At 39.7% G+C, this 72,089-nt stretch overlaps 2 protein-coding genes across 2 annotated transcripts; one reads left to right on the forward strand and one right to left on the reverse strand.

The window, feature by feature from the left end:
* Positions 1 to 5,285: 5,285 nt before the first annotated feature.
* Positions 5,286 to 29,799, forward strand: ogfod3 (2-oxoglutarate and iron dependent oxygenase domain containing 3). The gene is made up of 9 exons (XM_010752120.3): positions 5,286 to 5,542; positions 6,097 to 6,323; positions 8,211 to 8,286; positions 8,407 to 8,449; positions 9,831 to 9,895; positions 10,562 to 10,618; positions 11,012 to 11,165; positions 17,740 to 17,863; positions 28,976 to 29,799. Exons 1-9 carry the CDS (start codon positions 5,475 to 5,477, stop codon positions 29,110 to 29,112), a joined length of 951 nt encoding a protein of 316 aa, XP_010750422.2. The 5' UTR covers positions 5,286 to 5,474; the 3' UTR covers positions 29,113 to 29,799.
* A 7,076-nt stretch (positions 29,800 to 36,875) lies between these two features.
* On the reverse strand, positions 36,876 to 38,540 carry LOC104936142 (urotensin-2 receptor). Its single transcript, XM_010752121.3, has one exon. It carries the CDS (start codon positions 38,001 to 38,003, stop codon positions 36,918 to 36,920), a length of 1,086 nt encoding a protein of 361 aa, XP_010750423.1. The 5' UTR covers positions 38,004 to 38,540; the 3' UTR covers positions 36,876 to 36,917.
* Positions 38,541 to 72,089: the final 33,549 nt, after the last annotated feature.

Here is a 72,089-nt window from a genome sequence, read left to right on the forward strand (position 1 = left end):
CTTGCATGGACGCTGTGACCTGTGAACATGTATTACTCATGAGAGATATTTGCATGTGTGTTTTGTCATGTCCTCATTCTCTCACACCAACGTTATGACAGAATGTAATTAAGTTGTTAAGTGTTATTTGGGTGGATTACTATTTTTAACTATTCACAACTTTATAACTGAACTCTATAACTCAACTTTTCTTTTAATATTTTCCTGCAGATGTCGACGCTTTCGTGGAAAGGGTAGTTGTTCGTATTTTCATTCGATTGGTTGATGACGAGGGCGTCATTCCTCCTGACGGAGAGGATGGTGACCCCGACATCATCTATTCAGATGATGGCGCAGGGCTCCGTCTTTGCTGATGGAAATGGGTGATGACCCCGACATCTTCTTTTCGGATGAAGATGAGAGCTCTGCCTTTTCTGAGGAGAGGATGGTGACCCCGGCTTCATCCCTTCGGATGAAGACGAGGGATCCACCTCTTCTGACGAAGACGTCCCTGTTTCAGGCTCTTCAGACGAAGGCGAATACTCCCTCCCAGTTCTTCAGATGAGGACGATGCCTTCTCCAGTGTTCTGTTCTTCATCTGAAGGCGAAGGCTCCTTGGCCTTCAGCTCTTCAGATGATGACAGAGCCTTTTTTGGCCATCAGTTCCTCAGATGAAGACGATTCACTGTCTCTCCTGGGTGCTGAAGAGGTCGATGAAGGCGATGATGTTGGGCAGTGTGAAATCATCGCGCTGAGTCCTCAAGCAGCATCGAGGATCCCACCTCCTCCTCTTCTGGTACTAGCGTTTCCAGTAAGAGGAGCAGGGAGGACCGTGATGTGGACTGGACCTCCGGTCAAGGCCCAGGGGAAACGCTGGAAGGAAGTAATCTCTTGCGCTGACTGGCTGGTGGAAGAACAATCCACCGTGCTTCTCAGTGTTCTGTTTGTCAAGCTGAAGGCAGAAGGCTCCTTGGCCTTGAGTCAGATGAGAGAGAGTCTTCTGAAGAAGAGCATGAACAGAGGAGGAAAGCTCAGTCCGACATGGATGGCTACGAGACGATGACAATCATGATGATGAGGAGTCGTCAGATGAAACTTCTGCTTCTTGTGACTGCACGTCACCTAGAGGAAGAAGTTTAAGTGGCAACAACCTCATCATCATGGATTGTTTTGAGGCCGATGTAGACCACATCCTGTCGATGAAGAAGACATCACTGTTATCACTGAGGACAAACATGACAAACCTAACGAATAGGATGTCCTCAGTTGATAACGAAGGTGCCGAAATTCCTCCCCCTCCCTGACATCGAGAAAATGGAGAACAGGATAAAGATGTAGTTGATTAATGTAATGTTATGTAGCAAAGTGTAAAGTATGTAATATATGTAATGTAGGAAAATGTAATATGTAAGTAAGTAGAAAATGTAATGTAATATATAGTAATGTAAATGTAGTAAAAGGATATAAGTTAATGTAGTAAAATGTAATGTATGTAAAACGTAATATAATGTAAATGTAATGTAATAAATGCAGTATGTAATATGTAAATTGTAAGTAAAAATGTATATAATGTAATGTAATGTATCAGTAAAAATGTAATATAGCAGTAATGTAATGTAGTAAAATGTAATATAATGTAATGTAGTAAAATGTAATATAGATTAATGTAATGTAGTAAAATGTAATATAATGTAATGTAGTAAAATGTAATGTAGTAAAATGTAATGTAGTAAAATGTAATATAGAGTAATGTAATGTAGTAAAATGAAATGTAATGTTATGTAATGTAGTAAAATGTAATGTTATGTAATGTAGTAAAATGTAATGTAATGTAATGTAGTAAAATGTAATATAATGTAATGTAATGTAATGTAGTAAAATGTAATATAATGTAATGTTATGTAATGTAGTAAAATGTAATATAATGTAATGTAATGTAATATAATCCAGTCCAAGGCCAGGGAAACGCTGGAAGGAGTAATCTTCTTCGTCTGACTGGATGGAGGAAGACATCCAGTCAGATGATGAGGAGTCTTCTGAAGAAGAGTCCTGAACAGAGGAGGACAGCTCAGTCGACATGGATGGCTACGAGACCGATGACAATCATGATGATGAGGAGTCGTCAGATGAAACTTCTGCTTCTTGTGACTGCACGTCACCTGAGGAAGAAGTTTAAGATGGCAACAACCTCATCATCATGGATTGTTTTGAGGCCGATGTAGACCATCCTGTCGATGAAGAAGACATCACTGTTATCACTGAGGACAAACATGACGAACCTAACGAATTGGATGTCCTCTGTGATAACGAAGATGCCGACATTCCTCCCCCTCCTCTGACATTGAGAAGATTGAGAACAAGATAAAGATGTAGTTGATTAATGTAATGTTATGTAGCAAAATGTAAAGTAATGTAATATTATGTAATGTAGGAAAATGTAACAATGTAGTTGACACTTCAGTGTGTGACATTGAGGGGACTCTATTTACAGTTTGCCTCGAAATCCTACACATTAGTCCCTACCATGCAGTATCTGTTCTTGTTTTACCAATAGGTTTGGAGTTAAATTCAATAAATGAACATTTTAATTTATGTAACATGGTCCACTGTTCTGTGAGATACTTTACCCTCAGTGATGTTGAGTTAACACAAAGCTTCTTAAATACTAAATCCGCTGGATCTGTCACAATAATTGTTTTGGATAAAATGCCTCCAAACAGATTCTCCACTAAAGAGCTAAAATTATATGGATAACTTTGTAAAACCCTGAACAAATTTTATGACATCAGTCCATATTCCAGAGTTGTATGTTTGGAGAAATCGAATATACATGTACACAGCTCACCTACAGTTTTAAAACACCTTGATGGTACAATGGTAAACAGAAAGCTGTTGGAAGTTTGAAAACTTGAACTGAATGAGGTCAAATAAGGTCAAATTAAGTAATAAAGGAACAAATAATGGGTTAACAAACTGTAGTTCTGCAGCAGTGGAAGTAAATTAAACCTTGAAATGTGTTGCAAACTATTCCTAAACAACGTTTGAGTACTGACAAACCCTGTCTGTATAAAAGCAGTGTTGTAACAGTTCTGGAGCATTATTTGGACAATATCACACTGCAAGAAACAATATAGTGCTATACTAATGGCAAGAAAAGGGCTGTTAACAAAGGAAGCCAGACAGACCATTAAAGTGTACGTCTTTATTTTAATGGACCTCCCCAGGGGGGGCTACAGACTGTTTAAGGGGAGTCTCAGTGAATGGAAGCAAAAAATATGACGTTAGTTGTCAAAAGGAGATCACAGAGACTAAACTAGAGTTCAGAGATACTGTAGTTTTGGGGAATCTTACCGTTTTTCCCAGAGTCAGAAACTAATGAACATCTTAGGAGTGTCGATATGGGATCAAATAGCATCACCATAGACATCTAGAAATTTAGCAAAACTAAGCAAACTTTGTCTGAAGTGAGGTCCAGAGTCTCAAAGCCCTCGTCTCTTACACCATCAAAAAAACAGAAAGTGGAAGAAACTGACAGGCTGGCAGGCTGAAAACCACTACAGAAGCAGAAGACAGGTTTCTTTGAAACAACAGCTTAACACTTGCGAAGTAAGGAAGTGTCTGATTCACCTTCGAGCTGCAGGTTTGACAGCTCGACCAGCAGTAATAAAGTTGTTGCTAAAATAGAGAAAAACTCATCTTGGCTATGAATCACTGACATGGAGTACTTAAGATTAGAGTAAGGCCTTGTGGGCCGATATATCAACATTTGAAATGTTCAGTTCATCATGAGCTCAGTTTGCACCTTGCTCCATTTGACTAGAGGTGAACATGATGGCTTATCAGATTTTTTTTTATTTAGACTTGAACATCCACAAAATCATATTCCCCTCACTTTAAATTGAACAAATAAACTGGAGAAACCATCATCACAAATCACTACAACCTCTGAAGTATTAGGATGGTCTGAGGGCAATGAAGCCTAAAGTTTTGGAGGGTCAGACACAGATTATGGAGTTATGGAGACAGCTGACTGAAGCAGCGGACTGTGTCTCTACAGCCAGATCAACACAGGAACAGATCTCAGAGCAGGATTGTAAAAGTCGGTGACAAAAACTAAAATATCAGAATGAACCTGTAGAACTACTTTTTTTTTTTAATGCAACCTCAAAGAATGTAAGAAATCTTAAAATAGTTGAATATTTTATATATATATATATTTGAAAATGTATCCAGTTTGAATTCAGGCTACAGGGGAATATTTTTAGATATTTATTCTAATAACATTTCACACTTTTTTCATGTTGTCATGACCTTTTAACTGCTTCCTATAATACGATTTCTTCTTTCAGCTCAGGATCCTTTTTTATTTTTATTTTTCTATTTAGCATTCAGCCTGGACCGACCTCTCACACAGCAATGTTCAATTTTTTATCCAGTGAATTAGTCAATATATGTAGGCTAAGAAGCTTTGCTGCCATATGATAGAATCTGCTAAGACTTTGCCACAGCTTGTACCTACAAGTGTTCAGCTGCCTCTCTCTGTTATCAAACATCATCTTCAGTGACCCTGAGCTTCTCCTCCACCAGATACGATCACACAGCACTGGCACTATTCCTGAGATCAGCACTGAATACATTAGACACAACACTGAAACTTTCACTACACATGTGTGTGTGTGTGTGTGTGTGTGTGTGTGTGTGTATACTATATGTGTGTGTGTGTATACTATATTTATGTATATATATATGTATATATGTTCACGTTAGTGCTCTTTATTCAGAAACCCTCATGTCACATCTACATTTCAGGATGTGGTTATTATAGACACAGATTAAATGTTAAATATAAATATTTCAATATTTATCATCACAGTAACAGTGTTACACACATTAGTAGCTGTAAACACTCAGCATTAGAAAAATACATACGTTGGTTTGGTGCTTACATAAGGAGTAAACATTTATATCCATCACTTTAAAAGTGACATACGTTGTTTTTGGTGCCTGTTTGTTTCCCAGATATATTAGTGTGTGTGTGAATGGGTGTATAAGAGACATTAACTTAAAGCACTTTGTAGAAAGGCGCTTTATGAAGTTCAGTCCATTTCCTTGTATTAGTTTACGGGCAGATCTGCCACATCCAATATGGCGGCGACGTCGACGTACGATTCAGCGCTGAATGCAGCGTCTATGTATATATGTCTATGTATATATGTCTATGGTTTGTCAGCTGTGCACTGTAGTTGAACTCCTGGACGTGGTCCAATGAAAACGCAGTTTTCTCTTCCTGGAAGAGCCAATGGGCTGGCTGATACGCACACCCACCCGGAAGTGGAGTGACACTCAGGTGGCGGTACAATCTGTTGGCGGGTTGTACTGTGTGTGTTAGAGAGGGCACGAGAAGCCGTGTGTGTGTGACAGTGTGTGTGTGTGAAAGTGTGTGAGAGAGAGTGACGGATTGTGTAAATGCTACGCAGCGGACGGTTTGAGTCGAAATGGCGCTGGTGCGACAGAGAGCTGCGCAGGGTTCAAACGCCACCGAGATAGAGAAAAAAATTAAAAGGTAAGCGTGTGAAATGATGCTGGAGGACAGGCTGAGAGGTGTGCCGGGCAGAGGCTGTCACACACTGACACAAGGACCTGAAAGCAGCATAGTGCAGCCACCATATGACTGTTAGCTCATAGTGTACCTAGCTCTTACGCACCACGTTATCTACAGTCAGTGTTTACACCGGGTTTCTTAGCGTTCATACAGAAACTGGAGCACGATTCAACCATTACTATTAGCTGACACAAACACACACACATACATTTTATATATCTGTTTATTCATTTCTTCCAACTGTTTATTACTTACTGACACCTGTTTATGAATGACTTCTAATCAAACTATTTTAATCATTTGTCCATTATTACTTTGAACTAATTATTACCGGTACTATCAATGACAGCTTGTGTCTCTCATCTCGCATCTCTGTTCATTTTGACATTAAGTTGACATCAGTTACTGTCCTCCTACACACAAATCTGTGGATAATATATATATATATGGTGTAGACAATACTGCAGCAATAAGTCTAACTCTAATGATCTGCACTCCTTCTCTGTCTTGCTCAGAGGCAATGCTCTGCGGCAGGGATCTGCGTGGAGGTGGTCCCGAGGGTCCGTGGCCTTGCTTCTGGGTGCTCTGTCTCTGTGCGGTGCGGCTGTGTGGCTGTACGTGACCTCTCTGGACAGCGAAGTCACAGAAACGCTGGTCAGCAGAAGCGAGCTGGTCTCTCCTCAGCCCAGAGTCTACGCCGTTGAGTGCTCTGAAGACTACGAGAACTACAAACGCTATCCAGGTGAGGCTCTGCTCCTCGCACTGCACTGTGTCAGGCGATCAGCTGACACCTCTTTGCTGTGTAAACATGGCCAGGACGGCATAAAGCCAAGCCTTCTAGATAAATGCCATGCTAATCCAGTGGCACGTTCCTTGTGTTGGTACACTGAAGCTCTTATTTATTAAATAATAAATTAAAATACATTTCAATCAACATTCTGAAAACTAAATTCAAACCATTTTCTTCTTCACTTTGAAACAGCATACAAGTAATCCACTAGATGGCAATGTATCACAAACCTACTTAATAAAACTGTAGGATTGCACATTTGATCAGTGCATGAACTAAAATAATGGTGTAAACCAAGAGGGTAGTGTGTGTGGGCTGCAAATATTATCCAGTTTGTTCGTGCAATTAAATATGAGGCCAAGAGTTCAAGAGAGAGCAGCACTAATTTGTTGATCACTTCACTATAAAGTGAAAAGCGCAGCTTATCCTCGAAGTGAGCTAAAACTAAGACTAAACTGAAACAAGGGTCTAAAATAAAAACTCACATAAAGATACGTATGACATTGCAATATTGTGGACTTCATTTAATCGGTCATTCTCATTATCTTTCACATCTTGTAAAAAGGTGTTTACATGAATGTTCCTCATCAGCAGAGGAAAATAAGTTAAGCTGCAGACACAAATTCCTGTTTCCTCACCTGCCATCAAAGGCAATAGGAAAGTGGCTATTCATTATTCATCCAATCAGTTGGCATGAACAAAAATATGAAAATATAATGAGGGAGACAGCTGCTCCAATTATTACTTTGGCTATACAAGGTTTTTTTTAAATATTTTTCTTCACACCTACACTGTAAACACCTTTTTTACAGAACCTTTCTAAAAAATATACCACTGGTTTACTATTGGTTTTTTACACCCGTGTCCAGCCTGATTGCAGGTTGATTGTCTGAGTCCTGTTGTTTTGAATTACTGAGATACTTCTTGGAACTGATCACCACTTGTGATGTGTTTGGAAAGGCTAATGAGAGTGAGTAGTGCAACAACGAGCTGTTATTTCCTGTTAGTCATGGATGTGTGTAGATTGACAAGAGATTCCTCAGGGAGTGGTACTCATACACTAGTTTAAGAAGCAGTGTCCTAGAATGTAGTTAAAATGTCTATCACAATCACCACTGTGTCATCTTCAGATGTTTTATCCAAACCTGAAGATACCTAGTTTACTTTCATCTAAGGTGAAAAGAAGCAAAAACCTTAAGATCGAAAAATGATGTGACAATGATGTGATTAATCTATTGTCAAAATAGTAGCAAAGTAGTTCATTTCCTTCTGATCAACTAAGTGTTTTAGAGAGATTACAGGTGAGGCAGATTTCCATTTGGCCAGTAACTGGCATTTATTATTCACAGTTGCTTCCAACGTGCTGGAAATTTATAATAAGGGAATGTTTTACTCAAATATTTAGTATTTTATTGGTATGAAAACACTCTTTATTCACTAATACATCAAACACAACTTATTTTAATGTAGATATTTCCAGATGTACTCAATAAAGCTGTCTGCTTAATCTCTTGTGACAGCTATGACACTATCCTTGGCAGAAAGACTAGTGCAGATTGGAAACCTATCTTGATAAACTTTCTAGGGGCTTAAATTTCACTCAAACTCATCTCCAGCCTCTACAGAAAAACTATGGGAGGCTTAGGCTTCGAGCAATTAATATTACTCGTTAGAGGTTGGAGGAAAGCCCTGGACTTTGTGGCTGCAATGAGCAGAACTCTGATAAACTCCTTCCCTTGCGCACTGTCTCCCTCTGCTTTGGGGCCGAAGGCCTCCAGGATTCTGCACTCAGAGATACTCTACTATTATGTTCAAATCCTCTCTCCCATTTCTCGGCAGGGTGCACCCCTCAGAAGTGTGGCCGTGCAGTCACAGACAGCGTGGTGACAAGGGAGGAAGCTCAGGCCCTTAGGAGGTAAATATATAAAGTGCAGTGTGTCTCATCTCCTTCCCTAGTTGTTTTTTCCATTCACTGCCTTCTATCTCTATAGTACAGTTGAACCCAGTTTTAATACTATCTGTCTCTGACACACAGGCTGGCTGAGAGAGGGCTGGCATTGGCTGGTTCAGACGGAGGAGTGAGTATATCACCAAATTAAATTGTTGGACTAAATGAGAGGATGGCAGGATTAATACATATTGCTCGTCTGAATGGTGTGTTTGCCTCTTTGTGAGTCATTCGCCACTGTCTTTATGTTTCATTTATTTAAGTACTTGTGCACTTATGTAAATAAACTTTCGGAAACTATCTTGTGATATGTAGCCTAGTTAATCCTTCTTTATTGCATGTTATCTCCACTGTGGTGCTTTCAAGAACACCTTGTCATCTCGGAAGTGATGCTTCACTTTTGAAAAGCAATTATGAGCACAATTGATGGGATGTGTTGTTAAAAAATGTAAAAAAAAAAAAGAAGTCTCATGACGAGAACAAGAATAGAAAGGATCATTACTTTTTCGTACTGTCAACAAACCCTGTCGAAGATCCAAAACCAACAAGTCTGTCAGAATCTCAATGCTTTTCAACTTTTCGACCCTGTCTGTGGCATACTGCCACAAGCCACTTTGTTCCTACCAAAGACGTAAATCCTTTTCCACGGTTGTTAGTTATGGAGGGAAGTCCAGGCCAGAAGGTCCACTGTGTCTGTTGCTGGGTTCAAACTAAACAATTTCAACCCATTTATTGGGGCAGCAGTAGCTCAGTCCGTTGGGACTTGTCTTGGGAAACTGGAGCTCCCAGGCCACTGTTACACAGCAGCCTACAAGTTTCTGGACAGAACAGAACATGCGCTTCTCCCCATTGCAATAAGTGCATGAAACTACACACAGTGGAGTGTGTGCTGGACCGCGATTCACTCATTACAGCCCTAACAGAAAACACACAATGTTGTGTCTCTGATTCAGAAGAGTTGGGCATCACGTGTACAAGATTACTAAATAATTTACTCAAGACTTCTGCCATAACAGTGTTCTCAAGAACAGAGCTCCATCATATATATAAAAATTACCACTACCACATCAGCCTAAGGAGTGTAGCTTTGTCTGAGGTTTCTACATTCAGTATGATTCGACTTTATTCAGACTTTCAGTTGTAGTGGACCCTTCTTGTCACTAGATGGCAGCCTGTCACAATACACAGGGCTCCAGCTTGATGAGCTTCTGGAAGTCCCTGGCATGCCCTACTCCTGCTCTGCTCTGACCCCAGCAGGCCTGGTCCATAGCCAATGAATGAACTGTTTATGGAGTGTTAAGACACTTAAGTGAAGGGAGGGGAAGCAACAGGGGGACTTCTGAGAAAATTACAACTACTTCTGAGTTGACAAGAAATAACAAGTAAAGGGCATAGTGTGAGTGCCATGAAAATCCCACAGAGGGAACATGCATGTACATCCACAGCCAGCATTTATTTGGACTACTGATTTGTCATTTGCACTAATTCCCGTTTTTACTTGACCCCTGCAGGCTTCCATACTGGACCTGCACTCTGGAGCGTTGTCAATGGGAAAACAGTTTGTTAACATCTACAGGTGAGAAAGCACACTTTGTTTGAATTTGTTCTTCTCTGTGTTAATAGCTGCAGAAATGACACCCTGCATAATATTAAGAATTTGTAGAAATTTAGTCACCAAAATAAGTTAGTCATCAGTCTTACTGACACCTCGTGAGCTGTTGTCTCCAGGTCCAGTGACCCATACAACCCTCATTCATCACTGCCAGCAGAACCCAGTTTTATTTGGATCATCTCCTCTCTATCCTACTCCTGCCATTATATCTCCTCTCATGGTACATGCTACCTCCCCTCATTTATTTCTTCCTCAGTTTCCTTCCATCTCTTTCTAATCCCACTGGGCAAGTGGCTGACACGGGATCCTCAGGGACCATCTGGCTGATTTTAATCAGAAAGTGATGACGATCGTACCCCCACCCTTTACCCCCCATTGGGGACTTCCTTGTGTGCAGCCGTCAGATGTTTACTATCCGCTGTGTTTAGATGACTGGGTGGCACACCCATCTGGATGATGATGACGCGCCGTGTCATGCTGCGAAACGTTAGTTTATGCTAACAGAGCCCATCTCCTCTGCTCTATCCCCCCCCCCCTTACGCGCCTGTGCTCGTGTTTGTGTCCGTTCATGTGTCTGTGATTGGCTTTGTCTGCGTCCTGAATGGTCCGTCTGTATTTGCACGGCTGCAGGTACTTTGGGGATCAGATCAAGGACGTGTTCACACAAGAGGATTTCCAGCTTTACAGGTGACTAAGGAACCTTAATTAAAAATCACTCATGCATGTATTAAACAGTCTTCTGCTCCAAAAGGAGATACCTGATAGGTGACACACACTCAAATAAGAGCAGACATTCTTAAAACAAACATTCAAACATTGTTCGTCCAAAAAATCATCAGCACCCTAATGAGAAAAATTTGAATATATATTTGATTAATAATATCTGTTGGTGGTAGTTGGAGTTCCAAAGTGTTTGTAAAGATATCAGTCCTCATAAACACTACACTGTTGAACTGCAGTTGACACATCCTCTTCACAAGTGTTGCCCAAAGTGGCTCACCGTTTCATAAATCGTACTTCCTTAAGTAATTAAGCAAAATCTTTGGATCTGACATGTTGTGTCTGTTTTTTTACCATTAGAGATGTCCGTGAGCGAATCCAAGCAGTTATTGCCGAGACGTTTGATTTGGATCCAGCCATGGTATACCTCACCAAGCCCACCTTCTTCTCCAGAATCAACAGCACAGCAGCCAAGACCCAACACGATGAATACTGGCACCCACACATAGATAAGGTAATACACAAAAACAGAGCTGTGACTCCTTCTACCTTGGATAAAATGAAGAGAAGCGGCACTTTCTCAGCGCCTAATCATGCTAAACTCAAGATTTGTAAGGGGGCAGTTTATGGAACTGGATCAGTTGTACCCAAAGCACGATCAGATAGACCTAAAGTGACCACACCAGAATAGAATACATCAGAATATCAATACATTGAGCTCAGTTTCCTGAGAGATTGAAAAGTAGCTTTTCATCACACGTACAGAATTTTCTAAATAAAAAAACAAACAAACACCAATCATCAAACGTACTGTGAAAAGACTGCCATCTTAGAGTGGTCTCGGAGGACAAGTAGCAGTTTTAGCAAAACCACTTGTCATGATGGAAAACATGGCTCAAAATGTCATCTGCTCCCATTAATGCTAATGAGAATCATCTTGACCTCCAAAGCAATGCTGTTTATTCACCAGGCAATCTATCTTCCAACCCCTCCCATGTGTTCATGCAATTTGGGTAGTGACTGAAAGAATTCAATTTCACATATACGCTGCCGAAATGGGTTTCCATAGGGTGGCTGAGAAATGCTTGTGCACAGTACAGGGGTAATGGTCGACCAGTTCACTCAAAACATCTACAAGTCCTCTTTTTACCTTTTGCACCTCTCCTGCTGTCTGATTGATTGCTTTCCTGTTTCAGTCAAAAGAAAGATATAGCTCAGCCTTGACTGGCAACAAATTAAAAAAGGCACCATTACCATCAAGGAAACTAAGCTATTAAGCAAAGGTCAGACACTTTGGTTTGGTTTCACTCGGTTGAAACATGCTTATCCACCCTTCAAAATCCACACAAAGTGACTGAGCACCAATGAATACTTAATAAAGGTTGCTTCGGGTATGCAAAACCTAAAGTTAGGTAATAAACTGCTGAAGGCTACATGGATTGTGTGTTTTGACTGATTCTGGAGGTGCTAGATGTCAAGAACGTCAAGAGGTCAGGAGCTTAGAGTAGAATCAGTCAAAGGCAGTTGAGGCGGTGTGGGCATCTGATAAGGATGCCTTCCTGTGTTGGTTTTACAGGCGTGTCCAACTGGGAGGAGACACCAAATTGCTAGATTTCCTGGGAACACTTTTGGTTCGTGCAGAAAGAGTTGGAGGATTATGATTTGCAGCATTGTCATCTACAACTTTCTCCGTCCTGTTGCCACACCTGAAATCAGATCAGTAGCAGAAAATGAATAGATGTATTTTGATCATATTCAAAATGTTATCTTGAAATGAATTTTCTGCTGTGCTGAAATACTGATCTTTAGAAAATAGCAAGTATAATCACTTAATCTGTGCTCAGAATCCCTGTTGGGTTTCTCTGAGCTCAATCGTTGAGCTACTGCAAGTTTTAGATGTTGCCGAGCCAAGAAATCGATTCTTAAAGAGTTTCTTAAAATAAGTGGTCTTTTCCTTGAAAGCAGCTTCTTAAGCTCCATTATCATGTGCACCTCTTCTGTTATGAAAACTATTCACACCATACAGTGTTCATTCTGAATAAATATTCATACAGTGCACCTTGTTTTTGGCCACTGTTTTGATCCTGTTTTTTCAATTTGCACGTTGTTTGTTGTTATGAGATGATAAAGTAGCTCTTGGATTCAGAGAAGACCTTGAGGCGTGTTTTAAACAAATGGAGTGACTGTCTAGAGAGAAAATGTTTTGTGCTTTACAACTCATTTAGTTAAAAAGTATGATTTAATCTCTTCTCTTATTGTTTCACCAGTAGGCTCATAAAAATCATTGCAGTTCAGTGTAATACAGCTGACGTCCATCAGTGTTGTTTTTAGAAGGGTTTTTAACTATAGGCTTGCAGGCATTATTTATTGCCACCACTCATAAATCTGTTGAAGCATTTGTGTCAATATTAATCCTCTTTTGCCAAATGAGAAAAAGGAGAAAGGAAAGTGGAACAGAGACTAACAGTACATATTTACTTTGCTCGAGGTATATTCTGGAACATGGCATGTTTGCTGTTGCTTCCAGATATATCCATATTTGTCACCTCATCGTCTCCCTCCACCCCTTAGCAGCTGGAAATATGTAATCTGAAAGGACACACTTCTCTTCTCCATCTGTCTCTGCTGCCATTTTGGGGCTAATTGGCTAACCCAACCCTCATTTAAATGTAAATGGTCCCCGGCCGTCTTTGGTGGTGAATTTTCTCCCCATCGATCATAGTCCTGATGCGTTGTCATAGCACTAGTTATAATATGGCAGCAGGGAAAGTGCGTTTTATCTCATTCATGGCAGGGATAAACTGGCCTTCATAATGAAACTGAACTATATGTGCAGACGCAAGTGTCAAATGTTGTATATTCATTCATGACCTTGACTTGTCTCAATAGCTCAATGATGTGAAAGTTAAAACTACAAAGCTTAAATTAATTTGAAAACACACTGAAGGAAAGATTTTTACCAAATTATAAAAATCATCTCACTTCTCACTTACCTCTAGTGTCTGGTGTAGCAAAAATATTTGAGACAAAAACAGATTTGAGAAAATGGACTTATGTATTTTAGGTAGACCAACCCTTTAAAGCTGCAGTCATCAGTATTTTTTTTAGCACATTGTTTTGGTCTTCAACCTCATTGACGGCACTTCGTCCGCAGCTGGAGTTGATGGCAACCAAAACAAAGCTAAATATAGAGAGACTATTGTTGGCCAGATACAAATAACTTCAAACGATTCTTCATGTTGCACCATGTCTAATGGATCTGTGCTGACAGGTCATCTTTAGTTGACACATTCAATGACAGGCACTTAGTCCTTCTGCTTACACACTTGCAATATTGTTGTCCATCTTGGTGCACTAAGCTTTGACTCCATCGATTGATTACTGTTGCATTTACTCAATAATTGAATCAGCAACAGACTCAACCCTGCAGTTCACCGTTTCAAGGATCCCCTTAAAAAACAAAACAAACCTTGTACATGTATTCCCATTTGTCATAAACATAATAAATATATTCTCTTGAATCGGTTTTTATATTCTGCTTTTCTGCTTAACACTTAAAGTTTACCCGACCATGCCATCTTGCTCGCACACTGTCTTTTGGCCAGCATCTGCTTAATGCTGCTTGTTCACTGTTAGCTAATCAAGCACCTCTAGCTGGCAATATATCATAATACCTTTATACAAGCACTGTAAAACTTTATTTTAAAGCTGAGCCTCAATTAAATACTCATACTCACACTAATTAAACAGTCCTGCATACTTGCCAGGTGTGAATACATGTTTTCACAATTAAACACAGGCACCAATTAGAAGCTGGGTCGGATTTTTATAGAAATTCTTTGGATGTATAAAATTTCGTAAAGCCCGCCGGGTCACCAGTTTGAGCTAATTATAAGCTGCTTAGATCGTATATTCAAATCTGTTTAAACGTTTGTCAGTGTGGGCGTGCTAGACATCCTTACATCGGTTAGATTTTTCTCAGTTCAATTGTTTGCCGAAACCATCACGAAGAAACCATGTTAACAAAAGTATAATTCATTCAGATTTAGCAGCATGATCAACATGAGAGATGTTTATTTTTATAAAGATCAATTTAAGTTGTGTATATTGTTATGTAAAGTCTTTTGCCCTGCTGCCCTTTGTCTGCTAACTTTGTTCATCAAATGAAGACATAGCTCTCTGTGCACGAGGTTGGCCTAGATGTGCTGTGTCTCTGAGCTAGAACAAATAAATGATTTGTAATTATCAGATAGCCAAAATGTTTTCCAGATAATATTCATATTGGTTTAAATAAACAATCAGATTTTCCATCTTTGCAGTGCAGGAGTTCTGTGTAAAAGGAATAAAAAGCCTGTCCTATATAGGCAGGTTGTTTGAAGGTTTATGGAAAACAGTAGACGAGAACTCTCATGATAGCTGCTCTGTACTTTCTTTTCTCTATAGTTGTTGAAGGCACAACTCATTTTTTAAACCCAGTTGACTTTTGAACATGCACACAACAAATAATACAAAACCCAGAACATCTCGGTTATTAAATGCACTTGCATGTAAATGAACAATTAAGGCAGGTGGAGACACTAGAGACAGACCAGGCAGATACACACTGATAATTTATATTAATTAGTTCTACAATGTGCTTATAAATTATAGAAGTGGCAACACTTTTGCATGTTTTCGGAACCCAGGTAATTTGAAGTTGTTTGAGTGATTAATAAAAACTTTCACCAGTTCACTTTTCTTTTTCTTTCTTTGAGATACAATCAAGTGAGAGCACTCTGTTTAAAATTTGCATTTGAATCTCATAAAAGACAGCCTTTCCTGTTCTTTGTGAACTTACTCTTTGATGTTTCATTAAGGCTACACACGGTTTGAGCTCAGTGGAATCTGAGCATCTCTTATTAGTGCAATTGTAACTTCTGCAGCATAAAAAGCCCACAGCACAGTTCATCTTGCAGATTGCAGGTCTGCCTTTAGGCAACAATCCATTTTGGATAGTATTTTGAATAGTTGCACCAGTTGTAAGTATTTCCATATTTCATATATGACTGTGGGATATTGTGAGGATCTTGTTAGTGCAAAAGCTAACTGCTGATTTCTCTTTAAAAACGTCTGTACATTATTATTCCCAAAGCAATCGGATGAGAGAAAGGAAGACCAAACAATACTCAATTTTAATTAAGTCCAATACATTGGTTTGTGATCAACAAAAAAACATCAACCCTATCAACCACAGTTTAATGAGTGAGTTAGTAGATGTTAACATGTTAACACACTAAAATACAAGATGTGAACATGCTAAATATAACTCAGCATGTTACTGTAGCATTGTCATTGTGAGCATTATGGCATACAAAGGTAGCATTCAGCTTAAAGTACTGCTGCGCCTAAATACACCCTCACAGATCTACTAGCATGGCTGTTGACTCTTGTGTCTAAATTCCACCAGGCACAGCAGTGTGTTTTAGAAGCACAGAAACAGCATAGAGTATTCAGTCAGATTTCTAAATTAAAAACCCTGTCAAGAGTCAAGATTGTAAGAATGGAGAAATAACTCATGTCAGGAGCACATAAACCAAGGAAAAATGACCAAATTTGTGATAGTTAACAAAGTCAGGCGAGAAAAATGCTTCTAGTGACGTATGAAGCTGCATGGAAAAAACGATCACACCAGCGTCTACAGACGTCACAGAGCCATGCCCAGTGAGATTTAGGAGTCAGGGCCCTATTTAAATCGTCTATAGAGCATGGCCTAAAGTGAATGGTATGTAGGGCATGTTCTTTCCACTTTTGATAGTTAAATGGACCATGGCACCAGGCACTAAGGGTTTTATTTAGTATCTTATAGGGATGCAAATTATCGATTAATTCATTAATCGTTAGTTGATTGACCTTATCGGTCGATTAACGGTTAACTGATAAGCAGCTTTTTTTCCTAAGAACATACATTTCTCACGGTGTCTTTTAACATAAAGCTAAATATTGCTTATATACTGAATTTAAAAAAAATGCATGTTATATTCCTCAACTAATGTTTTATTGTACCAGTGGGGATACAATGGCATTCAACCAAAATAAATTCTGCATAGAAAATTGAAATACATAAAAAAAATAATTGTGCACTGGCTCACCTGTTGCATGTCAAACATTAAGCAACATGCTATACAATATGGGCTTAGCCTACACAATATGAAGCCTACATATAATTATCTGGTAAAGTACTTAGATGAAAAACTTGAAACATTAGCAGCACCACTTATAATCTCCTTTGTTCTGAGAAAGGTCACAGTAAGATTACTAGCCCTGGAAACTTACAGTAACATGTAGTACTGAACACAACTTAAATCATCCCTGAGGAAGGTGACAGTAAAATTAGAGGGCCTCTATTAAACAATTTCCCGCAGAAATGTTGAGTGACGAGTGAGTAGCATGTTTATTTAGACATAGGAGCAGATAGCGATGACACGCTAGCAATTAGCATTAGCATGTTAGCAATCAGCATGTATTTAATTCTTAGAGGCTGATGCTAATTTCTAGCGCGTCAACACGGCTGCAGGTTTTGAAGGTGGTATCTTAGCGAACTCGTAGAGCTGCTGAACTTAAACGTAGCACCGCAGAGTTTACACTGAGCGTCTTTGTCATCATTACTTAGTTTGAAATGTGCGCAAAGGTATTGCTAATTTATTTTAATCGATTTAAATTATTTTAGACAATTAATCGATTAACTGTTTACATCCCTAGTATCTTAATTAATCATGGGTGTATTTCGGGCATAACATGAATTTAACCGATCACAGTGTCATCTCCCGTTCCCTGTAAAAGCAATGGGTACTGCTGTTAAAGTGGCATTTCTAATGCCAGCTCTCCACTGTGCACTTACAGCATTGTAATGTGAGTTTGAATTTTGAATGTCAATGTTGTCATGCACCACCATTGCACAAGATGAGCAAAGTTGGGATTTGACTTGAATTTACTGACATTATCCTTTGTGTCAGGTATAACATAAGGCCCTTAGTCTTAGATTAAATGTCACTTTAGTGAAAGGTCACATTTTAATGCAGGTACTGCCTCTCTCTCTTACTTTCTGTCAGGTGACGTATGGCTCTTTTGACTACACCTCACTTCTCTACCTGTCTGACTACGGCTCTGACTTCACTGGAGGAAGATTTATCTTTATGGACCAAAATGGCAACCGAACAGTGGAACCACGGGCAGGTAATTCCCAATTATTAAAGATTAAATTTGCCTAATGTAGTGCTATGTAGTTCTTTTCCCAGCTTCAGCTTCAAGCTCTGTGATGCTTGATCTGCTATAAGGCAGGATAAATCTAGACCATCTGCACCATCAACACCTAGTAACCCCTGGCTTTGTCTATATAAGCCTGTTAGTCAACATTCAAGTAATGCAAGATAGATAAAAGGTTTCATTATCACAGCCGTATTTACAGTTATAATTGCTGTACTCGCCTGCATTTGGGGATCTGGAGGTGGTTTTAGCACTCTAAAATGTGAAGCAAAGTGGTCATAATCCTCTGTAAGTGGGTAATCAGCAGCAAAGACTCCTACACAGTGAAGGTGCAGGGGATTAAGCTTTTCCTTGCCTAATACCTGGAGGGTTAGATATGACAACATCCTAATCTCATAGGAGATACAGTGGTCAATATCTGTTAATACAGTGTATAGAATACGAAGAAAATATAGGTAAGGCTGCTTAAACTGGCTGTCAGACAGCCATTGAATTGAATGGTGAATTTTCTGCCCCTTTGCTCGACTTTTGCTTTGCCATTTTGCCTGTGGACTTCTTTCCAACTTTTCCAATTTTTCAATTTCATGGCAATTGCAAAACACAGCTTTTCCATGTTTCTGAGCTCAAACAAGTCTGAAAGGTCATGGAAGCAATCTGGTTTACTTACGCAAAAGTCAAAGAAAGTTCTGGAATCTTACGTGAGGGCCAAGTTGGAAACTTTTTTTTGTCAGGCAGGTCAATGTTATTTATGTGCTGTAGCTTTAGATCAGAAATTTGACTCAAGGGACCTCAAAGAACTCTGAAAACTGAAAAAAAGATGGAGAAAAAATACAAGGAGGACAATAGTCAAATTACAATATGGTGTAAATTAATTACATTATTAGTATACAGTAACATAATATTAAATAAATATTCAGTTGAATAAGTTAAGGGCTGTCATGCTAATGTGGCACACAGAGATTAAGGCACATATCACTGTAAAAAGTGGTGCTAGAAGCTTGATGGAATAGTGACTTCTATACATGGTGGTTGGTAACAGAGGTTACAGCTAGCAAAAATGACAGATGCTTTGGTTGCAATCAAATGTAACTTTGTCAGTTGAGAAACATTTCAGCGTTCATCTTTCAGCGCTAACCAATTTATACAAGGCAAACAATATGCAATATGCAAAATCTGCACCAGAAAGGTTCCTTTGAATGTGTCTCGCCCAGCTACATATCATCCAGCTATAAAAGTGCAACTGTCCGTCCATGCATCAAGGCATGGAGCAGCTCAGGCCTTTGTCATTTGAAGCCTTTGCACAAGTTGCCAAATTCAGCCATGAAAGTGACAGGCATAATCCCCTTATAGCCCTGTTACACAGTATCTGGTTGGGAATTGGTTCCATTTAGCATGGTTGAGAAATCCACTTTTAAGTCAATGCTTAAAAAATTCAAGAAGCAGTACGGGTTGCCTGGCAAAACCTACCTAAACCTAAAGTGTCAGTATGGCTCCTTGTATGAGTCTAACAGTGCATGTATTGACCACAGACTAGGCTCTTAAATTGAAACAGTGTTAATACCCCAGAACGGCTCTGATGTGCAGTATTCTCAAGGACGAATGCAAACTTCTAGCAAATGCTTGCTTGCTGGAACCTGGATATAGCTCTAGACCATGGATGTAACAAGGACATGTCAACCAAGGTATAAATATAATAGACTTTATTCTTACACTTTCATTATTGTTCTTTATTTTAAAGAAAAGAAGATGTTATTAGCAAGAGAAAGAGCAGATGATATGCAAGGATTAGGACGTTGGAACAATTTATTTCTAAAAATTCAAATAGCTGTCTTTTATTGGAAAACTCAGATTGGTCCACCAATTATTCCAATTTGCCACAGCTGTGGTGTCACACAGCCCCGTGGCAGAGCCAAGAGGCAGGAGAGAGTGCAGGTATTACAAGCAGGTGCACCAAGAAAAAACATGATCCCACTGTTGATGATACCACATACCACATATTGCTATTTTTGAAAGGTTCGCCAAGTTTAGCCAATTCCTTCACCGCGACAGTATAAGAAGTTATTTGTCGATGGCACAGATTTGCATGTTCAAGTTAAAGTTTACGCAAAAGATCAGCTGATTGTAGCAATTTCATTTAAATAACTGATTTTGCTTCAAAGTGTTGCTGTTTGCTGGTGGTGAGACCTATCCTGTGAGGAGTTTCAGATAGAACATGTAATATGCAAGAAAGTCAGCATCCATCAGGAATCATGTTTCCCTGCTTTGCTGAATACATGGTCTCTGTAAATGGTATTGCTCCTGAATGAGCGCAAGCATTACTTCCACTCCGACATATCTGACAGCAAACCAATCCCTGCTGTCTCTGTTCACCTTGTCCCTTCTTGCCACTCTTCCCACTTTCCTTTTATCTCACCCATTGTCCATCATCACCTGCCCTCTAATCCAGCTCCTCTGCCACTATTTATCAATGGAAATTGGTAGTCCTCCTCCCTCTTTCCTCTCCTACAGTTTTTCACTTTTACCTCTTCCTGCCCTTCTGTGTAATCCATCTCGTCTCAGATGCATCAAACTCCCTGTGTCCCAGTCAGACACAACCCTCTTACCTGTTCTGTAAGCAAAAGTGAAGCGTTCTGGGCCAGTGATGGTGTCCTGTGATGGAGCAGTGAGGGACTTTCATTGAAAGACATATGGTAATAAGAAGTGACTAAATAAGGCGTGCCTGCCGTCTTGTCTCCTGTGACTTGTTTTTGTGAATAGCACAGCCATCCTACATCGGTAAAGTGAAAATGACGTCCAGTCAACAGAGAGAATCGTGACAGCGTGATCTTAAACCCAATGAAACCTGCTGGGTGAAGGAGGAGAATAGGAGTTGGAGTGCGAAACGACTGCTCTCTCGAAGGTCCTCCTTGATAGATTTCGAATTCTCATTGGACTCTGTGCTGAAAATATAAATATTACAGACCTGTCAAAGCCTCTGATGAAACCCAGCCACTGTCACTGACACCTGTCACTGTGATTTCTATTCAGAGAGGTGCATGAAGTAGGTGACAAAACAAAACAGCATGCATAATTCATCAATAGGCCAGATCATTTATTTACCTCTGTTAAGACACACCTCATCTCATTGAGAAGCTATTTGGGTCCCATGCTGGGCAGCTGAGTGACAGGTTTTGACTAAGTGAGAGTCTGATCCTCATGCTTGGATGGATGATTACTTTGCTGAGGTAATTAGGGCTCATTGAATGCGGCAGCAAAGAATAAGGCATAATTATAACACCAGGAAGACAATCAGGACTTCAGAGCTGTCAGAGAGAGCAAAAGTCAAAAATGTAATGACAGATATGAACAAGGTGGAGGCGGAAGTGTTGTTCAAATAGTGAAGGAAAAAGAGAGGAGGATTATAAGAAGGGAGTTGACTGATGGTATTGCAGAATGTGAAAGCATCCCCTGTAGGGCGAGAAGAGTGACAGTCTGTAGTGTGGACAGTAAATGGCTGGGAGATAGATTAAAAAGTAGATATGTGATAAGGAGATAAGGTGTTGCCTGGAATGGAAGATACAACATACAGTGAAAAAGGCACGTCTGCCAGTCAGAGGAGCCAATAGGGGTTAACCCGCCAGCTTAGATGACCACAGGGGAATTAGATAACCTTAAACCCACCAGCTTGACCTTATTGGCAGCACTTCTGCAAACATACAGAAACAGAAAATATCTGGACTGATTTTTGACACCTAACGGGGCTGATCCCCAGTTATCAGTTATTGTCAGGTAATCTCTTGATTGTATATAATTATGGCATACTCCAGCATTTTAGTGTTGCACTTGTATAAAGCTGGGACTCAAAAGAGATTAAACAGTGTGGTATAGTGGAATCAGAGGCACTGTTTTTCAAAACTCTCCCTGCCTGGTAAATGCCCACATTTTTTCAATTCTGCACTCAAAGTTTGTAACAGAGTTTTCAGTTTCCAACCCTACGCAGAGATATCCCAAGATGATATCATCAAAGGGGTAGTCAGACTCAACCATGCATATATTAAGAAATTGGAATACCACGTTCCAAGATTCTACCACTACTACTATTTTTGTAACTGATGCCAGAAAGAAAGGGATTAGAATCTAATTTGCTAGTTATGAAGGCATGCATAACAATTTCCAGATTTCTGGCAGAGAGAAATTGTATGATTCTGGAAATGTTTCTGGTTTTAAAGCATTGAGTTAACATGTTTGTCTAAGCTGAGGTTTGATTGAAAATGACACCAAGGTTTCTGCAATGTTGATTGATTGAATGGTACGAGAACTGAACTGTTTGATATTTGAGTATTTGCACAGTCTTGACCTATGGTCAATATCTGTCTCATCAACATTTAGCTGCAGGAAATGTGAAGGCAGTTCTGATAGTGATTTGCAGGATCACAGTATCATGTGAGTAAAAATTGAAACTGATATTAAATTAGTAATGTGGCTAAGCAGTGGCATGTAAATGGAAAATAGGGTTGGGCCTACCACTGTGCCCTGGGGCACCCCACAGCGATAACACCTGTTGCAGCTAACCTGGCATCAGCAATGCCAATACAGAAGCACTCGTCTTTCATGTAAGACCTAAACCATTGCAGAGCAGTGTCACTGATACCTACCCATGTTTCCATATTCCATACTCATAGGTATCGAATGTTGCACTTAAATCCAAGAGAACCACAATGGATTTATGGCCACCATCATGGTGTTTTTCTAAAAGCAGATTGGAATTTTTAATATATTTTGTTATGAATTTCTGTTCATAGCTAGCAGTTGCTACAGCTTTTTCTAAATCCTTGGCTAAAAATGTGAGCTTAGCTAAAGCCCAAAATTGTTAAGGTCAGTGGAGAGGTGTCTTCTTGAAAAGTGGTTGAACACAACGGTTTTTAAAAAAACCCAGGAACCAAACCTGTGGACATTGAGCAATTAAAAATTGTGCTTGAAACATCCTTCAGAATTTTTACGGGTAAAATATTCAAAGGAATATTCAAAGTCTGCTCAGCGCTTCTCAAAAGTAATTGGAGAATCTGTTGGAGAAATGGAACCTGTTATATTTGCGATCTTCTGACTTAACATTTCTTAGGGTTGACATCTATTATTTGGCCTGGAGGAGGACCAGTGAACAGTGTTAAACAATATTCTTGGGGGGCGATACTATTTAAAATGGAGGAACATGTTTTTCTTAGCAGTTCACTATCAGAGAGATAACTAGTTCTGGGGGGTGCGCTACAGGTAACACAAGGCAAGATCATGTTAAACATATGCCATTGGTCATCAGAAATACAGACATCTATGCATTTGACATTGGGGATCTTTAAACCAAGGGATAAACTAGATCAAGAGTATGACCTTTGGAGTAAGTAGGTCCAGTCACAGCTTGTTAAGTTTAAGGATTCTGTAAGGCTATAAAATCTCCAATTATCAGTAACCTTTTCAAATCTAGTTTCAGTCTCAGACACCAGTTCAGCAAATTCACTGATAAAAGTGGCATCATGTCTAGGTGGTCTATATATATAATCAGGCACAGACAGAGATTTTTTTTTTTTTTGCTTTAATCAGGAGAGGAAGGGTTTCAAAAGTGCCAGACAGCCTCATATAAATGCTAACTCATTTGGAGGTTTCTTATATAAAATTGCAACCCACTACCCCTGCCGCATAAAAAGATGTTTTGTCGTGATCTTACATTAACAAGGGCCAACTGTAATTAAGTGGGTGGAGTTGACATGGGACTGCAAGAAATACTGATTAGATTTGGAAAAACCTGTAATAGGAAGCCTTCTGCTGCCTCTTCTGTACAGGAGTTTGTCTCCTACCACGAATGGTAGTTATCTTGTTCAATTTACCCTAATCTGAACCTTGTGGAGGAGGGGGTTGAACTAGACAGTCCACATCGCCAGGTATTGTTGATAAAAGAAACGATACCATGTTTATCCAGACTTTCATTAAGAAGGTAAGAAGTTCAATATTACGTTGGAGTTTGTCTGATTGTTTATTTGAGGAGAGTCCATTCCATCCAGACTACTAACGAAAGGGCTTCGCACATCGTGATTCACGTCTGGATTGTGGCAATGACATCCTCAGCCATTTGGCCAGGGACGGACTGAACAGTATGCTCCTTCCAGGGCTCACTGGGCTCCTTCTCGGAGGAAATGTCTGAGCAGCAGACTCGGGGGTGGAGTGAAGAAGTTTGGCAGTGGGCTGCTGTCAACCTCTGGGGATTCAAAAAGCGGGATTCTCTTTTTAACTTTGGCCACTGATAACTAAGATGCGCCAAATGGAGACTCAAGTGGATAACCCACTACTTTTTATGAGACACTGCCTTGGATATCTGATACCCAGCAGCTGTGATGCAGCTTTGTTTAGTCACTTGTGCCACTTGCTATCAACTCAAAACCGTCTTGGTTAGTTTTTGCGCTCATCCAACACAAACTTTAACCCATATTGTTTCATTTTCAGTTCTGTAATAAAAACTTAAATAATAAACTATGATAGGTAAAAAGGTGTGTACCAGCAGAAGGCAAGTCCTTAAAATCCTTTACTACTGTGAAAAACACTGAAAAACCTTGAAATCCTAATATTGTAAAGAAGTGGCGACTTTATAGATACAATGGCAGCTTCTACTGGCCTCAGTGTTGCACTATAGGCAGATGTGACATGTGGCATGATGTGGTGAGATACAAACGTAAAATGTATGTATTACTTTCAGTTCACTCCAGGGTATGAATGAGAACCACAGTCACAAAGTAATCCTGACAGTTGCCTTTGGGAACAGATCTCCTCCTGAGATCTGCCCGGAATATTCAAGCTGTTTTTTAATTTGTCGTCATCCACCTTTAACTTTCATCCCAGCCTCCCTTGGGACCCTATACTGTGTTCATTCCACAAATTAATTATGAGGCTGGGAGTAATAGAAGTAATCGATACGTTGACTGGACAGTGTGTCCACATGTTGTTCACCTTGTGACTGTGCTGGTGGTGTTTATGAACATTTTGTTCCAATCGGCAAACCTTGATATCAGGATTGGATGAGTCATGCACCATTTAGCATCTTGTTAGCACTGCTGGTGCTGATTGGTCTCTGAAGTGAAAGACCTGATTAAATGTAACTTATTATTAGCAAAAATAGACCGGAGGCATGACTTTAAGCAGGAGAGCTTTGAAACAATGACAAAGTTCAATAGTTTGTCTATAGCAACTCAAAATGTAGTCCTAACCATGAAAAGGGAACGCCTGTTGCTGTCTTTCCAGTTTAAGCTTTGATGAGTCGTAGAAAATAAGCAATTTTTAAGGGGCCCACACTGATATAGAATTACACATCTAAAACACTGAATTATGTTGGGCGAATATACGATTATCAATGAAACAGAACAAGATATGCCGCCTATTTTATACCACACACTCTTCTTCCTTGTTAAAACCCTGTCACAAACGTCACCCACAATACACCCACAATGTTGGTATGTTGTGTTTCACAAAAGACTTTATACAACTTTTTTCTACATATGCAGTTGTACTACTCAAGACCTGTAAACAGACCTTGATGTGTAAAATTGGTGGAGTTGGAGGCACAGAATGTCCTGGATTGTCCTGGAAAAACTATTTAAATTTAAAGAGGTCATGATATGAACTGTCATAGATGTCCTAAGCCTCCGATACTTATTATTGTCTGATTTTTCCAGAATGACCAACTAGATTTAGGCAGAGGGAATTGTAATCATCTGAATAACTTGCAGTTGTGTTGTGAGAATGTTCTAAGTCTTCTTGAATGCCTCCAGGCATACGTACAACCAAAACAATAGTTATGGGATAAAGAGAGCGGAAAGCAGCCTTTAAACAAGTGATGGGAATTACAAATCTTGTTTACCCATATTTTGCTTGCAAACAAAAACCACAAATTTAATAGGTTAACCCTACGGCACTTGATGCTCCATCTTCCGCACAACAGAGTTTAGCAAGCTACTATAACAAATCCACCATGTAAAGACAGACTGCCACAACTGCTCAGCCCAATTTCCTGAAGAGTATTTTTCTGTTTGCTTGGTTTAAGAAAGCTAACCTTTATTACTTTTGGGTGGTCCAGACAACCCTGACAGGGGTTGAAGTCTGGAGGAAAGATGGAGCATTGCCACAGAAGGAGAAATCCTGCTGCTAGTGTTGCCTTCATTAGGAAATACCTTACCTTAACCCTAAATCCAGACCTTTAGAGACAAGGATAGTACAATTTATGGGACAGGCATGTTGATATCTGCATGATCAATAACCAGCTCTTTTGAACATTTGAGAGGTATTTTCAGCCTCCCTTCATATCCTGCTGGTCAGATGCTTTGTCAGTGCACTGCAGAGCAGAGGCTTGACTCAGGTATAACATCCCAACCCAACCCTAACCCTCCAACTGATGAGATGCTAAAAGATATAAATTTCTAATAGATAATTGATGTACCGGTACCTATCTTCATTGATTCTAATTGGGATTCAGAAACTTAAAATAGTTACCTTAATCTCCAGTGCTTAAAAAGAACCAAACTGTTTCCACATCAGGCCCCAGATGTGAAAGAGAGATGAGGCTCCTTATACACATAGAGTGGAAGTCAGAGGCTCATACAATTTGCTCATCCAGTCTTGTGCTGTATGGGGACTTTTTCTGTCTGTCTTTTCATGAGGGTTTATTAAAACTGATTGACTTCTGGAAACAAGTATATTGCTGTAACTCAGGGGAACAAAAGAACCCACTTCCAATGGTTTCATATATATAGTGACTCAGGCAATATTTAGTAAATTACACAGTGGGATGCATCGGATTTCTCCTCCTGTTGCACAGCTTATCTATTGAAGAGATCATGATCAGGGCCTCACTGTGCTGAATGTTAATAACAACAATAATAATAATATTACAAGGCAGTTCTGGTGATTTGGTTTATGTGATGTTCAAAGGAGAGGTTATTTACAAAGATGACTCGAGGTTGCAACTGTGGGGGGGATGGAGACAGGGTGAAGTTGTCAATGTTGAGGCGGAAGCAGTCTGCGGTTTTGGTGAGGGATTTGGGTCCGATAATGATCAGGTCTGATTTGTCACAGTTTAGTTTGAAGAAGTTGGTCTGCATCCAGGATTTGATGTCGGCGAGGCAGTTGGAGAGAGTGGTGCTGCAGTGATGCAGAGGGAGGACTCAAGGCGGGAGAGGAGAATGGTGTGGTTTATGGTGTCGAAAGCTGCAGTGAGGTCCAGGAGGATGAGGATGGTGAGGTAGCCGGAGTCTGCGGAGAGGAGGATGTCATTGGTGACTTTCAGGAGGGCTGTTTCAGTGCTGTGTTGAGAACGGAAACTGGATTGAAATGGTTCAAACAGGTCATTTGAGCAGAATGTTAACACTCCTACTTTCACAGTAGGACTTCTCCTGCACCAACTGTCTGTAAGGAGGGGGACTTCTTTGAGGAGAGACTTTGTCTCTTTGAAAACATAATTTTACCTCACAGAGCACAAGAGTTGCTTGTCCTTTGCTGCCTTTATTGATTAAGTGTGTGTATTTTAGCAAGTGGCTTTGTTGTTCTGTAATCAATGTAGCGGTAGACCAGCAGCTCCCATCTTCTATGAGGTGAAATTAAAAAAGAAACATAAAAAGCGAAACAATTGTATCTGCAAGTTGAATTCATAGTCAGTGATCGGACAAACTGAAACTAAAGTGACTTGCACACAAAGAAGTTTTTTTTTTCCTGTTTTGTTTTTTTTTTTAATAATGTCTTGTAAATGGAAATATTATATAATATTCTGGAAGAGTGAACCCTGTTGAATTTTTCCGTGAATATCCCTCCATTGTGTCGCTGCTAATCTGCCCTGCTGACTGTACCAAATCTGCCAGGCCCTTCACGATAAACACTGAGGATCTTTTATACTGACAAGTGCAAGGGATTATTTCATTGTGCAGTTATCTAAAGCTGTGTGGCTAATTTGAGCACTTGAAAATGCCCTCCTTCTCAATGACATAAAACACGCAGACCACCACGCATTGTCTTGCTGCTCACACTTTTTTTGTTCATTAATTCTCTTTCCTTTCATTTCCCAGTCTTTGGGTTTCCAGCATGTAACTTCCATTGTTTAACTGAGCGCTGATTTCCCCTGACGTCCTCGGCTAATGCCCTGCTAGGGGGATTTACCCTCCCACACACACACACACAGATAAGCACACCAACACAAGTCGTCGGTATTCCTTAGAGAGAAAGTAGAGCAAACAAATTGGGGCACAATGATTCCAGCTTTTTATTCATATTCACATAATGAGATAACTCTTTCAAACGGTGAAGAAGCTTCAAGTTTCGTAACAAAACAAGAGTCTGAAAACTTCTTAAATATAAATCTTTTAATTACAGGATACAACTGCAGACTAGATACGTAAACATGAATGCAAATGTTGATCTAAGACCGAGCAGTTTGTGTTGGGATTGAACCAGACTGGTAGGTAAATGGCAACAGCTTATTAGATGGCCCAGCGAAGCGAAACCTCTGATAAATAAAGAGAATTTACCCCTGAGGTAATCTCTCCAAACTCACAATGTGTGTCGGTCCAAGAAAGAAATGTTTTAGAAATGTTTTAAAAATGTTTTATATCAGACAGTGTAAAGAATGCATTTCGGCATTCGCCAAAATACAATGCTGGAATAAGCTGAGCGCGTCCTTGTGGCCACTTTATCTCTTCAGGGTTCAGACTTCTCTGTCTTTTTGTGTTGTGTCCTCTCCATTAAATTCCTCCAGTTCCACGAGCAATACTGCATAGTATGCATACTTCCTCTTTGTACAAACCAAAATAAGCTCCTTTACTGTCTTTCTGAGACTAAGATGAATAAATCCGCTCTCATATCTGTGCATTAAATACAGAGCTGGAGTCACGATGCATAGCATGGTAAGCTATAGCATAAAGAACTTTGGTGTATTTTTGAACAAGCTAGCTCATTTCCCCTGCAGTTCTGTACATAAAGCAAATGTGATATCGATATTAGTCTTCTTATCTCAGTCTTATTTCAGTTCCTTTAAACATTTTCTCTCCTTTTAAAAATTCCTCTTCCTTCTTCCCCCAGGACGAGTGTCTTTCTTCACTTCCGGCTCTGAGAACCTCCACCGTGTGGAGAGGGTGACGTGGGGGACGCGCTACGCCATCACTGTGTCCTTCACCTGCGACCCTGCACACGCCATCTCTGACCCCGCCCTGCCTTGAGGTGCCCAGGAGTGACGGTGCCGCCTGCCCACCGGCTCAGACAAGCCCTGAAAAAAAGAGGGCAGAGAGGAGGGAGAAGTGAGATTTTATGTGGAGGTTTCACTTGTAACATCGGAATCCTGCAGCTGCACAGTCGATACCTGTCACTTCCTTTTGTTATCAGATATTGACTCGCTGCCCCTCACTGACTGTGCTGCAGCAAAAAGCCACATGCATTCACTTCCCATTCTGGGGAGGAGTTTCACATTTGTAACTGACCCCTGTATTTTTATCCTTTTTTTTTCTACAGCAGTTGCACCATTATAATTGCTAGTGTTAGGCGTGTTCCACAGTCTGCTCCTCTTGACACCCGGGCAGATGGCATAAGCCGAGATTGCCTCTCAAGTGAAACAGGTTCAAAGAGGCTAAAGTGGGATTGTGTCTTTTCTGTATGTCTCGGTGTTTTTCATTTTAAGGAGAGCTGTCAATTCCTTAAGGAGGAGATATAAATCTGGTGAATCACCTACTGAATCAAGCTTTGATCGCAAAATCCCCTCTCATCCTCGCACCCCCACCCCTGACCCAGGAGGTGTTTTCTTCTAAGAAGAACCCTCTCCTTGTTCAAGAGTGATTGCTCTTTCTAGTGTGTTCCCATTTCTTCAGTGTGGTCAGTGACAACAGTTCCAAATAAACAGAATACAGAAAGAACCACAGAAGTCTTTGTCTCTCCTCATTTTGAACCAGGTTAATATTCGTCTTTCGTTGAATGAATCAATATTATTCCTGTATAATTCTCCTCTATTGATTTCTATAAGGACCCAACTTTCACTTCCACTGTGAGCCAGACACTTGAGGAATTACTTGATTTATGAAACACTATCATCTTCTCAAGAAGTCATCGTGCTTGCTTTTCTTATTTTCCGCACAACTTCCCAAAACAAATAACCTCCATTCTCCATTCTTATTTCTGCTGTATAGATTCTGGAGTTTGGACCTTGAATCGATCATTGTGTGCATATTATATATGCCCAGAAAAAATCTTTATGCTTCATTTAATAGTATGTGGGATCATAAATGAAATGTGTCAAAAGTCAGTAGCAGTTTGGGTTCCAGTAATAGAAATGCTGTTTACTCTTGTTGCATTGCATTTTGATTACTTTTCATGTCATGGTACTTTCATGACGTGTTCATCAGTCATCAATTGTTCACTCCAGGTTCAATCTCAGAACCCATTGACTTTAATCTGACAATGATTAAGCTGCCATGGGCAGCGGCCAGTGTTCTGCATTTATATGCAGGTATCTGTTTATAGAGATTATTGCAAGTCACAAAGGTTCCATGTGTGATTTGAATCAACTCATCTATTTGCAATCATCATCTTCACTGCGGAACATTGTTACACTGTCTGGCATACATTTTGTTTACGCTGGCTCACTGTATCATGAAAGTCAGGGACTATACCAGGGAAATACCAGGGACTATTTCCATTTGAAAACCAGTGGTTTGATTACTTCACCTCAAATATACTTTATATTTCATATATGCAAACACTGCAAATACATTTTAGAAATCCAAAAGTAGTTTTAGCTACCACTCTGGGCAGCCATTGACTTCTTTTTATTGCTACACAACAGACAAACTTTTGAAACCTGTAAGCACTGGGTAATTCATTATCATCCATTAGCTTTTTGGAGCTGAGCAGGTAGAACACCATGGGGCGGCAGTAGTCCCTCAGTCCATAGGGACTTGGCTTGGGAACCAGAACTGGCTGGTTCAAGTTCAACATGGACCGTAGTAGCTGGAGAGTTGCCACATCACCTGCTGGGCACTGCCGAGGTGTCTTTGAGGTATCAAGGTACCAAACCCCCTAAATGTCCTCCCAGGGCGCTGCTACTGTACATGTCTTCAATCCATGTCTATAAGACCTTTGTGTATGTGTATGTAGTTTTATTTCCAGAACAGGGACCTACAAGATGCTGTAACGCCCCTTACAGCTGAAGAGAACAGTAGAGCTCATTCATCTGACCCATTAATATTGTGTTAATACCCATTATACATTTTAGATATAGTGCATCTGTAGAACATCAATACCACACACTAAAATTGGCCAAGTGAATATATGCTTAATATTCACTATAATCAAATACACATCTTAAGCAAGTTCAAAGAGTTTGCTAACTGATACAGAAATGTGAAGTACAGATAATATGTATTTAAAGAGCCGACACTTGGAGACACACTTGAAACGTGCAATTTTCAGTTTCACATCCTCTGCGAACACACTGACAACTGCTGTGCTCATAGCACAATATTGCCCTTCTCAGTTCCAGAGGGACCTATTATCAAATTCATTAGTGGTGAGAGAAGCAGAGCAGTATGTCTACATGTGGAGGTGGGCTGTGTGGGAGGAATGCCAGCTTTTGTTAAATGAGGATGCCCTCTGGATGTATTATGGTAAACTAACAACACGAAATGTATAGGCTTCAATGTGACAAGGTCATTCACGCCTGTCCCATGTGTGCCTCGCCGCTTGTTCAAAGCTTTTCATCTACTTAAATAATGAGCAGAACATGATGCTGGTGGGTAGTTTTCCCATTAAAGGAGCCATTGATCTCCTTTATCTTCAAAGTAAATGCTCTGGTCACTGTTATTAAGCACACAATCATATTGGATGGCTTGTGTGACATATCGATCCAGCATGTTATAGGATTCTTTAAAGTCAGAACCACAAATGACATCTTTTAACCTATTTGTTTAGTATCCCTTTAATGCTGTCAAGATCAGTTTCGGTTTAATTTACAGAAGTCTGGAAACTTTTCACACAATCTAGAAAATTGCATTGACCCCATAACCTTAGCTAAAGACTTCAATCTCAGGAAGAATGGAAAACATTGACCATTCACTCAGCCCTGTCCGTTTTAGTTACTGATGTTATGCTTGTCAAGAGTTCTGTTTTTTTCTTTCCTTTTGAAATTTTTCATTCATATTTTTCACAATTTCAGGCAAAGCAGGCTTGTTATTTGTCAGCTAATAGCTGACAAGTTTTTAACATATACACACTGAATGCCTAACAATACCACAAATTTCTCAAAATTCAACAAAGAACAGAGCAGAAGAGCTAGTGTTACCATTAAACTCCATTACAAATTCTGCAAGTAAGATAACTATATGCCACTATCAGTTAGCCAAACATGGCTAACCAACAAGGTCTGCAGCTTACATAAGCAGATAAACACACTGTTTAATCCTTTCCATACACTTTGGTGTACACGCTCTTGTGTTTCTAGTTTTGGAATGGCTGCAAACACAGACAATCCTGCTAACTACAGCACACACCACCTCAACATGTAAGGTAAGATTGGACATCATTGTTTGGGTTGCTTTTGCATAAATAGCCACCTGTCTCACTCTTAGTGGCTTTCTATCAAGACATGAGCAGTTTATTGACATAGTCTTGTGCCATCTGGCCCCATTACATACCAATGTCCACAAGGGCTAGTGATGAGTCAGACTTTGCTGACTAGACTAAGCCTCATTTAATGAAATTCTTGGAAGTGTCTGCCAGCAGTTCACAAACAGCTGTGAACCCTTGGACTGCAGCTGGATGCTGGTTTCAGTTCCACTCAGACATCTTGGAAAGTTAATGTAATTGCAATTGTAATGCAAATTGTCATTCTAAAGCAAAAGCACATCAACAGTATAATCTATGGTATAGTATCCCATAGTGTGGTAGCTTGAAGTGGTGGTGTGTGACCTGATCATTCCTATACCTGTATACATTTTTTATAATTGTTCATGAGAAAGCTACTTTCTCCATGTAGGGATAACTTTGTCCACTACGACCCAAATGTTATCTGAAATTTGATAGAAAATATCACTGCTGATTTTAAACAAACTTACCTACACAGTTCCAGATAGAGTTCAGGTGCAGAATCATTGCTTCGTTTTTAATAAAACTCTCTCAAAGTGCTTTTAGCTGTAAAGATGAAAAGCTTCTGTCTAACAAAGATGATATGACGGACTCCTCTGGTTGGATCTTATTAACAGCTGAAGAGATGACACACACTGGTGGTGCATCATTTAAAGGCCACATCCTGAAACTGTGAATATAATTTTCACTTTCAAATGAAGTGAATGTTTAATTGAAAAAAGTTTATTTTTATCTTTTTTCACACCTCTGTCTGTCCATTCAAAGCACAAGCTGTATTCAGTGACAGGTTCTCATGTTCATTAAACTAAACATCAGCATATTAGTCATGAGGTTTAATACTCAGCCTTTCAAATGTCTACACATTTTTGACAGAAAGTCTGTGTTACAAATTTGACAGTTGACAGATATGGTGTTTATTTGGGCTGTATAAAGTATAAATATAAGTAGATCGTGGGTGGAGCTAAGGCACAATCAAGCCTTATGTAAAAGCACCTACCTGTCAATCAAAGCTGCCACGCTCTTAATTCTGCATAAATTTAAGCCTTAATATAAACTGAACAGGTGAGTTCTATAAAAGGATGTGATGAGATGGGATTGGTTATGGTAATGAGTTTTTTTTATGAGAGGTCAGTGACATCAGAAATGGGTCAGTGACACAGAGCACTTGTAATGAAATTCCAAATGATTAAAGCTGCTATAATCATATTTGAATGGTCACAGTTGATCAAAAAAACAATTGTGATGTGAAAGGGCTGTTAAAATTGCAAACACACAGAGAATAATCATCCAACTTTGCAGCTCTCAGTTGTACAACAAGTTTTAGCATCTTTCAGCTCTTTATTTTGGTTCTAGACACAACAGACAGTTGTTATTGGTGAAAAATCTTTTTGTATACAGGCTGTGCAGCACCAAACAGCAGACAGTGTTTGGTATATTCGTCATGGTGAACACATAGTGGAGCATTTAGATGTAGTTAGATTTAGTTCCTGGAGAGTGAGTGGAGACCAAAAACATTGTAAATCTTGGACTTACATTTGCCATGTGGCCAGAAATATGTCTTTGAATGTATGCTAATGTTGCTCTGTGTCTGCTAGATGTGTAAAAATAAGTATAATAAGTGTAACACTTTACCATATCAGTTACATAAGGTGATAATACGTCAATGTTATGTTCACCGCTGCCCAGATGTGACCAAAAAAATCGATTGATATAGCTTGAAAGGCGTACATAATCAACAAATTAGTCAAGTTTTAATCAAACCTTCACAGAATGTATCTCATTTCTGACTGATTAAATTAATTCCTCCATCTATTCTGGCAATAAACTCTTTGTTATTACTTTGCTTTCAAGTTTGGACTAAATGTACACACCAAGCTAAATCACCAACCGTGACAAAAACTAGGTTAACTACAATGCTAAAGTGCTGGCTTATATGTATATTAGGATTTAAGTGTCTAATTCCTCTCCTTGAGGAATACAGCATTGTGTTGCTGCAAAACAAAAAGTGTCTCTCTCCAGCTTTGGGATGAACAGATTTTGCAGGCTCAGGAAAGAAATAATCAACAAATCTCTCTGAGATCTCTCATGAATCTTGAATGTATGCTGGGATAAGCTGCTAAGTCCCACAGGGACACGGCTATATGCAGAATTTTGCATAGAAGAAAATGTTGAAAAGAGTTGTTGGACAATGTGGGGAGAAGAGAGAAACCGAAAGGAGGAGCAGCCATTTTTCCACATCTATGCTGTGACACTGTTTGTGAAGCACCAAAGGAGGCTGCAATGAATTTATGCATGAGTTTGTGACATTTGACATGCGAACACACACAAAAGTGAAAGTGTAGCGGAGTGTACATTGTTAGTCTGAAATATCACTGCTCTAGATTCATTGGGATAGGATTCATGATTATAAGAAATCTGACACTGTGTCTTTATGGAACATAGCAGCCATGTCCAGACACATACATAATATAACAGTCCATCTTGCTGCGTACACACGGTTTGTTTTCCAGTCTCGGCCTGGTGAATCTAAAGACAGTGTAGCTTTACAGCAGATGGTGGTGCAAGCTGAGAAGATTTTAATAAGTCCGATTAAAGTAAAAGAGCTGCCCTTCAGTTCTAGGAGCCATCTTGATTAAAGAGTTATGAAGTCTCCATAAAACATGAGACGCAGCACTCATTAAGATACCTGCCAAAAGGAACATCATGAACAGAAGGGACCGTCCTCTCTCTGCACTTCTTTCTTTTGGATGTTGATCAAATCAGGTGATCAGTTGTTGGATTAAAAACAAATTGTGGATACCACATAAACACAAAGCTATGATAAAGTTCCAACACAGCACACAACTACAGTAGTCGGGGGTGAGTTTATTACAGCAGTGAGAGTGTGTGTGGGAAAATGCGTGAAAATTCAGTGAAAGGGATTGATTTTTTGTAAATTTCTCCTGCCAGATAACACCTCTGAGGTCCAGATGTGGTCACACATCAGTTCCACTGAGCTAAATTCAGTCACAAAGCAAAACACACCGCCTGTCTTTCTGACTCACCATGTGTCTGGTATGGAAATAGATTATTTGGAGCTTTCATCAGTGTTGTGATGGTAGATAAAAAGTAAACTTTGTGCACAGGACCACCCATGTCCAGGGATGGATCACTAACCGGGCAGAGCAGTCAGCTTGGTTTGGATAATTTGATTATTATAAACATTATTATCTAAGAATGGTCTCATGTCATTACCTAAATGTGTTTTCTTTACAGAACAGATGACAGGAAGTGAGCGGAAGGAGAGATGCATAACGACACGCAACAAAAGTCCTTGACTGAACTCTATGCCGAATGTGCAGGGCCTCAACCCCCGAGGCCCCATATGCCCTGAGGCATATTCCTAATGAAGTCACGTTTAATCAAATAACCACAAATGATGTATTACGTGAGCTTTCATGCTGCATTTTATTTAGTTTGTGATAATTTGATTAAGTGCAAATTTGTTTAAGAACATGAAGCATGTAAGCAAATTAAAATGTTCCTGCTTTAGGACAGGACCTCGAGAGAACGGAGGAGCCACCTGGAGGCATTTACCACCCAATTCTGAAACTGTTCTTTAACAAATAGCCACAAAACAATTGCCACAGAGAGAACCTGGAGCCACCTGGGGCCACCTCTGAATAATAATAGACCTTTCCACCACAGACATTTTGACGTCTCAAAGCACAGGTGTAACTAATAACATTAACACTGACTCCATTCCATTAAGTGTCCCAGTACGTCATGTCATTGAATGAGCAACCTTGGAGCTGGATCACCTATTTGTGATGCAGCCATCCTTAATGTTCTCAATTCCACCTGTATGCTCCCTGCTGTGAAAAGGGTCTATCCAGCTTTGGCAGCAGGTGGGGGGCTTAGGGCCCAACAGCACTTCTCCAGGCTCCAGGCCCCTCTAGTGCCACACTTTTTTGCTCCTGGTTAATCAGAACTTCATCACTTTCCACAGAGTATTACTGTTTGTTTTCCTTTGAAACGTCTACACTTCTTTGTCTAAACCCACTTAGCTGCTGCAATGTTGTTATGTTTGAAATAAAATTGCAAGTAACCTGCAGCCATCACTGTAACTAACCACTGCAGAGTCAGTTCATCCTCTGAAGGAGAAGAGCACAGGGAAAGAAGTGTCAGGATGCTAATGAGGACCAGGGGACCAGAAATGTCCAGTCATGGATGTAATAAACAGGTTTCCCCTGACTGGCAGGCATTTTTATTATGTCTGGAGAGAAAATGAACGGCGATGAAGCATTAAATCTGTGACTTTGCGCACCAGTGCGCACGACCCGTGCGTAATAGGGAGGCCGCCACTCACCGATTGCGCTTCCAAAAGCTTCCTCTTCACATCCACTCGCTTCACACTTCACTTCAGCGTCCCCATGACCAGCGTCTCCGAGTTGAACTCAAACTGATTGCTGGAGGACGCAGACTTCCCCCACGAGTAGAGGCTGGGCGGCCGCTGCTTGAACGAGGATGTGTACCTGTAGAAGCTCCTGTGCCTGTTCTTCAGGTACTCCCTGTAGTTCTTGGTGAGGAGCGTGTAGAGAAAGGGGTTAATGCAGCTGTTGCTGTACGTGAGGCTCGCCACCAGGTAGTTGATGCAGGTGTGTGTCTGCGAGGCCAGGCTCAGGGGTTTGTTGTGGTACAGGGGCAGCAGCTGCCAGATCCAGAACGGCAGGAAACAAGCCCAGAACACCAGCACGATGGTGAAGATCATGATCAGGACTTTCTGCTTCGGTGACCGCTTGCTTCCTTTGCTGATCACAGAGTTGCGTTGGGATTCTAAATAAGTGCGGGCTAACTTAACATACAGGTAACCAATAATCAGCCCCGGTGCCATGATGCTGGTGCCAAAAAGGACAGTCACGTACACTTTATAAGCCAAGGGCGCCCAGGTAGGTGCGCACATCCTCTTAACACCCCCATCCGGTGTGTTCTTAGTAGTCTGGGCGACCATGATCATCATAGGCACAGTGAGGACCAGAGAAAGGAACCAGACCCCCCACGCCAGAGCTTTGCGGTAACTCTTGGAGCGTCTCACCGTGTCCAGCGGCTTGGTGACGGCAAGATAACGCTCCGAGCACATGACAGTGAGGGTGAAGATGCTGGCGTGCATGGTGAGGAGGTCCAAGCTGAGCAGGATGCGGCATCCCACATCCCCGAAGTACCAGTCCTTAAGGAAGTAGGTGGACACCACGAAGGGGATGGTGGAGAGGTAGAGCAAGTCCGCCAGAGCCAGGTTGATGATGGAGATGTACATAGAAGTAGCGAAGCGGATCGAGTGACACATCACCACCAGGGTGTACACATTCCCAGATACTCCGATTATATAGACAACGGAGAGCAGCGTCCCGAAAGTAGAGGTGATAACGAGTTCATGATCCACAGTCCCGGATCCGCCGCCACCGACCCGCGGTGGACTCGTGTTTAAATTCATGGAATTGTTCATCTCTCGCCCTGATGATCCTCTTTCTCCTGCTTTTTTTTTCTGTTGTTTTAGCTCCGCGCTCTCGGACAGAGCCGGAGAAGTTTGGAAAGATGCGCACCGGCACAGGTTGTGTCTCGCTTATCCGCCTCTGCGCTCACTGCCTGCTGCTCTTTGCTCCTGACGTCACTGCTGTAACACTCACACCGGGGGAAAAAAGTGGAAGAATTTCAAGCGTCTCACGGCTGCGAGCTCCATTTGAATGAAAGAAATATGTATAGGGGCTGAGAAAATAAGAAATAATGATTTATTGGGACATTTGATTATGCCAAAATGTTTTATTAAAAGTTTGGCACGCACTGAGTACGCACCTGATGCAACACCAGAACCAAGTCTGTAAAATGAACCGTGGGAGTCCAAACCACAAAAAAGTCGATTTTACGCACAGACTTGGATTTCAGAAATCTCCAAGTTCATCTCCTGTGTGACATTTCCAATTAGTTCAACCAGCACAGATAATTAATCTCTCCTCTCTCTCTGACCACATTTACCCTGTGAGCGCACCCCCACAGACAGAGCCTCTGATTCTGTACCACAGATCCAATTAAAGTCCATTCTTGCGCATATGGGCCAGCATGCGCCTCATCATTTACCACTGATTGTCGCGGAATTCACAGAAAAAAGTGATTAAAGATGATAATCACTACATGCAGACGGTTTCAAATGTCAGTGAATAATTTAAGAACAGCATCTCACAGTAGTGTGTTTCTCTTACAGATGTAGAAATGCGTGTTAATGATACAGCCTCACCTCATGACGTGACTTCAATTAAAGCTCAGTGCTTTTATTTAGGGCAACACAATGCAATTAATTTGTTTATAATCATAATCATCACTGCACCCTGTGGGTTTGTTAGGAAGCTAAACACTGCAGCACACATGTTCTTTCAGTACAAGACACCACTGTCCCACCTGTTATTTATAAAGTTGTCTCGTTATTGTGATTTTTCTTTCACTTCAGTGGCTGACTTTGCTCTCTTGCAGCCCCACTTGTGTCCCTAAATTGATGAGTATGTCCTGAGCCAGCAATCATGACCCAATAATCGTTCCCAGACAGCGTAGGTGTCCTCGGACTCATCCATGCACAGGTGATTGATCCTCTAGGCTGTCTACGATACTGTACCATCCATCCTCAAAGCTTAAAAGGGCTCTCTGGGACTCTGTGCTGAGTTTGTGTGTGTGTGTGTGTGTGTGTGTGTGTGTATCAGTCACAGTTTTACTTTCAGCTCATGGCCAGAGCAACACTAGAGCCAGATATATAGCAGTCATTAGTTGGGTCATGCTGGACTGGTAGTGTAGTGCAAAGGGAGAGGTAACAGTTAACACTGTGACACCCTCTGTGTGATGTGTGTTGTCACATCCTTCCTCCCACATATTCATACACACACACACACACATACTCAGACACAACTTCTCCTCTGAGATGCTACAGGACATGACTTCCAGGATAAAATTGCCCGTTCTACTTTGTGCTGATCCAGCAGGTCCATTACAGGAACACTTGTACTTCCTTGTGTGACTCTGCACTTGTCAGGATGATTCTTGTATCTTTTTTTTTGGCCTTTTCAAGCTTTATTTTGATAGAGACAGCTGGAGAGTGACAGGAATGTGGGGAGAGAGAGACGAGGAATGACATGTGGGAAAGAGCCACAGGTCTGACTTGAACCGTGGGCTTCCGCAGCAAGGACTGAGCCGTCACACATGGGGCGGCTGCTCTACCAACTGAGCTAAACACCACCCCAGGATGATTCTTGTATCCTAACAGATACATTTGAATCTTAAGAAAAACAGATCGAGAGGTCAGACTAGTCCTATCTGACGTGTTAGTCACACCATTGTCTCCCTGTCCTTGAAATGCTGCTGATGACACGAGATGTGCATGGTGCAGCAGGTGCGGTGTGACAAACATAATACATAGACACATTTTCTGTTAATAGTTCTGTTATATAACTTCCTTTAAAGGTATCCTGTGGAGTTTTCCTGTGAACACACACAGCGATAAAAATGTGTTCAGTCAATGTTTGAGTGCCCACAAAGCTGTTCCTCATTTCCAAAGACAATTATTACTTTTTATTTTGTTGATTCTCAACAGAACAAAATGCATTAATGTGTCTGACAGAAACAACTCTCCATAAATTATACAGAGATATGTCAACACGCATTCACAGAGGTTTGAAGCTGAATAAATCACCATTTTCTATGTCAGCAATAAATACAATTTTCAGTTAGATTTGAGTTATCTTATGACACTTACCATATGGCACAGGACAGAACAGAACTCTTTAATATTACAAAAACTCCTACCATGAGCAAGCACTTAGTGATGGTGGCAACTTCCTTTTAAGAGGCCGAAACCTTGAGCAGTCATGGTGGGCGGCCATCTGCGACTGGTTCAGTTAGAGAGGGAGGGGGAGATAGATTATTATCATTTTCACTGTCCACACGACTTGTTAATAGACAATTGTGTGCTTACAAATTTGGCACAATCATTTTAATAATTTAACCTTTACAGCTTGTGTGAGTTTATAGTTAACTTATTAAATCTACATTTTCTCAACACTAGAGCGCTGGGAACATTCTTGGTGGCCTTGTAAGTTGCAAAATGAAATGAGAGTGAAGCATAATGGCTCATAAATCAAATTTATGACTGACGGAAACAAAAGGAAACAGGGGACAGACTGGAAGAGTCTGTCTAGGGCTATTTGTGATGAATAGAAACAGTCTTGTGAGTAAAAATACTATGATTTTTGGTTCAGAATGGCCCCCCCGAAATCGTTCAAACACCATCCAGGAGCACAATCCTTGTGCTCCTCTTACATGCATACTGTATTATTCCTCCAAACCACTGCAAAGCTCAGTAGAAAGTCGACCAGCGTACTCACTTACTCTTGACGGACTCTCTGGTGATCAGAGGTGGTAGTGAAGTACTTAATATCCATACTCAAGTAGTCTACAGCTTCATATTCCTTTATGTATTTCTCCTCCACTCTTACCTCAACAACCTGGCTCGACTAAACAATGACTAAAAGAGACGGAGAGATCATTACAATGAATTGGGTGGAGGTGGGGTATTATAAAATCAGATCCAGAGCTGTTTGAATTAAAACAATATCACACTGATAATGAGCACATTTATTTATTTAATTAATGTTCCATTTTATTCCACTAACTATTCAGTTCATACAGATTAAAAGTATCCAAATATTCATAATGACAATAAGTGTTTGCACAGTGACCCATTTGTTTCATATTGAAGCATAACTCGGTGGCTGTGGCTCAGAGGCAGAGCGGGTCGTCATGTGCCATCGCTGTGTGAATGTGTATGAATGCTTAGGTCCTGAAACTGATGAGCAGTTGACACCTTACATGTTAGCCAATGCCATCACCGATGAATGTGTGTGAATGAGATATGTAGTGTAAAGTGCTTTGAGTAGCGCTCTTTAAGTACAGCCCATTTACCATAACTTTTCTGCCATAAATGTAAAATATTTTGACTTTGAATCAGGTGAATGGTGTCTCTAAGAGAAGTACGTAACTCTTACTCCACCTACTATTTCACTGATTTTGGTAAAACTGGATCATATTTTATAGAAAACGTTTTCTGTTTTTCCTTCTGATGTCCTCCGGCTGCTCCGCCTCAACTCTCTCTCTGTGATTTACTGAGTTTCCTGATGGCCAGTAAAGTAAACCGATGTGGACTACAGCTGCTGTTAGCTAATGTTAGTTCAGTTTGTTTGCCGACGTGACTGTGAGCTCAGAGCACCGGGGAGTGTTATTGTTTGTACCATAGGCGTTTTGGACCACTCGGAAGAGGACCTATTAAGGCCCCGGGTGCCAATGCTGGCAGGGAGTGGAGTAATGTTCAGACATGAGTCATAGACTGTGTGTGTGAATTTAGTGTTGGATGTGGATGCTGTCTGGACAGCAGCATCAAACAGTTTGGACAAACTGTAGGTGAAGAAAGGTCTGGAACAGGCTACATGTAGGCCTACGTTACAGATATAACGGATAGGTACGGACTGTAACAGTAACAGTGTCACATTGCTAGCAGAAAGTTATCCATTACTTTCACTCATTGATGGTGCATCCTTCGGGAGCAATTTGGGGTTCAGTATCTTGCCCAGGGACACTGAAGGAACTGCTGATTTCTGACTTCTGATTAGTAGAAGACTTGTTCTACCTCCTGAGACACAGCTGCCCCACATGAACCCGGGAGTGCGAGCTCGGTCAAATAGGGACAAAAAAGTCTGGCACTGATTGACTGAGAGAGCACAGACTGCAAGTCAGCTGACAGTCTCGCTTTATGAGAGTGTTATGATTATCTTTTGATCATCATCATTAATTAAATTAATCATCCTCCTCCATGGCATGGCACACATTACCTCCCTGCGCCCTCCTTGAGAGTCCCAGTCTCCCGCATGCTTCTCCCAGCTTATCTCCTCAACTACACTCCCCTCCTCCTCCTCTCACTCTGTTCCCCTCAGCTTCCTCGTCACACCCTGCTCCTAGCTCGCAGCCAGCCACGTCTCCTCCCTCCACCTGTTGCTGCATAATGGTGGGTACTGCAATCACTGCAGATGTTCAAGCAACTGCATCCCCTGCAGTATTTTTGCACATTTGGCACCATTCACATCTAGATTTTCTTTTTCCCCATCTGTAGAAATTGACACAAACATAAGCTCTTTTCACTTTCACAGCACTGAAATTGTTGGAAGATGTTTCTTTTATAGGAATAGAAATAACATACTTGAAACAGAAATTGTCCACAATATGAAAAATCACTGGGACCTGTTCAGTCCTCTCTGCCAACTCTTCAGCAAACTGCCTGGAAAACAGCCTCCATCCTGGCAGAGAGAGTCGATTAAGTCCTGCTGTTTATCCAAGGTGATTATGTGATGTGATATAAGTAAGGCACTTGAACTCACAACGTCTTCGTCTCTTTCCAACACAAATTACAGCTTCCATAAGATTGTAAATCCGGTAATGCTTTGTCGGCAGGGACATGTTAGACAGTGGAAACCGGCAAAAAAAAGAGAAGTCATAAATATCAACACAATGATGTATATTTCAGGTTCTTGATAAACTTTTTTTGCTGGGTACAGTACAACCTCAAAAAATATGCTTCTCTTCAAGTACCACTATTTTGACAGACATTAAAATCCAGCAGTGTAGTGCCGACCCTGATCAGCTATAGACAGTTCATGCACGAGGCAGGTTTATTCAAAGAAGAAGAATCCTGAACAGAACCGGTTCAAGAACCAGAGCTCATCTGGTGTTAGAGAGGTTCTCTTGATCTGAACCTCTCTTCCTAATTATTTCCTGTTTGGAGCCATGGCTCCGTCACATTTGAACTAATCATGGATGTATGCACGCACTGCGTGAATAAACGCTTCTATGTATCAAACTAATACTGAAACAAGATATTCTAGGAAATACAAAACTTATTTTGAATTCCATTTGAGGGATCCCCTAGTTTTATTTCATTCAAATTGTTCATGATGGTTTGATATGTTTTAAATTATTTTATTTCATTAAAAAAACATGTCTGAGATTCCTCCAAATACCAATCCTGGAAAGTCAACCACAGTTTGAGAGCCAGTGATCTACAATACAAAGGGCAGGACTTTATTTTCCATGTTTTGAGACACTGTAAATGATTTTAAAATGACGTGCCATGTGTGTGAAATTTAGAACAGGCGCTCTGGGGCCCAGAGAGTTAAGAAAAGTGTTTTCAAAAACATTTGTTGAAGTATTTTAGTTGAGTATAGCTTAGTTTTTAAATAACTTTTAAATACTAAAATTATTTTTTTCGGTGAGGGCTACAAAACCCATGTTGTGCCAAATGCCAGAGGCTGTGCTGTAATGCTGATGAGATAATTTCATGATAAAAAAAACATCAGACCCTGCAGAGCAGGAAGTAGGCAGAGATTAAAATAACGTGGATCCCACGGCCCCATGAATATGGGACCAGTACTGTACGTTACACAGTATTTCACTTGAGCTAAAGCAGAGGGATCATGTGTGTTTATTTTTCCTATGTATAGACTGTACGAGGAGGTCTGAATGCACATTAAGTAGGATTTGAATGGAATGATTCGCACAAATCATGGGATTCAAGGTGACAGGTCAGAAGAAGAAAGGAAGGGAATGAGAAAGGAAGAGTGGAAAGTGATGGGAAAAGAGGGGAGAAGAAAGAGCATCAGCCAAATAGAAAGGTCTGCAAAAGAAAATGATAATTTCTATCTTCGAGTGTGAGAAGAGGAGGGTTTGAATGTCTCAGCTGAGACGGCCTTGTGTGGTAAAGACTGGGCTCTAAGCTTATGCAAGAGGCAAAGCATACAGCAGGTTATACTCAGAAACAAGTGAAGGAGGGGGGACAATTCATAGTTGTCTAAGTATGTCAAAATTGTTTTAACGCACAATAAGGAAATGAAGTTTCACGTTCTCATCTCCTCCTCATCATCAGGTAATGTCGGCTGTAGAAACGGTTGGAGAGCCGTGCATGACATCACGTCTGCTGCTTCCTCTGAACTGGCGAGTGGAAACATCTGCTGTTTGAACATGCAAGACGCGGTGTGCATTTAGAGGCGACAGCCACAGATGGAAATGAGATGAAGTGTTTTATACATTATTTACAAGGTGCTTTTGATCCAGATTGTGGAATAACACAGGAGTATAGGTATAGAAAGGTCCCACTCGTTAGTTGATCCCATTTCTCTGGGATTGCTTAGCTACTTGTACTCACCCTGTTACGCCGTGAAGGTAATCTATAAATGCTCTGATGATGTCTAGGAGAGAGTGAAGAGGTCTTCTGTGTATGTAAATGAGCACACTGTTTTCCCTTCATGCATGCAAATGTATAATCATGCCAGATTTTAGTGCAGAAAAGAGGATTCACTACATGTCTTTGCTACTTTGTGACTGCTCATGTTACATAACCTCTGATTTACAGTATCACAAATTAAGTCCATGTGTGCACCTTTTCTTGATTATTTTTGGTTCATGTTGACTCTGCATGCTTAGTTTCCATAGTGATAATGAGTGTCTTGTCATATTGTCTGCATAGGCACGCATGTAAATAGCTTAACCTCCCCAAAACACCTGAAAACCTCAGTTGATGATTGGAAGACAGAGACTAGCGTAGATGTGTGTGTGTTGCATCACAGAGGTGTTGTTGACTCATTCATTTAGCTGATTGCAGTTACACACAAATCAATGCTCATCTCATGCAAGCACCAGGAAACTCTGTAATTCTGCTTCTTGACCTGATTTTCAAACAATTTTCACTTTTACAGATAATTTGTCACTCTTAGACAAATTTGCAAAACAATCTTTGTAGAAATGACGCATGTCTCAACACCTGCTTCAACCTAATATCAGCTTTCTTATTTGGGTTTGTCATTCTTCTTGTTCTGGTGCATACCAGAAGAGAGATAAGCAGTAGCATCATCCTTTGCAACAAGAGTTTTAGGAATCATGGCTTTAATTTGCTCTACACAGGGTTTATATAGCTTACTTGATTTACTCATTTAGTTAATTAAGTGGAAAAATAAATTAGTGAGTTTCCTTTACAGGGTGCTCCTTCACATCTGAAGGAGCCAACTGAGATGGTTCGAGCATCTGATTAGGATGCCTCCCCCTGTGTGCCTTTCTTTGGAGGTGTTCCAGGTATATCAAACTGGGAGGGGATCCCAGAGCAGACCCACCTGGAGGGACTACATAGCCCATCTGGCCTGGAAATGCCTCAGGATCACCCAAGGTGGAGCTGGAATGTGTTGCTGGAGAAGGGAACATCTGGAATGCCCTGCTAAATCTACTGCAACCATGACCTAACCCTGGAAAAACAGAAGGAAATGGATAGATGGATGGATGGATGGATGGATGGATGGATGGATGGATGGATGGATAGTTAAAGGTACAATATGTAACATTTCCACATTAAAATATCTAAAAAGATCAATTTTATCCCAAATGTTTCCAACAATGTTTATAGTTTCTACCTGTAGTATATAAACCTGATTCTGGTTCTGAATGCTTTAACTCCCGGGGAAACATGGGACACATCAGAGATGAGGAAGGAAATCATAATGTGAATAATACATTACCTTGTCAGTGAACGTGTGATCGATTTTCATCTGTAATGGTGGTTGTTTAAGAATGAAGACATCAACTCCCAAGATCCCATGCTACATCATATCATTGATGTCAGAGAGTTATTGTGACAGAAATGTATTACACATATAAATTTCTATGGTTTTTAACCTGTGTCTTGAAGAAATTGTTAAACATTATTGAAATAAGCTTAATCGCATTTTTTTTGCCAAAAGTTTGTAAGAATTGTTTAATTAAAAAAATGTTGTTTTTCTATTCATATGGGATTTAATCAAAATAAATATATGTTAATTAGTGATCTTTGGAGCTGCTGATTTTATGTTAACCTTTGTACAGAAGACAGTTTACTGTGCCCCTCTGCCTCCAGTCTTTGTGCTAGGCTAAAGCTAATTGCTCGTGGACTCCAGTATTTACTGAAGAACTCAGACATGAGTGATACTGATATTCTCACCTAAGTCTTGCCAAGAAAACAAGCACATAAGCATATTTCCCAAAATATCTTTGCAGCCTTCACGTTTCTATCTTGGCACCAGCAAATCCCCCCACATCTCACTGCCTTTGTCCTATTCTTAGATTTTGGACAAATTACCTGTGAAATATTAACAATGCAAGTTTTCAGGCTTGTCATCTGACTCTTCTGTGTTCCTGTTCGCTTTATAAAGACTGCTCTGACAAACTGAATGAATTGACCTTTCTTTCTAATTTCTTGCTCTTGTCTCTTTATAGAGTCTTTGTCATCCTGTGTGTTCACTGAACATCTTTATTATGTCCGTACACCTACATCTATTGCTTTTGTACGCTGCTTGTCTTTGAGTACACTTTAATTATTTCCTTTACTAGTTGTGCTGGTTTATTAGGTTGCTTCTTTCTATCATGATTGTCTTTTTGGTGTTTTTCTCCATTGCTTTAGTTTCACATAAATTCAACCACATTTAAGTGGCCAGCTGAAATTCTAATAGTTCAGAATTAGAATGACGCAAATCCAAACCAAAGCTTTACAACTAAGACTATGAATAACTACAAATGGGCACTGCTAGACTATGTTATCTCTGAAGAAAGAGGCAGACATGAAATTGAGGTGCACAGAAAACCTGTCTGAACAGATCCACTACCCATGTTTGTTTCTCACTATCCACTTGAGCATAAATTGGGCCTGATTCATACCTTGCACCATCAAGCAGAGAAAACATTGTCAAGCACTGAAGCTAAACCCAAGGAAGAGAACAACACATACAATTCAGAGGACACCTTACTATTGGTGTATTTTCAATTTGGGTGTCAATTACTTGTCAGCAAAGCAGTTCCACAACAGTTGAATTATTAATAGAGAACCTGAAGTAGATGACACTCTACCTCCACCTGAATGGCAGCAAGAACGAAGGAGACGGTGATCGACATCTGGAGGAAGATGCCTCACACCGGTGAACATCCAGGGATTGGATATCATGATAGTGGACAAAAAGGGTCAAAGTCATCTCCACTTACTAAGAAGACTGAGGTCCTTTGGAGTGTGCAGGACTCTGTTGCATTATTCTATGTAGTCTGCTGCTGGGGTGGAGGAAGCATGGGGAAAGACAGAAAAAGACTGAACAAACTGATCAAGAGGGCCAGCTCTGTCCTGGACCTCTGCCCCCTGGATAGAGGAAGTAGGGGAGAAAGATTGTTAGCAAAGCTGACATCCATCATGAGCAGTTCTTCTCACCTCCTGCATAAGACTGTGGATGCCTTAAACAGCTCCTTCACATTTACATTTACATTTAGTCATCCAAAGCGACTTACAGAAAAGGGAACAATCAAGGTATGGTGCGATATGAAGCGTTAGTTCAGCAATAAGTGCTAGTGACAATTCTTAAGGAGTAGATTTGTCATGTAGTGCTAGGAGAAAAGGTATTCTCTGAAGAGCTGGAGGTCTTCAGGAGTTTTTTAAAGATAGAGAGGGAGGCCCCTGCTCTGGTAGGAGCTGGTAGTGTGTTCCACCAATGGAGAACAACAACGAGAAGAGTTTGAATAGCCTTGAATGAACGGGTAGCAGAGCCAGATGTCATTCACTGGAGGAGTGCAATGGTCGTAAGGTAGGATATGCCTATCCTTCAGTAACAGTCTGCTACTCATACCATGTAAGAAGGAGCGCTACCACAGGTCCTTCATTCCAACAGCTGCTGAAATGTCTTTAAGCTAACTTTAAGTGATGACTCCATTTCTTGTATTCAACTGTCTAACTTCAGCCTGATGTCTAACTTGCATTGCAGTGCTGAGTTTGTCATCAAACACCAGCCCTTAATTGTGTCTGATGAGGTTGTTTATTTCACTTCAACTCTGATGAATTACTGCAAAGTCAAGTATGATGGTTAATAGTTCAATCAATCACCTGCTGAGCTGAGACAGACATAATTTGAGACATCCTCACTCCTCCTTTTATCGATCTAGATGATGTCTTACTCATATAATAGGTGTTAAAATGTGTTTGTGCTGTGATTTAGCTCCATTATTTTCCCTAAAGATAATATAATATTTCACAAAATGCAATATGTAGGCAAACATATCAATAGGTAAATATTCAATTTATATGACTTTACCATGAGGACTCATAGCCAATGTGTTAGTGAGGTTAAGATTTTGCTGTTTTGTTTCTAGGTTTAGTTTTGACCTTGCAGCTGTATTTCTTAATGGTAAATAACAGTAAATATGTATGTGCTTTTGGATCATAGTGATAAATGTTAAATCAATACATTAAAAAATGTTGGCTCTGCCAGACAGCAACATATACTGCTCTTCTCCACTCCATGGATCTGACCCAGGACGAATGGGCTAAATCTACATAAAATAAAATGAAAAATAAACATATTGTCAGGGTTGTCTCATTTTCCATTGGATTCTTCCATTCCGATGGAACACATGCAACACAGCCAAGTCTTGCATTAATTTAAAGATACCTTACAGACATGTTTTATGACGTAAACTGTGAAGCTCAAACATCCAAGTAAAGTGACAATAAGCTAAACATTTTGAGCGGAGGGTAACTTTAAGTTCTCTAAACCCACAATAGGAACCATTTACAATAACACATAATACATCGTCAGTGCAGCTAATTATCTTTAGTTGCATAACATTGTTAGTTGAATTGAAGATAACCTATTTGCGATCATGGTGTAAAAAAATATTATAGTTTAAAGGGTCAGTTCACCCAAATAAAAAACAAAACATATGTTCTGATTTTGCCCTAATTGATGGTGGTATGTGCAAAGGTTTTCTGAGATCTGCCTCTTACTGATCAAGGCCAAGGGGTTTTATTGTCATTTATACCACATACACAGCACACACACCACTTAATACAAAGTGGATAAATAAAGTGCAGTACATTGATGGTCAAATAATTGAAAAATTATATCTGCAACAGTTTTCCAGTTCCTCGGGATAATCCACAAACATCATTGCAGCATGTCTAATGGAAAAGTTGCAAATGGAAAGCCACTGGTGAAAAATACTGGGTTAGAGTTTGCAGGATAATTTGAGACAAAATGCAGGAAAGCTTTATGATGAGAACAAAGTCATCATAACCCACCATCCCCACTGTGACTGGAGGTGGCAGCACCATGCTGTGGGGATATTTGTTTAAAATCTATATCTCCCTGAGCAAAGATTTGTTCAACAAGACAACAACCCTGCACATCAAGCTAAAGCCACACATGAAAGGCTTTCAAAAATCAATAGTAATGTGCTGCAGTGACCAAGTTAGAGTCCAGACCTCAGTCAATTTCTGAATTTGTGGCTGGACTTCAAAATAGCTTTTTTGTTACCTTTTACCAACCAATGATCTGCCTGTTGTACCCTTGCAATATGTGGAACTGACTGCTAGTGCATGTAATGTGTATGTCAGGACATATTAGACTCTTGTGTTTTTGGTCATTGCTGCCTGTCTTTAAAAATAATCAGGATTTATGGCAGATCCTACAGCAGAAATAACAAGAACACAGTGTCTCCTTATGTAAAGTACAGTCTGTCAGTCCAGACCTTTATTAAAAAATATTTTGTGAAATTATGCCCAAAACAGGACTGGGTGTTTTGGGTTAACTCACTAAAGAATTCCAGAGTGGAAGAAAAGTTACAGTGCCCAGATGTGCACAGATCAATTCACATAAATTCAAAGCTGTAACTTTGGCCAAAGGTGAATCTGCTCAATATTGACTTGAAGAGACCGAATATTTATGCAGTCGATGTACTTAATTCAGATCATGCTGTGAAGATTTATGTTCACTTTGACATTGTGCCAAACAAGATTAAGAATCTACAGCCGGCTCTGTGAGGCTTTTTGAAGTAAATGCTATTGTCAACATGCTAAAGATCCAGTTTAAGATGTTTTTTTCAGTTTTATTGGATAGCGACGGCCGGAGAGATATTCTGCAAATTGCGGGGAGAGAGAGTGATAGACAGAAGGGAATAATGTGCAGCTAAGGACCAAGGCTGGAATCAAACCCAGGCCCCTGCAATAAGAACTTTAGCATTGATACACGGGTCACGCTTTGCCAGGTGAGTTACTGGGGTGCACCACAGATGCCATGTCTGTAAATATAAAAGCCTAGAACAGATAAACTACCAAATTACATGGATGTAGTGTCCATGATGTCATCCACAGGTAGGAATAGTCACTGTGAAATGTTTGGTGGCTCTTGTCATCCACCAGCTCCCAACTAATAAAAATGGACAAAGACCTGGATCATGGAGGCACCCACCTGTCAATCAAAGTAGCTATATACAATGCACTTCAAAACCATTTATTGTATCATTATTTCTGTTGTGAAGTTGCACATTTTTATGTGGGGGCTTATCGAGGTTGACTCGTTCTGTAGTCAGTCTCAAGTGTTTTGGCTTCATTTCACAGCTACAGCCTGCTATGCTGCTATCCTGTGTTAAAATGTGTGCAATGGTGCAGCTAAAAAAAGTGTAGTGATTATATGGATAAAATGAGAGAGCTTCTTGGCTACCCCGCCTCTTGCCCAGTGTCAGCTCGGATTGGCTCCAGCATCCCGTGGCCCTGATGAGGATAAGTAGTTATGGTAAATGAATTAATGAAAGAGATTTTATATTTAGACAAAAATGTAACCATTTGGAGTTTGTATATGTGTTCAAATCACTAATAATAATGCATATTTGTAAAGTTGCTCCAGTACTTTTGGACATGGGACACACTACCAAGAGAACACCTCTGAAGCTATTCCAGCCAAACCCAATGGACATTCACCAACTGGTCAGGTTCCAGCGTTGTTCTGGGGAAACCAGTTTTATCTCGACAAGCCCTCCAATAATTGAGCTTTGGCACTGATATGGTCTTTTAAATATAAGATATAATTTCCTTTGGAACACTGATCTCAGAGTTTAAATCTATGTTTGTTGCAAGTCTGAAGATGAAGGTTAAGATTAATGTGGTCAAAGTGGTTAAAAGTTCGGAAGCAGGTGCAGGTGAACAGATGTGTCGGCAAGAATGCTGCTGTCCCAATTGCAAGTTCAGTGTACTGCTTCCTTGCACCCTTCATTCTGCTTCAACACATTGAACTTGTCAAAGTACAGGAGTTTGAACTTGGTGTACTCTGTGTTATGGTCTGGCAAAGCCACAAGTTAAATCACAATGGATGATTGCCAGTTCTGCTCCTCACTCAACATCACAAACCCTTCATGTTCTTCAAACCTGATCTCGGTTAGTGTCGCTTTGAGAAATCTGTGAGGTGAACAGTGAATACACTGTGGAGGACTGAATGATGGGCCACTGGAGGAGTAACACTCTGTCGCACTACATGTGCCTAAATGACTTTCAGACTGACAGCCAGTAGGGACATTTTTTGTCACTCTGCACCTGAAGAGTCCTCTTAATACTTTAGTTGTTCGCTCGCTCATGTTACCATCCATACTGCTCAAAAGAATCACTACGGGAGAGGTGAGCGCTGTGCTCCATGCAAATGGGAAATGACAGCATGCACGGCATTTAAAAATATGAATACCAGGCCAGGAAAGAGAACATAGAGAATCAGGACCTCCTCTTGATTTATTAAAATTGATCATCACCATATTGATGTTTGCTCATATAAGCCCTCTTAGACCTTGTGACCAATCTATACAACCTTTCATTTATTGCAATGTAATGTAAGATCTGGTAGATCATATATTCTGTGTGACTGTGTGCTTATGGGCATAAATTAAAGAAAATCTATTCTTTAATTAGTACATTTTCTACCTTATCTACATAATAAACATGAAATGTGACTAGTTCATTTCTGAACTATACACTGATGTTGATGTGTCAGTGAAGCATTTCCGCAACACCCACCCAGTTTAATAAACATAAAATCAATGCAGGAACAGCAGTCGAACTTAGTCACCCAAAATGTGTCTGAGTTGCTGAACTCAGTCACACTTTGAGTGACTCAAACTCCCCACAAAAACCCATTTGGACTGACAACTGTTCAAATTGAAGAAGAGAGCACTATCAGTCCTCTTCAGGCTTTCTATTTCAAACAGTCAGACACTGAATACATTAGAGAACACAACTGATTTTTTTGAAAGGTAGTTTGAAGCTTGGTTTGATTTAGATTGTCAGTAAGTCATTGTCAGTGAGTCAGGTCAATCAGGAACAGGGTGCATTATCCCTCCATCCTTTAGTTTGGTGCTCAGCGTGAACTGTCAAATCCTTTTTAGAACATTTCTGAGTAAATGTGAATCTTGTTTTTGACTCATTCATTATGTCTAAATAAGTGGCTTATACTGAATATTCAAATCTGACATGAAAAAAGCAGAAGGGAGAAAGCTTTTTTATTTTAAGCTCTGCTGACGTTGAGAATGGTAACGACAAGCACTTGCCTTCAAATAAGAGATGCCTCTGTCAAGCAGTATCTCACGGCATCTTTGTTGTCCGGTAAATAATTGTTGGGTCGACCTCATAGTCTTAATAGACACTGAAAGTATAGTTTTGCTCCTTTTTTCACACATAGTATTGATAAGAAATGGTTCAGTCCACCACTTTGGTCCAAACAAATAATTACTTTAATATAGACTACCATGATATTTTTCAATTTTAGATATTCATGGGCCGCAGATGATGACTTTGGTAATGTCCGACTTTTTATCTAGCAGCACCAACTGGCCACAGTTTCATTATTATGTTATTATTATCCTGGGAAGTATCTCTTCATGCTTGATAGGTCTACATTCATGGTGCAGATGATGCAGTCTAATGACTGTGGTGATCCCCTGACTTTTTTTAGTGGCACCACTGTGACGTTGACATTCATGGTTTGGATGGAAATGTCAGTCAGATGACTGTTAGATAGGTTACCATGAAATTACACATGCTCATATTCCCCTCAGGATAAACTGTAATTACTTCAGAGACCTTTGGTTTAGCAAGTCAAAATTTCAATTTGCCAAATGGTTCATGATTAAATACTTTCATGTACATTTCACATCAGACTGGACTGTACTGTGTGTTTATAGCTAATTCTAACCAATAAACTAAAATGGTGTAACATCAGAATGTTAACATTGTTACTGTAAGCATGTTGGCATTTAGATCAAAGCACAGCCGTCCCTAACAACAGCCTCTGAGAGCAACTAGCTTTAGACTCTCGATGTTTCATTATTTCTATGTGAAACTGTAAGGAAATGTAAATAATACAATGCAGACTGAAGAAAAGGGAGTTTCTGTTTTATGATCCTCTGCAAAGTCATTTTGTAGGAAATAGGTGGTGCTAGAAGCTTGGTGACTAACATACTATGCTATTGACATAGAGATGAATTAGCACTGGTCAGTAACAGTAGCTCTCCAAGCTCAAGTGTAAACCAAGAAGCAACCTCAGAGGCTGTGAAGTGAAGCCAACACAGAAGCGCCAAAAATGGTGACATGAGGCTGGCTATAGGACAAATCTTCACTTAGCTTCACAGCAGAAATAAACATATTCACAGGCTGGTACAAAAAACAGTTTTGGTCTCTATAGCTAATTATATAGCTAATTTCCCTGTTCATCACAGCTCACCTGTTCAAATGGTATAAAGGCTTAAAGTTATGCAGAATTGACAGCATGGGTGCTTCAGTCGACAGGTCGCTGTCACAGGTGACTTGATTGAGCACCCAGGTGTCATTAAGCCTGCCTCAGGGCCACTGACATCCACATAAGTAGTTAGGAAGCAGGACTGCCAAGATGATGATGACTAGAGCCACTACACTGAGCCTCACAGCTCCTGTGGGTGACATTTGTGATGGTCACCTGGTTTACTTCGGTGTTGTGTTTCAGTACCTGAGGAGCAACTGACTGACATAGTTGGAAATACCTGGCACTTTTCATTTGCAATGATTTCACATGCACTAGGTAAATATGAATGTGGATTTATTTTCTTGAAATGAGAATGGTTGGATGGCACCGGTCAGGGTCAGCGTCATCCACGGTGAACCAGGAATGGCTGCCATATATCTGAAATTTTAATTAGATAGTCCATCATGTTGTACTGAACTTTTTTCTAATATACCAGTGAGCTCAGTTAAATAAGTCTTTAACTGAGGCACACTATCTGTCTTCCCTTGTTTTTGTCATGGCCTCTGAGCCGGGTCGTGACTCATCACAGATACGACATCCATGTTTTATATTGTCTTTGATGTAAAGCTACTGTTACGCCACTGTGTACTTGCTTAAAAGGGTTAAAAAAAATGTACATACATAACATAAGTACATGCATTGTTTCCTGTACATCCTGTTTGCACTGATATTTGACCTTGACTATTTTCTACTGACTGTAAGTGCTGAGGACAAACTGGATGAGGTTTGACACCGACTTGGACATATTGTTGCTGTTGTAGTCTTTTGTGGACAGACAAACAAACAACAAGCCATGTTTCTTTTCAGACTGTAGAAGCTGAGGTACAGTGAGGTAACAGTGAAGGTCATGGTTGCGTTCCATTTACAGTTAGGTACTCTCGTCATCTAATCTAGATGTATAAACTACTGTGACACTTGAATATGGTAGAAAGATTTCATGTGCTTTAGATGGTTAAAGGTTTAATATATAAGTAAATATGTTTTCATAATAAGTATATAAGTAAATATCTGGCATAATGTATGTTCATCTGATCATGAAAATAAATTCTCATTGCTAATGATCTTGGTATTTACTATATTTAGCCTGATAAACATCATGAATTGATACCCATAAGAACCTAAATGACATTGATGCCTGTCTCTGTTATTTTGTGTGACAGCAATTATCTGAAGGCACAGTCTGTGGTGTCAGTATGACGTCACCACAATACTGGCTTTAATCAGTCCTTTTAAGTCGTACATATATGCACATTTAAAAAAAATCCTTTGCTTCCTTTTCATTCTTTTACAAAGGACATCACTTATCTTTGTGTTTTTGCCTTTGTTTCCTTTAATTTCATTTCCTGTGTTAATTTAAAGCCAGCGTTGATGTGCTCCTTACTGCTCGCGTGGCTCTTTGTTTTCTCTGACATGCACAGTACGTTTGAGGTGTTTTTTAAGCCCCGTGACCCCTTTTTTCTTCCATCCTTTCACAGTAGTACACGTCTAATGACTGCACATTCTATGCTCATCTGGCCTTCATTTAAAGACTCAATTAAAGTCCATCTGTTGGCTCTTGGCTGTGTAAATATGCGCACTAATCACATCTTATTAAGGAGTTCGCTTCGGAAATTAACCTTTAGGAACTAACACTAAACACAATGGGAATAATTGGACATTTTAGGAAATGTACCTATTCACTTCACTTGAGGAGTTAGATCAGAGGATAGATATCTCACTTACATTCTCTCAAACTTCATATCTTGTTTTACTAATCTGTACAAAAACTATGAGTCACACATGCAGTGCTAAAACTATTTCTTGGCCAAACACAGTGAGTCCCTGTGAAACCACAAACTGCTCTTTTGATATTTCACTATTAGAGGGTTTAACAAACAAGATAGAAAAATAATTTCTAGTGTCGTATTATGTATTATACAATGTTTTATTTCTTAATTGCTGTGCATTTTCTGCAGATCTTCTTACCAAGTCAGGTTCTATAAGTGTCATGTTGGCATTGAAAGAGAAAATTCTATAACCCCAAGATCAAAAGAAACACAAACACGGCCCTTCAGGAATACCTTTATATCTCAGAAAGTACCGGTTTTAAACTTAAATTAAATTAAACGTTATAAAAGGTTGTGTGTGGTAATATTCTTTGTTTTGAACAGAGTTTCTTCCTCTGATTTCTTGTAGTCTTTGTTTGACTATATTTATGTTACACTGCAAATTATTCCTGAAAACAAAAATGTGAATCAGACAGTAAAAATATTGCAGAAACATCAGGCATGACTTATTTATTTATTTATTTACTTATTTATTTATTCAATTTAACACCTTTTTGGTCAGCCTCTCCTCTGGGAACCGAACAAGCTGGTTCAACAGCTGAAAGTGAATTTCCCAAAGTATTGAACTTCTCCCCTGGCATAAGTAAACAAACCCCACAGCTCGTTTTAAAGGTTTCTTCTTGTATTTGACCTGTCTTAATATCATGCCTACTTTAAAATTCTAGGAGGGTTGTTTGGGCTTAGCTGTGGAGAAGTCAGCTCTTACATTATACACTTCATTTGGTACACTGATACAATCCAATGTGAGCCATCACAACAACTCTGCCATAAATTCTACTTATTTACTTATAATGTTTAAGTTTTTGCTGACACTGTCAGGTATTAATTTAACTATTAAGTTTACTGTTGAGGTTATTATATTGGGAGGTGTTGTGTATATACATACTGTATAAATAATTGTATAAAAATGTAAGTAAGGGCTGGCTGATGCATTTTTGGGACCATCTGTTCTCACCTATAAAGTCAATACTGATAATATTTGTGTAGTAGTATTATAGAATATGTTTTGATGTTTGTAAATCAGGTTGCAGATAAACTTGGTCAACTTTAAACTGTGTTTTTGTTTTTTGCTGCATGCTACTTTTGTTTTGGGTCTAGATGTTTTTCTGGTCGTGCCCCTTCTCTCTCGAAGCAGGCATTAATAATAGGTGCGTCTCTTTAAGATTTCAGTGACTTCAAGACTTCAGTGAACTGCTTGAAAGTGTTTTTCTTCTTTGTGGTCAAAACAAACAAACATATTGTTTCATTTTAAGGTTTTTAACGAAGCCATGGAGAACTTTAAAGCTCTTTTTTTTTCTTCAGCTGGACACGATCACCAATCGAGACATTTGCTGTCAAATACACTCCCATAGTGCCAATTCACACAGAGAGTAAATACTTATCAGCTCCATATAATTCATTCAGATATATAAGGTTTGTTTTTCTGTCTATTATTCTTATTTTTTGCACCTCTTTGTGGCTAAAGGACACACTGGTCTGTCGATTCTTACAGGCCATGCAGGATCCAGAATATTTGCATCTCAGCGAGAAAGTTTACACTGTAAACTTCTTTATTCCATCCTCCAACATCTCTGCGATCTGTTGTCATGCTGCTGACGTTACCTGGAATTCTAAAGGGTGCGTAGCAGGTTCTATCATCTGTCTATGTTTTTTTTTATCAGAGATACATCAGCTGAGCAACAGGACGTGGATAAACAGTAGATTTTCTCAGTCACACACTGTGGAGTGCAAACGCCTAGAGTCTAGAATGTCTGAACAGATAATGTACACACATTTTGATTGGCAGCCACCAGCTTCTCCACGACGTGTCTGCAGGAGAATTGTTTGCATGGTGAGCTCGCCTTGTTCTCAGTGCATAATGTGTGCTTTTGTTTTGAAGCGCAGTGATTCATGAGTTTTACAGTTTTGTATGTATGTAGCAAAGACAATAAATACAACTTAATATAAAACTTAATATAACACAACACTTTTTTACAGGTTAACAAGTCTTTAATAATGTTTCTAGTGATAAGATTGAATTCCATAAGATCTGTTATGTTTATGTCATCCTTCTCTCTCTCGCTCAAATAAACCATTATTTATTATATATTTATGTATATTATATTACATATTGCATGTAGCCTGTGGTACATGTGCACTGACTGGATGAAACTCTAAATGTCTGGTAAACTCATTTTCAGCTGCTGATCCAAAGTTTTAAGCTCTGTGCAAAATTCTGAGGGCAGTTCTTTTTGTGCAAGGCGTGCTTCTGTCCTTTGTTTAAAATCAATTAAATGATTCATTTGAGCCTCCATTTTACTTTTGTTAAAGTCCTGATTTTCTTGTAATTGGGCACTTTAGACAAACAAATGAAGCTTTTTGTGCCACAATTTTGATCTCATTCCTACTTTTTCTAACATAATTAACATAAAACATAAATATGCGTCACTGCATTCCACGACGTACAGTAAAGGTTATATATACTTTATGTGTGTTAACATTATCAGCAAAATGTATCAAAAATAAAAGTAGTCATTGTGCAGTGCTTTATATGTAATTATTATTCCTACTGCATAATTATGTATTATGTAATTCACCGCTGCAGATGTTTAAGGTTGAGATCAGTACTGTGATGAACTACTGTGTTAATTTACAACAATGCATCATGGTCAAGAAGATCATCATTTTTTGCAGAATCGCTCTCCTGTGAGAACCACGTATCTCTAAAACCTTTTCATGAGCTCAGAAAAACAGCCTGCCTTAAGCTACAGTATTCCAGATAATCCATGAGCATTTTTAAATAGCAGATTTATCTAAAGAAGCAGATAAATTTCACTTCAAAATCATCACATTTGGAGATGTGTTTGAACCAGCTGAAGCATTTCTGTGTGGAGCTTGCATGTTCTTGCTGTCTACGTGGCGTCTCCCCGGCTTTCTCCCACAGTCCAACGACATGCAGGTTCATTAGTGACTCTAAATTGTCCGTAGGTGTGAATAGTTGTTTGTCTGTATGTGTCAGCCCTGTGATGAACTGGTTACTTCTCCAGGATGTACCCTGCCTCTCGCCCACAGTGCCAGCTCGGACTGTCCCCAGATATGGAAAATGAAGAAATAAATTTAGGTTGAACCGATGAATGGATTTTAGTTGGAACATCTAGCCTCTGACTTGAACATAAGATAGATTTTATTGATCTCACACCAGGGAAAGTCATTTATTTCAGCAACTCACAGTGCACAGGGTGGATAAGAAAAGTAGTCATGAATAAAAAAAAGAAAAGAAAAAAACTCAAAGGTATACTAGAAATAAAAATGAAAGCTATATACACGATGTAAAAACGTTCATGTTTTTCACATGTGTTTCATGAACACTATCATCAGTGTGTGAGTGTAAGCAGGCTTCTCATCCTCATCACTGCAGCAGTGACTCCTGCACGTGCAGACAGACAGAGGGGTGGAGGAGCAGCCTGTGACACTGAGAATGTACAAAATCACTGTATACTGCAGCTATATACTATGCATGTCTGTGCTCTCACATCCAGCAGGTTCTCATAGATTGTGGCTGCTGCACGACGTCCACTACATATATTACTGTCATTACTGTTACCATATCTCCATTACAGTTTATAGTTAATTAATGACTTGCTGTTGCTGTGCATCTGTATCTCTCTATCTCTATCACAGGCTCCACTGCTACTGTAATCATTTTATCATTCATTGTAATTCATTGTCATTTTGTCAGTCATTGTAATTGTACAATATGTTTGTGCTGATTTGTCCTGTACACGTGACATCCATTGCACGTCTGTCTGTCCTGGGAGAGGGATCCCTCCTCTGTGGCTCTTCCTGAGGTTTCTTCCACATTTTTTTCCCTGTTAAAGGTTTTTTGTGGGCAAGTTTTTCCTCACTCGAACCGAGGGTCTAAGGACCGATTGATCTTTGATTTGATTTGATATTATGTAGTGGGCCATATTTACTCTCTGTTATTATATTTGAAGATGTAATTTCTCAGTAATAAAGCATGAATGAGGAAGTGATTTTGGATCCATTTGTGTCAATGGGGAAATTTGGTTTTAATCTTCTTTGTTTTGGACAAATTTATTAGAATTTTCTTAGTTTTGTTAGTGCCACCTCACAGCAAGAAGGTTCCTGGTTTGAAACACGCTGTAGGGGCTTTCTGTGTGGAGTTATTCTCACCGTTTCTGGGTGGGTTCTCTCCGGATACTCCGGCTTCCCCCCATAGATATGCACTTAGAGGTTAATTGGTGACTCTAAATTGCCTTTAGGTGTGAATGGTTGTATGTGCCCTATGATGACCTGGCCAGTCGACCTAGCAGGGTGTACCCTGCCTCCCGCCCTAAGTCAGCTGGGATTGGCTCATGATCCTAATAAGGATAAATGGTTACAGGGAACAGATGGATAGTTTTGCAAAAACAGCAAAAAACACATTTTGCCCTTTGAGGCTACAGCTGTCACCATCTTTGTTGTGTACAGTTACCATGGTTACAGGTTACAGGTTGGTCTCTCTAGTTTTCAACGTGATTATCAAAATTTCACCGATCTATAATTTCACACAATCAAATTTCTTTTATCTAGTTTTCAGGTAAAATCTGTTTCACATGACCTGAACAAAAACAACAAAAAACACTTTGACTGTATCATATAATTACCCTTTGAGCACAAAAATATCAGAAATACAAGTGCTGGAAACACACGTTTGCGTGTGTATCATCTTAGTAAAATGTCAGACGATTATCAACATAACGCAGTGCAAACGAAGGTTTTATATTAAATGTTTTCATCCCTCTTTTCTTCTTGTCGCCCTATTACCTCATCATTGATGTAAAGCGGTCATCATCACGGTGTCTGTGCATAGGATCAATAGTCTAGATTGAAATAAGACACTGATGGCAGATGTATTACACTGTCATTAGAATGTCACAGCTGAAATACATGTCTGTCTTATGACAGCTGTATTTTTTGACAAGCTTTCACTGAGCTTCATAATTTAATTTGACTTTTTGAAACAGAAAACATTAAAAAGTTGTGTCAGTCCTGTAATGAGGCTTAAGTAATGTATTTCTACTGACAGCTTATAAGCTATTCACAGGGGCACACGGATGGTTAAGCATGATCAAAAGGGCATGAGCACGGTAACAGCCAGTCTGCAGGTCCCTGCAGGGAAGCAGTGACTCGTCTGCACTCTGTGAGGCGATGAGGTGAGAGAGAGGTTATGAGCTAAATTGTCTGGACTGAATATCGCACAGATTGGTGAGATTCTGAGCAACGAGGGCAAATTCACTCATGTGAATTCTTCGTACATGCTTGTTTGTGGAGGAGGTTTACTTTACATGCAGGTCTTTGCACACTGCATACTGCAGTCGTGTCTGTGTTTACTGATGAGAATGAGAGGAAGAAATGGAACAAATCTGGAACTGTTTTAATGCTCTTAATTGTCACATTATGTAGAAATATTTCTCATTTTCTAGTTATTTCTGCCAAATTCTGTACTGGGGGCGCCTTGGTATGGCATGTGCCATTGTCCATCTCTGCAGCTGTCTCTATCCAACACAGTCAAAATCTAAGACTAAGAAAGTCATTTTAAGAACCTGTAACTTTTATATAAAAAGTATGTAATAAGTATTGTGGGATTCATATCAAGTCTATAGCATAGCCAATGCTTTTCATTACCTTGTGTGAAATTTCAGGGCACTTTATAGTGGATAAATTTGACTGACTGGCCATAGATGTAGTTTACACAGAGACACGCTGATGAGTGGCACGACCTGAGTGGGAGAGTTACGTTGTGTATTTCTGCAGATAATAGCAGAGAAGAATATCAACTTATTGAGCACAAAATAGGAAGAACTAATTTAAATAGTCTTTGCTTGATTACATTTTCTCCACAAAATACACAAAATGTATTCTTGCATGCAATCTTGTTTGTGCTTAGTACCAAGGCGCAATCATAACAAAATTATATGAACAGAGCAAAGTGTGTGTGTGTGTGTGTGTGTGTGTGTGTGTGTGTGTGTGTGTGTGTGTGTGTGTGTGAAGAAAGGCAGACAAAGGTCTTTTATGAGTCTGGTAATTACTACATATGACAGGACTTTAGAATAAACTTCTTCTTCCTCTGAAGTAATGAACGTCTGTTGGTGAACTACATAAATATGAACTCCATTTAGACTCTATTTTACATCTCATTACTTTCATTGCAATCGATGGCACAATGATTGACAATAGGCTGCCTTCTGAACGACCTAAAACCATCAATTTACTCTCAGCAGTCTTCACATTCAATAAATATTCATTCATCAGAGCTAACCTATATGCATAGCAGTAATTAGTCTAGCAAATTACAGTAGCATGTCTATGCTGTATGTAATTATTGTAATCAAGTCTGCAGTCTGTTCTATAGGGAGATGTTTAATGACAGCTTACTTTCTAATGACCTTGACATTAAGTTAACCATCGAGCCAACTACGCAATTTATCTGCAGAGGTCCACCGGCTCTGATGGTTTCCGTATCAAAAGAATTATGATAAATCTTCCTTAATCCTTGCTCTTAGAAGTAGCACACTCTTATTTTTTGAATGCAGAATTTCCAAAATAATAATAACACGTGCTTTACATAATTCTCAGAATCTGTGCCTGAATTTCATACTTCAAATGAAACCTAATGAATCTTTAAAAACCATGCAAATAAGATGGATGCATGCAACTTGTGAGCCTTGCCGGGTGATTGGAAAGTCAGAAACGAGAATAATTACTTATTTATGTATGTGTCTATATATATATACATATATATATATATATAATTTTTTTTTTTTTTTTATTTTATTTTTTTTTTTAATTGAAATCCTGAATCAGTAATGGTATGGTAATATTCCATATTTTAGTGAGCGAGAAGTCAAAGAAGACCCTGCGAGAGGCTGTGAATGTGACTGGACTTCTTCGGGGATAAGAATCAGGAGCTGGCATCAAATTTTACACCCTTTGTGTTAGAAATCCAATAATAATGACTCTCTGTGAGGACTTTGTCCATGTGCTGCTATCTGTGCTCCCATCTATCAGTCGTGTTGTATTGAGGGCGACGTCATTACCATTCCCTTTGTGTTTCCACTCCCTCCTTAGGACAGGGATCCAGTTTAAAAAGAGTCCACCTCGATCGATTTGAATGCTCACCCCGGCTGACCTCGCTGTCACAGAGATCTCCAGTGGATAATTCATGGAATAGACAAGTGAAGGAGACTTGGCATAGAACAAGAGCTAAATACTTTCTACAATACAAAATTAAGATGTACATCACACCCAGCTTGTCAGCTGTGATGATGACTTTATTTAGATAGTGTCAGGAAGATGACAAGTTTGTTCTACGTCTGTTAGAAGGACATTAACTGATAACTCTACTCTGGCATGGAAAACCTGTTTTGCATTAAAACATGAGCCACAGGTTGAATGTGACAGGTTCTTGAGCCAGTCTACATGTGTCCCATACAAAAATACTCCATAATATCAAGAGATAAATCAATAAAACATGGAGGAAACAGTTCTGCCTCTGTTTACTCTTCATTCGTGGCCTTATTCACTGTTCTTTGCCTGTTTGCTGAATTATTACATTCTTTACTATGACATATTTAAAGCCACTTTAAACAGAGTTTGTTATGTCATATTTTTGCATAGAATAGCAGTACTGATGACGAAAATCCGTCTAGAAAGAGGAATCAGGTAAGAAAATATGTAGTCACTGATTTAACAGTCTGTCAAGGATAAACACTGAAAAGATTATTCTTGTAGCTCTGATAAAATGATGACAGCTTTTTTTTAACGTATAGCACTATGTAGATCACTTAATTAAGGTAAATAAGCAAAAGTATTTTGATAATATTTAACTTCAAGCCTTCACAGATGCATGTGCTTTGAAATCAAAGAAACATCTCAAGGTTTGATAAGGGTCTACAACAAACAAAATGGAATTCACTGTATGCAAGGGAAGGAAGCCTGGAAATAACTGATAAGAAATGGCAGAATTTATCAGAGCTACAGTGGAAAACTTCAAGTTCAGCTTTATGGAGAGTTTTGTTGGAAAAACCTCATAATGTTCTTCATTCCTCCAGTTCAAACGAGTCACTGTACCAAATCTTCCAGTTGCTGGAGAGAGTTTAGATTCTCAGAGGCAAATCATTATCATATATTCTTTTCTATTCATCACTGACTCCTTTTTGACAGGAGATTCATAAAACTTTGGACATTTAGTTTAAACTTCAGTTTAGAAATCCTGTATCTGGGCACCATGTCTTTGGAGAATGCTACATGTTGGTTGGATATTTGTTTCATTCAAGTGCAGCAGGCAAAAAAAAAAAAAAACACTACCAGAAACCCTCACTGATGTCAGATATATACAGATATATTCAAGAAGGAAATAATTACTTTTTCTCTTAGACACTCACTTTGGATCTGTTCAATAAGTTTGTTTTTTATATTATTTATTTAGGATTTTAATTAATTTATTTATTTTGATTGTGATGTCTCTATGTATTTTATTGTATATACCACTGGCAGGGAGAAGATGACACACTTCACAGGACAACACAAGGCCATAGTTACCTTTAATATGTTTAATATATGAGACTGTTAGAGCTTTCAGTTTGCTTTATGTGTGTATGTAGGTTTTGCATTTGTACTTCCTGCCTGTTTTTGATTATGCACCTGCATTATTATGCAGGGTTCTTTAGTTCCCGTGTTTCCTGAGAACATGTTCCCAATTTTTGTTCTTAGTCTTGGATTTTGTTTATTGCATTTTTGAGTTGTATTTTTACCTGGACCTCCAGCTGCCTGTTAGTTTGTTTTGTGTTCATTTCCTGTCCAGTAAGTGATTGAAGTTTTAATTAGGGTCTCTGTACCTCTAGGTGTGCAATTAGGTGCATTTCTGAATCTCCCCTCCGTGACAGAGACTGCAACAAGTCGTAAGGTGCTTAATGACCAATTGGATAACTGCTGAAAGTAGTTCATAGGCTGTTAATGAACTTAACAACAGCACCAGTTTTACTCCAAGAGTGACAGACAGGTCATAAAACAGACAAAGCCATCAGAGTAAAACACAGCCGGTATTGAGAAATGTAACAAACACTTTGCCATGACCAACATAATCACCATGTTCCAAACACTACAAGGAAAAAAATATTTCCATTTTCCAGGATTTATTCATTTGCACTTGAATGCAAACAGTTTTGCGAATAATTTTTCTTTCAGAACAAATAATTGTAGACAGACAGAGGGCTGCTGTCCTTCTGGTGCACCGTGGTCTGCAAATAAGGGAAAAAAGGGTTTGGGTGCTCCTCAATAAGGGGGCGAACCACAATCTGGCCCAATAGCTCCAGGCAGATCCTGAGAGACACCGCAAATATTTCGGGAAATAAAGCGACTGAAATGGACCAACTTCCCCCCTTAATTGGACCTGACATCACAGAGGAGGCCACAAATTAAAACTTCCAGGTTGCGGATGTTCCACAGAAGGATCGACGTCCGCTCGATAAAAGTGGAGGCCATTGTACTGACAGCCTGTATTCTGACTCCTCAAAGACACAGAGAATAAGAGGTGGCTTGAGGGGCAGGAAGGGAACCAACCCGGAGGATGTGGAGAGGATGGGGGCAACGGAGGTCAGCTGGCAACATATGCACTGAGTGACAAGCTGGGCTAATATTTCAACTCACCACAAGGAAGTGTAGTTGATATGTAATCTTGTTGTGGTACATGGTAAAATTGTCAATGGGCTTGTATTTACATAGCACATTTCTAGTCTACTACTACTCAAAGTGCTTTTTTACCACACTTGTCACATTCACACACAGATTTACACACTGATGGCAGAGGCTGCTATGCAAGGTGCCAACTGTTTCCTCTCCAGAGTGCTCACAATGATACACTCACCCATACACAAACATTCACACAGATGTCACAGCCGTCAGGAGCAATTTTGGGTTCAGCTTAAGGACGCTTTGACTGGACTGGACCTGCAACAAATTAAACCTTGTATGAATGGCACTGGCTCTGCTCCCCATCAGCATTCCCCATGCCTAAGGCCTGAATAAAATGGCTTGCATCCTCTCCCAGTGGCAAGGTGTTTTTACCCTCTTGAGCATTCGCCTTTTTAGTTTAACATTGCAAATACATTTGCATAAAGGCCTCATCTGCCTTGAAGATGCAGCATGCCAGCTACATGCAAGTTCAAGGCCAGCTTCTCATTTCAGGCTTGGAAAGGTGGGATTTTGTAGTGTTTGCATGGTGTTTTGTTTTCTTACTGTTTGTTTGCCCAGGTCTTTACAAAAGGTCCTTGATGGTAGTTGCTGTGTAAGTGAGCTACAGTCCATAGAGAGTTGATGCTTTTCCACCCAGGGTCATGGGGATGTCTGGTTATCTGGGGACTAGTCTCTCAATATGGACTCGAAGGTGCACATTCTCCTGGGTTTTTAAGCACCCATTCTACTGATTCTGTTTTAAGAAGAAGGTTGGACAGTAAAGTTTACCTACAGTCCTTGCTTGAGTGACCTGGATCATGTTGGCAATGGATGGTGAAATTAGGTACTAATAAGCCATCAGGTTAAACTGTTATCTCTTGTGGACATTACACTCAATTTGAGTCTCAAGCATGAAATCTATGTAGCCCCAAATTTAGATTTTAAGGTGAAGTCTAGGGATGTAACGATACACTCAACTCACGACTTGATTCAAGTCACAATTCTTTTTTTCACGATACGATTTTTTAAATCAAAATGAGCTACAGACAAATTATGACCAAATAAAATTATCTTCTTATTTGTAGGAAAAAAATCTTTCTTTACAGAAACTCTCAAACTGTTTGTGTTCTTATAAATAGGGGAACTTACATCTTAAACAACAAAACACATGACAAATATCTGCTCTCTTTAGAAACAGTCTCACTGTAAACTGGTGTTAACTGCTGTAGTAATGTGCAGTTTTCGCTCACGAGGTGGCGTAACGTTACTTTGCTTCTCACTGTGGTGGTGGTTAATATGCTGCTGCATGTTGCTCGTGTTGCTGCTGCATGTTGCTCGTGTTGCTGCTGCATGTTGCTTGTGTTGCCGCTATATGTTAGCAGTCTCCTTCAATATTTACATGCTGTTTTGGTTTTGTCTGTCCATTTCTCACGGTTGTATTTGTGTATATAGGGAATCCAGAATGCTCCACACAGGTGATTTCAAACTGCTCGGTGCCTCCTCTATTTCAAAGCTACTTTCTACTGTTGCCGTGTCTTCCCTCGCTCTGTGCTCCGTACCTATGTAGTAACGTGGGTCATGTGACTTGACGCCTGACGCTGAACAAATGAATCACCAACCAGTGACTTTTTTTAAGATAACGTAACCTATTTCTAATTTAAAAATGTCAGGCCGGGACTCAAGGAGGACTCAGATGCAGAGTTTGGCATACAGATGTTTTATTCAGGTCGACATTATCCTTGACTGAGTGAGGCTATGAAAAAGGCCTAAACTAGAGGAAACAAAAAATCACTCTAAACGAGGAAAAAACACTGAACTACTCTTATTAAAGATTAACAAAATCAAAATCACTCACAACGAGGAACAACAAAAGGCTATGAAACATTAACTTAAGGCGCTCAAAAACGAGGCTGAAAACACACTAGGCTAAATACAAAGAAACAAAAGGACTAGACTACGAAGTACAACAGAAAATCACTCTTACGAGGAAGGCAAACAAAAGAACACTATGAAATAAGGCTTTGGTGAACACTACGAGAGACGAAACACTTCAGCACGGGACAAAGGGAGACGCAGACAATATATACACAAGGTAATGGGGAACGGTGTGACAAAAAAAAGACGAAAGAGAACATATCCTACTTCTCTCGCATTCGCAAAAATCGCGATTCATTTTTTCTGTCAACCAATGCGAGTCGTCACGCATTTGTACCGATTTTTAATCGTGTCACGATGCATCGTTACATCCCCTAGTGAAGTCCCCCACCTGCTTCCTCAGATTAAGGAGTTCCATTTAAAATGGGATTTGACTTCCATTTCATCCACCGACTTTTTCCATCTACACACACACTTTGATGGACTTGATTGACATTCCGCTCAAACAACAAATCCCCTTTTCAAGAAAATAAAAGTCCACTCCACTTCCACTAAAAATGCACTCTGGACTGTTTAATAATGGTGGGCCTCCTTCTGAATGTTAACTTTTCACTTTACTCAAGCTCAGCTCAGCATCAGCTGGAAAGGAGTGGAAGCTCACAGAGGAGAACTTCACCAATGAAAAGCAAAGTAGCTCAGTAACCAGTAGCTGACCTAACTAACCTAAACAGACATGCAGTTCATAACAGTCATTCACACTACATCAGCTGTGTTTCCTTAAACATATTTTGACTTTTGCACTTTTGCAGTAGAAAATTTAGATGGAAACGGATTTGAAGCTTCAACTTTGGTGTTTCAGACCATCTTGGTTTCACAATTTGAATGAGAGCGTGGAACTGGCCAGTGATGTACTGCATATTATTAGTTGTGCTCAATTTTGACTCTTTACACACAGTCATAAAGTTCTAGTATTACAGCTAAACAGTGCATTATTTATGTTTCAGAAAATATTTAAGAATTAGGAAATGATTGATGATGATCATATTTGATCAGCACTGCCATGATCGACACTTTGATCTGACTTTTTCTTTTTGCAAATAATGACATTTAAAAAGGAAACAACTTGAAAAAGCTGCTGCATTGGCTTCACATCGCAGACCCGGACATTCTGTCCACTAATGAAACTGTCACTGATGCAGATACAGGACTCAGGGAAACAAACTGTGCAAGAGAAGATGAACTCTGCTGTGCGTAGTATGGCATTTACGTCAGAGAAACACATTCCAGTTGAAGTGGAGTATCTAAATTATGTTTTCAGCACAACATATCTGCAGAACTATAGATATATGGGTGCCTAGAGACAGCCCCACTAATACAGCTGTCAAAAGTGAGAATAAATAACTGTGGCCCAAAACGTATATATGGCTGGGTGCATCACAGGCATTTCTCATCTACCCCTGCAAAAAGTTTGGCAACTTGCAGGTTGGTGTATGAAGCATACAGTATAAAGTACTGTATACTCTAGTAGCCTGTCCTGCATAGATAGTTATATAAGATAGTTAGCTGGTTACCTGCATTGACGGTCCTATATAAACCACACATTACTTGTACTTAAACTATGAGCCAACGTTCATGTTGTCATCTATCCAGCTGCTCTGAGGTCTGAGTTTTTTTCATAGAACTTCTGTCAGTAACTGTTGGAAAGAGCTAAAATTACTCATCTCTAAGAAGGTTCTTTTTTTTAGCTTTCATTAATCATTACAAAAAACAATGGGAAATTATTATAATAATAATTATCTGATGTGGGAGGATAGACTAATTATTTGCTTAATTACATGAGAGGCTGCTGCAGCTGTTACATGATCTTCTTGAAATATTTACAGTTTTATGAGAGTTTCTTGCTAAAACCGATTTATGCGTGTGATGCACCTGTGACTCACTCAATAAAAACACAGCATTACAGTTACATTTTGTGCTAAAGATTTTCATGATCCTCTTGCAACACAGGAAATCACAACTTGAACATAATGTCAACAGAACAATATGACGGTATAAAAATGACACGGAGAAGAAATTAACATTAGTCATCAGTATAACTACACTGACAGCACAGTCATCACTCCTGACAGCACTGCACTTTCTAAGTGGTGCTGTTGAAAATCTGAACTTTTTTTGTTACATGCTGGAGAAGCTGTCTGAATCCTGTCCAAACCTTCAGCCACAACAGATCAATACAGACAAGCTACCACAGGACTCCACACCAAATATTACAGGAAACCAATACTTCAAATCACACATTTGTGTTGCTTCTACTTGTGCCATTTTCAAGGGCTACTTCCTGTCATCCTCTTTTCCTACTCTTGACAGAGGGCAAAATAACTTTGTCTGGCACTTTGGGCATTTTGTGCCCTGGCATTTTGAGCTCCTCGTCATGACTTTCAAACACCACTTATTCTTTTTTGCTGGACAGATCATTTGGTCCTCTGAATTGGGCTAAAATACACGTCACACAAGCTGCCTGAAACTCCTGTATGTTAAACTTTAACCAAACACAGAGGCAGTGGTGGACAGTAACAAAGTAATTTTACTTGAGTACTGTACTTAAGTACAGTTTCTGCGTATCTGTACTTTACTTGAGTATTATTTTTGCAGGATACTTTTACTTTCACTCCATTACACTTGAAGGACAAATATTGTACTTTTTACTCCACTACATTTCTATTGACACTCTTGTTACCCACTACTTTTGAGCTTACATCAGATGCTGATTTTTTTTTTTTCAAAATTCTGAGAAAATAAACTGTTTCTGCTGATTCGCGTATGGTTTGTTTTAGTCGTATTGCTGTACCTGTACTACGTCATGCCATACAATCCATACAATGGAGGAAAAAACTGGAGAAACGCATGAAGAAACTCCCACCAAGCACCCGTGGCCTTATCTCAAACTCATGTTTGAAATTTTTCTCACAAAAACAGATTTGTTTCAGTTTAAATGTTTGTTATACTTACCGTGAACAAATTATGTCACGGCCTGCAAAACCTCGTCTTCCAACCTGAAAAAGTCACAGTAGGTAAAGTAGCTACTGACGTTAGATAGCTTAATGTTTGTTAAATTGCAGATGAACATTTGAAACATAATTGTATGAGCTTGTAGTATCATAGTTGCCATTTTTAAACGGTTTAAAAATATGGCAACTGTTGCAGTGCAGCTGAATGATTAAGTTGACTTTCTGTTCATGTTTTTTATACCATTCATATCAAAGTCCAAGGCAGGGGTTAGGTGTGTGTGTGTGTGTGTGTGTGTGTGCGTTAGTGAGGTGCGACTGTCTTTGATTTGGGTTATCCGGCTCATTTTTGGCTCTGATGCGTGATATAGGTTTGTGTTCTAATGTAACTACAATATGTAGAAATTTCATTTGTTGATGAATGCAGCTGAGTTTGTCTTCTGAGGCTTATTGCCTTTATTTATTTATTTATTTATTTATTTTTGAGCTATAAACATGTCTGTAGCAGAATCGCATCAATGTATTGTATAATGACAATAAAGCTACTTTTTCTTTCCTGTATTTCCTGAGATATTTTTAAAATACTTTTACTTTAGTCCTTAACTTAAGTACTTTTACTTGTATCTGTACTTTTATTCAAGTAGTGAAGTTGTGTCCACCCCTGCTTGGAGGGCTGATTAACTCAAAAATGCACAGACCGTAACATGTTACTAAGTACTGGATAGCTTGTTCGTCAAGAAATTTCACTCTTAGAAAATAAATGAAAAAGATACACTCTTTATTTCATTCTTGAAATTTGTGGCTACTTCTACCTCTCTTTAATGGATTCTACCTGGGATCGCTCTTCCCCGTCTGTACCGAGACCATCTAAATCCGTGCAAACAATCCAATCGTTCATGGACATACATAAACTTATAGACCCATGGAGATTTAAACACCCTACCAAGAGGGAGTATTCATATTACTCTAATGTACACAAATCATTCTCCAGGATAGGTTTTTTTTTGGTTGACCCCTATTTGCTAAGTGTTATCACAGATTGTTAAATGTGACCCAATTATTATTTCTGACCATGCCCCGGTGAGTATTAAAGTAACTCTTCCGATTCAGAGGACAAAATGGACAATCTCTCTTTAGCTGTTAAATGCTCCACTGTGTTCACCGGCTAGTTGCTAACCTTGTCGACTCGGGTTTTAGAGTTTTAGTGCTTTTGGCTGCTGTGCCTGGAAACAATGCAGTACAACAGTAAAGTTGCAGGCAAAACAATAATATACCCATAACTGTCACAATCCACTCCGGTCCCCTGCCTGCTTTTCCCTCTTACCTGCACCCAGTAACTTTCCACTCACCTGTCAGCCCCGCCTCCTCATCAGTCACCATGGTTTCTCAAGCCTCCCACACCTGCTCCTCATCAGTAATCAACCCTGTATTTAAGCACCAA

Source organism: Larimichthys crocea, chromosome XVI (genome assembly GCF_000972845.2).
Source record: "Larimichthys crocea isolate SSNF chromosome XVI, L_crocea_2.0, whole genome shotgun sequence".
NCBI lineage: Eukaryota > Metazoa > Chordata > Actinopteri > Sciaenidae > Larimichthys > Larimichthys crocea.

Excerpts from the sequence above, each read along its gene's own strand:
- LOC104936142 (XM_010752121.3), bottom strand. The coding sequence starts at position 38,003 with ATGAACAATTCCATGAATTTAAACACGAGTCCACCGCGGGTCGGTGGC.
- ogfod3 (XM_010752120.3), top strand. The coding sequence starts at position 5,475 with ATGGCGCTGGTGCGACAGAGAGCTGCGCAGGGTTCAAACGCCACCGAG. Across the intron at positions 11,166-17,739 it reads GGCACCCACACATAGATAAG|GTGACGTATGGCTCTTTTGA; the intron begins GTAATACACAAA and ends ACTTTCTGTCAG. Across the intron at positions 17,864-28,975 it reads AACAGTGGAACCACGGGCAG|GACGAGTGTCTTTCTTCACT; the intron begins GTAATTCCCAAT and ends TTCTTCCCCCAG.